Source organism: Nymphalis io, chromosome 2 (assembly GCF_905147045.1).
Source record: "Nymphalis io chromosome 2, ilAglIoxx1.1, whole genome shotgun sequence".
NCBI lineage: Eukaryota > Metazoa > Arthropoda > Insecta > Lepidoptera > Nymphalidae > Nymphalis > Nymphalis io.
The window spans coordinates 3,918,709-3,990,797 of NC_065889.1; the positions used below are offsets into that span (position 1 = coordinate 3,918,709).

The 72,089-nt window shown below is 32.1% G+C and overlaps 6 protein-coding genes across 9 annotated transcripts; 3 read left to right on the plus strand and 3 right to left on the minus strand.

The window, feature by feature from the left end:
* Positions 1-4,488: 4,488 nt before the first annotated feature.
* Positions 4,489-7,067, plus strand: LOC126774164 (uncharacterized). Of its 2 annotated transcripts, XM_050495550.1 has the most exons (2): positions 4,489-5,730; positions 5,875-7,067. In XM_050495550.1, the coding sequence occupies exons 1-2, from the start codon at positions 4,914-4,916 to the stop codon at positions 6,645-6,647; spliced, it is 1,590 nt and encodes a 529-aa protein (XP_050351507.1). In that variant the 5' UTR covers positions 4,489-4,913; the 3' UTR covers positions 6,648-7,067. The 2 variants fall into 2 exon arrangements, with proteins under 2 accessions (XP_050351507.1, XP_050351498.1); XM_050495541.1 differs by having other exon boundaries at positions 4,489-7,067.
* Positions 7,068-9,246: 2,179 nt separating this feature from the next.
* On the minus strand, positions 9,247-10,516 carry LOC126774209 (coiled-coil domain-containing protein 28A). Its single transcript, XM_050495628.1, has one exon. It carries the CDS (start codon positions 10,352-10,354, stop codon positions 9,761-9,763), a length of 594 nt encoding a protein of 197 aa, XP_050351585.1. The 5' UTR covers positions 10,355-10,516; the 3' UTR covers positions 9,247-9,760.
* Positions 10,517-12,267: 1,751 nt separating this feature from the next.
* LOC126774139 (RNA-binding protein RO60-like) lies at positions 12,268-20,314 on the plus strand. Of its 3 annotated transcripts, none has more exons than XM_050495487.1 (12): positions 12,268-12,314; positions 12,586-12,912; positions 12,993-13,167; positions 13,937-14,095; positions 14,281-14,492; positions 14,910-15,115; positions 15,482-15,618; positions 15,767-15,904; positions 16,070-16,234; positions 16,462-16,595; positions 17,091-17,341; positions 17,687-20,314. In XM_050495487.1, exons 2-12 carry the CDS (start codon positions 12,715-12,717, stop codon positions 17,820-17,822), a joined length of 1,911 nt encoding a protein of 636 aa, XP_050351444.1. In that variant the 5' UTR covers positions 12,268-12,314; positions 12,586-12,714; the 3' UTR covers positions 17,823-20,314. The 3 variants fall into 3 exon arrangements, with proteins under 3 accessions (XP_050351444.1, XP_050351461.1, XP_050351451.1); XM_050495504.1 differs by having other exon boundaries at positions 15,767-15,898; XM_050495494.1 differs by lacking the exon at positions 12,268-12,314 and adding an exon at positions 12,365-12,384.
* Positions 20,315-22,010: 1,696 nt separating this feature from the next.
* Positions 22,011-24,389, plus strand: LOC126774195 (serine/threonine-protein phosphatase 6 catalytic subunit). Its single transcript, XM_050495602.1, has 6 exons — positions 22,011-22,258; positions 22,567-22,712; positions 22,832-22,973; positions 23,265-23,419; positions 23,702-23,814; positions 24,122-24,389. Exons 1-6 carry the CDS (start codon positions 22,091-22,093, stop codon positions 24,310-24,312), a joined length of 915 nt encoding a protein of 304 aa, XP_050351559.1. The 5' UTR covers positions 22,011-22,090; the 3' UTR covers positions 24,313-24,389.
* A 2,917-nt stretch (positions 24,390-27,306) lies between these two features.
* LOC126774177 (eukaryotic translation initiation factor 3 subunit I) lies at positions 27,307-29,994 on the minus strand. Its single transcript, XM_050495578.1, has 5 exons — positions 29,897-29,994; positions 29,557-29,783; positions 28,341-28,473; positions 28,072-28,239; positions 27,307-27,940 (listed from the first exon to the last, which is right to left on the minus strand). Exons 1-5 carry the CDS (start codon positions 29,897-29,899, stop codon positions 27,482-27,484), a joined length of 990 nt encoding a protein of 329 aa, XP_050351535.1. The 5' UTR covers positions 29,900-29,994; the 3' UTR covers positions 27,307-27,481.
* Positions 29,995-35,891: 5,897 nt separating this feature from the next.
* LOC126774080 (hormone receptor 4) lies at positions 35,892-47,949 on the minus strand. The gene is made up of 8 exons (XM_050495415.1): positions 47,746-47,949; positions 47,419-47,523; positions 41,756-42,841; positions 41,437-41,654; positions 40,948-41,343; positions 39,723-39,915; positions 36,668-36,783; positions 35,892-36,547 (listed from the first exon to the last, which is right to left on the minus strand). The coding sequence occupies exons 1-8, from the start codon at positions 47,831-47,833 to the stop codon at positions 36,467-36,469; spliced, it is 2,283 nt and encodes a 760-aa protein (XP_050351372.1). The 5' UTR covers positions 47,834-47,949; the 3' UTR covers positions 35,892-36,466.
* Between the last annotated feature and the right edge of the window lie 24,140 nt (positions 47,950-72,089).

Here is a 72,089-nt window from a genome sequence, read left to right on the forward strand (position 1 = left end):
GGCTCCCCATTTAGCTGTAATTTTAAATAAATGGTACAGTTTGGTACTTTTTCAGATAAATTGAGATTAAGTAAAATAATCCCATTAATTAAGTCCTGTAATAAAAATGATCCTAATTTTACCTGCACTAATAAAATATTTGAAAAAATCATGCTATATCAATTAGATTCACCAAAGATCTTTCTAGTACTGATGCGGGAGTATCTTTTATTGAACACGGTTATAATGCTTGCGAAAATATGTTAATTTTTTTTTTCTATCAAAAGCTTTCGATTGTGTCAGGCATGATATTATATTGGAAAAATGTAAGAAACCTATTCTATATTCATGAAAGAGTCTTGAAGGTTATTAACGGGACAATATCAAATGGATCTCTTGCACAAATAGGTGTACCACAGGGTTTTATTTTGGGACTACTGTTATTTTTAATATACACTAGCTGCATCCGCGACTTCGCCGGCTTAGATAAAAATTGGGCCGAAAATCCTTCAAAATCTCAAAAAAATTCATTTTAACTTTTAGCCTAAAATTGTAAAATGTGCGGGGCCTTTAAGTTGTTATAATATTCTGCAGAAAACAGCTCTCTGAACTATTACGCAATGATCTTAACCCTTGGACTGACGTCCAAGGGTTAAGATCATTGCGTAAAAATTTTAAAGAAATAGGAGAATTACAATATATTGTCATAAAAATAATAAACTGTTTATGTAAGGGAATATACTTAAATATTCCACAAAAACTGACATACGTACTAATAATTATTAAAAATAAATGTAATTTTGCAACCCGTAAGGGGTTCTACTTATCTTAATAAAATACACAATGTCATTTTTAAAAAACCTCCACCGGTTAAATCGAATCCATCTGTTAACCACAAAGGTTTTGAATACAATGATCGGTCATCAGCGACCCGTTTCATAACATCACACATACTGATCCAAGACTTTTAGAAAGTAAACGTTCAAATTTTATTTTATACCAGCTTATAAATATGGTTTCTGTAGCCCAAATATAAGATTTGCAAAATAGATTTATCATCACGTTCTTCATTTAATTTACAAAGGGTAATAATTATTTGAAATGACATGAATAACTTTCACAATCGGGTGCCCAATTATATTTTTATTTTGAACGATTTTGAACGTAGCCCACCACAGCCGTCCAGCCTTGCAGTCTAATATAGAAGTCTAATTTTATAACGACTTGCAATAATAGTTTAACAGACAAGTCAATAATAGCTCCCCAATAAAGTGTTATATTCTTAGGAATTAAGGGAGAACCTGATCGTTTTTCAAACCCGAAAACTTCAGTATTAAATGTTAATGAAAGAAACAAATTTAATATATAGCAAGGATATTTTCAGCCACTTTTGGAACTCCAACACACCTATAAAAATGGTAGGTTGTCAGATGCCTTGCCATAACTGGAACAAATCCCAACTAAACTTGTGTAACCTAAGTGTAGAATTGGATAGGGAGCGAACAAAATTTATACATAAGTTGCTATAGTAATAATAGCACCTTACATAATATTAAGAAATGTGTCTAATACTTATAAAAATGGAAAAAACGATTCGCAATCCATAATAATGATTTTTTTTTTCGTTATCGCTTTCTAAGAAGTCCTTACAGCTCAAAATCAGTAAGCAAAATATCTGCTTTTTTTTTTTCTTTTCGGGATGACGAATCGAACTAAAAACCTAAGACAATAACTTAGTGGAGCTTACTTTTTTAGATTTTCAACACTGTCCCGCGATAATGCAAAACCCTTTGGATTTCCTCATGGATTTATTTTGTTATCAGGATGATTTTAAAATTAAGCTCAGAGGAAGCCATAAGCAAATACTTTAGTAAGCTTTTTTAATTTACAAATTTGAAATATTATAACTTAAAAAGGTATAGACGTAGGACTATAATTTCTGAACTAAATCGATGTATATTGATCTGGTTTTGGTATTGCTATTTATAAGTTTTTAGTTTAAGAATTAAACATTTAATTTTTACAGGCTAGTTATAGGTATTCGTTTAATATAAACATAATTCAGAATGTTCGTAATACGGCCTTGATACGTTGAATACCGATAGTGTTGTCATAAGAGTTTGTATCGATGAAAAATGCGATTTAACGTTAATCTTAAGATGATTTGTGAACAACGCCGTATCGCCGATGGTATAAGTTGAAAAATCCTTAATGACTGTGCCCCTTTGAAATTGACATATTATGTTTCTTTGAAAGTCAAATACGTAGAATTATTTGAAAATCATATAGTACGTTTGATACAAATGAAATCAAATAATTCTTTATTCAAAATGGCTTATAAGGGCACTTTTGAATAAACATGTTACGGTATTGAATTAAATGTAAAGCTACTACCGGTGATCTTCTAATTTACCTGCCGATGGGTCAGCCCATCGGCAGGAACACATCGATGAGTATAAATTTGTGTCTGAAATCACAAGTGCTTATTAAAAATTCAAAGTCTGAGATTGGGGCCAACCAAACTTGGTACAACTCAACCCCAATACGACGAAAATTCAGCCCCACATGGAGTACTGCTCTCATCTCTCGGCGGGAGAGATGACACTTTGCATCTTCTATCGCATCTTTTACGAGAAATGCTCTGAGGTACTGCTTAAATTAATTCCAGGCGCTGAATTGCACTACCGGACATCGCGTCTAATTCTAAATTTCATCAATACCATCTCGATGTCTGGAAATCCACTACTACAACACTATTTTCAAAGCATTTCTTGTCTCACACAGCCACTCTGCGGAACCATATTTCCCGGCGACTTTTTCGAACCGTTATGACATAGAAACCTTCAAGAAAAAAGCCTACTCATTCCTTAAAGGCTGGCAACACACCTGCAAGTACTCCGGTGTTGTAGGTTTTCTTGAACACTGGTAATGACTTTCCATCAGGGAAGCCTCCTGCTTGTTTTCCCCCCTTTTACATAAAAAAAGGTTTCTTCCAGTAACAGTTTATTTCACTACAAGTAGGCTCCTCGCATCGCTATGTGACCAATGTCATAGTATATTTGCATCCTTCACATTCGAGATTGTTAATTATATTTGCACTTTTATCAAAAGCAAATTTACAATAATATGCCGTGGCTCCTATATATATATATGCCGTGTTTCCTATATATATATATATATATATATATATATATATATATATATATATATATATATATATATATAATCTATATATAGGAAATGTATATTATATTCTATATCGATATTATCTTCTATCGAAAGCGGAAAGCCCTGGTATCTCTACACGAAGAATACGGACTTATTGCCGATCACAGTTATGATCAATCTGCATTAAAAAAAGATTAAAATAAACAATAATAATAAACTCACTAATATATTTCGCGTGATTTGTGAAAGAATCCGCAATCATAAGATCGACTTTCGGTAGATTATTTGTTGTTCTACATTAAAATACGAGAGCGCCTAAATTGATTTATTTATATAAAAAAAAAAGTTTACATTGTATCATCATAATTTTTTCATACATGTTATTATAATCATTTAAAGATTATATTAGTACAAAAAAAATAACATTTCTTCAATCATACTAATTCATCAACTGAGAAGAAGAGAGAAATTAAATTAATCGAATGATGAATCGAATGATATTCGAAATGAACCATCATTCTCTCGTTAGTCGTTTTGAATATTTATTTATATTTTAAAATTAATATTATAGGCTACATTAGTTTTCTCGAGATAAGGACTTTTAAATTGAGATATTTTTTTTGTATTATTTTAAACAGTTTGGATATTTAATTATAATGGCGATAATTCACTACTTTATTGCTTATCTATTTTATATGTGGGTATCCGATTCGCTCAGCGTAGCATTGTAATTCCAACCCGGTAATGCCAACTTGGGGTTTCTCCCAAATTTAAGGGAATCAAGATATCCGGGGGTTTTTTTAGAGGGTACATTTATTTAGAAGGATTTTAGGGGATCTATTATTCAAGTTTTTTTTCCGTAATAAAACGTACGACTCTATACAATTTATATTAAACATCGAATGCAACCAACAAACTAAACCAAATATAAACTCCAAGCGTGGCTATCAACTGAAATATCAAAAAAACTATAGTATATTGAGATTGAAATAATAGCTCAACGGTTAGCGTGCTTGTACAACACGTAGGAGGCCCGAGCTTTGATTTCTGGTCACTGAATGAATTAATTTAATGAATTAATTTCATTGTTATCATCATTATTATTAGATTATTAATTAATGTATGTAAATGTGTAAAATGCACCCGCATAAATACAACAGCTATTTTTATTTGAAATTACCTCTCAAACCGCACTCGGTTTGTACACTTGTAACAAAAAAATTAGATCTTATTAGATTAATCTCGATATCGATATTTAGGGGAATTTGATGTTGGTCCTAGGGGGAATATTCTGTAGGAGTTGGCATCACTGTTCCAACCCCAAGTCCCAACCACAAGAAGACTAAACCCAAATAAACAACTTTGGCACCAATATCATTAATCACCGATATCAATTGACGCGATATAATTGGTGGAGATTTCTACGGATTCACGAAAAAATGGGGTTTTTAATGACCGCGAAGTTGTAATCGGAACTTCGAAAGTTAAATTAATGCGGTTATAACTAGTTAAGTGTTGTATTATAAATAAAAGTAAATTAATCAAGAACTGTTTATAATGCGTAATACAAAAGAACAATAAGAAACTTGCGTGGAATTTGTAAATCTACGGTTTGTTTACCTTTACTCTTACTCCGAATGGAACTTTCCCTTTGGCTGCTGTCTTTCAATTAATTTAATAACGCATTGACTATCATGATCTGTGACTGATTTGATTATTTACAAAAAATGTAGAGACAGTAATATTACATATATTCTGCTATTTTAATGAAAATAAGAAAAAAGAACATGAAACAGGAAAACGAAATTACTAAGTCAAAACAACTATTACAGAAAGCTACTAAAGAAACTCCATATTCGTTTTTACCTCATAAGCGAAAACAAGAAAACAAACCTATTGTAGCTAGTACCATTTCTATGTCTGAAATGTTCCATGACTTGTATGGTAGCTTTGACTGTGTAAAGACTTTTATAAGCCGTAGTACATTACCGGACAGTGATAACACTACATGCCAGAACTTGCCACTTAAAATAGAAGATGAAATTATAATTATAGATGATGATGATGATGAACCAGAAATCCCATTAAAGAAATCAAAACCAGATAATACTTTTAGTTATACAAGCCATCTACCATCATCAAAAAACAATGAAAATAAATTAAATTATGAAGATACTAATAATTATGAGCTCTCAATATATAAAGAAAAAGAAAGATTGCATACCAAAACAGTAAAATATGATCCATATGATTTTTATCCGATTCCCAGTACTTCTACAAATACTGAAACAATTCTTAAAAATGAACAAAAATTTCAAGAATATTTGAGTCAAGAAGTAAATAATAGTCATAAAATTATTGAAGAAAATTGTCAACCCCTGATCACCGATGATACTACTACTCAAGAATTGAATAATAAGATTAAAAGTCAATATGATATGGATGCTCAAAAATTAAATTGTAAAAAAGAAAGTAACAATACTGACATAAATAAATCTAATATTAATTGTCCTATAATGACTGATATAATTGATCCTATTGACTTTATTGATTTAAGTATTATTGATGTTGATAAAGTTATTGGTGAAAATAATTTAATTTTAAACAAAATACGAAATAGGGAGAAAAACAGAATAGGGAAGTTAATTGAAGTAATTAAAACAGATTCTGAAGAAATCATTCCAGTTCATTCAGAACTAACTATTATTGATGTTGACAAAGCTATAGACGAAAATAACTTAATTTTAAACAAAATCCGAAATGGGAAGAAAAACAGAATAGGGAAGTTTATTGAAGTAATAAAAACAGATTCTGAAGAAATCATTCCAGTTTTGAATGACTCAAGTAACATTCAAGATACAGTCTCAACAATTTGTTTAACTACTCAAATAGATCTATCTGGTGTCCCTGCATCACCAGCCAGAACTCATGAGGATCCATACAGTGTTCAGAGTATAGAAAGGAGCAAGAATGTACCTTATAAAAGTTCTCAAAAGTTGTCTTATGAAAAACCCAATGTCCGATCCAGACAAGTTGAACCAAGTGTACCAAATATGCTTAATCAAATAACAAATCCATCAGTACTCCCCATTAATTTGCCAGTTGTTCGAACAACTAACCCAATAAGTCAATCCTATAGTTCACAATTGGACAATTCAAATGAAAACTTAATTATAAATTATAATGCAATAATAACTTGTAACTGCATTCAACAAACGCAACATAAAGGGCTATCTCAAATATCAAATATAGAGAGAAAACATTCTGATCAAAATACACAACAAAATATTAACTCAACTGAAGATAAAACAAATATAATTTCTGCAAGATGTCCAATTTGCATGGAAACTCTCGCTGAAAAGGTAATTGCTAGTACTTTATGTGGACATATTTTTTGTATGCCTTGCATTAAAGAAGCATTAAAGTACCCTCCCAAAAAATGTCCTACATGTAGACAGAAAATTTTTGGTTTAGGTTATCACCAGATATTTTTATTTTAAGGAAATCATATTATATTTTAAATATAATATTCTTTACTATAGTAGTGAAACCAGGGTAGATTAAAAATTATATTAAGATTTATTTGTTACTAATACTAACTTTGTTTTTATTTATAAGTTATCAGATTCATATCAACAACAATTTCGTTCCTTATATTTTAGTAAAGGATTGTAAATATTGTGTTAAAAAATGTATACAAATTCAATTGTTGTAAGTACTATAAATTATATTACATATACACTTATATCAAATGTTTTTTTAAGAAATTTTATTTTGTTACCAAAAATTTGTTTAAAAAACTATAAGTCATTGTTTGTACATGTATATCTGGCAATAAACTTGTGACTAAATAATAAATAAATGTCCAGTGTTCACTAACATAGATTATAAGCTCTTAATTATTTTTACTAAGCCACTATGGATGCTATATATTTGAAATAAATTTAATTTTATTTATTTATAACATTTTAAGTTTTTTAGTTTAATTTTTATATTTGTTTGACTATTGATTTAAAATCAGAATTATATTTTTATATAGTCCAACATAAAATAATAATAAAATTTATATAAAATAAGGTATATAATGTGATACCCATTATAAATTAAAACTTTTGATAAAATATATAAAAGTGCAAACACATTGTTACAGTATTTAATGATCCCTGTACTTATGTCAATTATAAAATTTAGCAATTGAGTATATTTATGTGACATGTCATTTTTTATTATCAATGAAACTAGAAATACAAATTTGTAATTTTTTTGTCAACATTATACACTGACAATATATATTTTTTGCATTAGTTTTATTTTAAGCTTTATCTATTATTAATATGATATACATACTATATTTTATATTAAAAATCACTTTATTGTTTTAAACAATATTATTTTCTTTTAAATAAATCTAAAATTAGCAGAAATCTAAAAAACTGTAATTAATTATTGCTTTTATCATTTACCCCAAAATTTATTTATTTTGTTATGAGTTTTTTTTATTATATCTATTTTCATATTTTTTGTATTCTATTGCATTAATGTTCTAGTACCTAGCATATAAATCTGCAAGCCCCTAAGCCCTGGGTTTAAATACCGGATCTCGACGTGATAAAACACTAATGGGTTTATTTGTCAAGACAATCGCAGCCTGTTTGGAAATTGGTAGTGCTTACCGTACTATGGAAAGCATATGCAGCCGTTGGTCCTAAGCCGAGCTCTCACATCGTATAGTAATGCCATACAATCTGATTATAAGTGCGTACCATTTTCACCACAACTTTACCATATTTTGAATCACTACAAATGATATGGTTACTTGTCATTTGGTTCGTTTTTATTGTCATGCTCTATCTTGCTATTTATTTAGACTACCTACAGTACAGTACAGTGACAGCCTGTGAATGTCCACTGCTGGGCTAAGGCCTCCTCTCCTTTTTTGAAGAGAAGGTTTGAAGCTTATTCCACCACACTGCTCCAATGCGGGTTGGTGGAATACACATGTGGTAGAATTTCAGTGAAATTAGACACATGCAGGTTTCCTCACGATGTTTTCCTTCACCGTCAAGCACGAGATAAATTATAAACACAACCTACATTAGAAGTCGAGATGGCCCAGTGGTAAGAACGCGTGAATCTTAACCGATGAACGTGGGTTCAAACCCGGGCGAGCACCTCTGAATTTACATGTGCTTAATTTCTGTTTATAATTCATCTCGTGCTTTTCGGTGAAGGAAAACATCGTGAGGAAACCTGCATGTGTCTAATTTCATCGAAATTCTGCCACATGTGTATTCTACCAACCCGCACTGGAGCAGCGTGGTAGAATAAGCTCCAAACCTTCTCCTCAAAAAAGGGAGAGGAGGCCTTAGCCCAGCAGTGGGACATTTACAGGCTGTTACTGTACTGTTACTGTACAACCTACATTTATATCTTTTAATTGAAACCTGTTAAATACTTCCTTATTTTTGTACTTTTGAACTTCTTTAAGAAAATAAAGTTGAAGTCTATAACTAGGCAACCATTTAAAAATAATTAAAAACTTGAATTACTTGTATTAAAAGAAAAAATATATAAATAAATAATTTTAAATTTAATTTATAGTTACATTAGTAATTAATACTCAACAATAAATCAAGAAGGTATTGTAACTGTAATAGTTATAATACCTACTTGATTTATTATTATATATTATACACGTGTGTCATGCCTGAGATATCATTGTCCTAGCAAATGAAAATACTACAACTAATATAGGCATACAAGGAGACATTACAATAATTCAGTATAAGTTATTAATTATTAATACACTACTAATATTAATACGCACTAATGTCATAAATACGAAAGATTGTGTGTTATGAATACTAGTTATTTCTTCACGCTTTATCTCATAATTAACATATTTTGGCCTTTTTATCCATTTAACTGGATTTTCGATTATGACGCAAGCAAAGCCGCAAGCCAAGCGCTACATATATCATGAACACTTAATTCAAACATGATTTTATAAATCATAATACACAAATGAAAACTGCCAACCTAGAACATATAGGTACTACAATTGCATTGTGGAATAAATCTTGTTATAAGCTAATCAATAGTCTCTTTCCTTTCTTTCATTCCTAGGTTTTGATGAGTAATCAACCTACTATCATTAAGTTCCAACCAAGAGTGTGTAATTCTACTGTTGAGATCTCAAGTTTTAATATATTTACATGGTAATAAGTAACAGTTACATGGTAATCAGTAGATCTCAGTAACCTGATAGTGACTGGATTCAATCCAAAAAAAATCTTATACAATAACATGTTACATATATATTTTTATTAAAAAATAATAATATACATAATTCAATCTGTAACTAATCTTAATCTATAAATATCATTTAAATAGTTTTAACATAACATACAATTTCCCAGAACTAAACAATTCAACTTTAATGTTTTTTTTCTTATGAAAAGGGAGTTTATGAAGTTACTGTGTTTTTAATTAAAACTATATATTTGTAGTAAAAACTTATCCAAGGTATATTATTTTGAGTTTGATAATTATAATATTACTGACTTAAATTTTACTAAAATAAGGCATAATAATTATAGGCAAGTTATAATGATTATTCTTTATTGCTACTGTTTGCCGTTGGAACACTATCAGATTGTAGCATTTCTATTGAAGTTGATAATTGCTCTAAACTTTGGACTAATTGAGTCATTTTATCTTTGGATGCAGTATTTTCAAAGCAGTCATCAGTTGGTTTCTCAGCATCTCCATATAAACGAAAATGTAACCTTGCTAAATGCTCTTGCTGGTCTCTTATGTTAATCATTTGTTCCATACTGCATCCAGTACCAAAGGCACTGAGCTTGCCTGTATGAAAATCATCTAACAATTCCAGCAATGCTTTTTCCATATGCTTCACATCTGGGGTCTCCTTGGGCATGTGCTTGGGTCTAGTATTGTTAGTCCGCAAAAAATCACGATGCAATCTTCTCTCATTAACATAAGATACTTTAGCAGAATCATTTATACTATTGTTGGTACTCGTGAATGTTTGAGGATTTTTCGATGTATGACTTGCCGTACCACTCGACAATTTATTGCTAGTAACAGGGGATGTAGCAGGTTGCGAAACTTTTTGGTCTTCTTCTTCCCCTTCATTCTGCATAAGCTGCTGCGTTTCGTTAGCTTCCTCTAAATCTAAGCTCATGTATACTAAATTTTATTGACAGTTAAAAATATTATAATTTATGCAAGATATATATTTCTTATAATTACAAATAAAACAAAATAACTTGAAAGGGTAATGATGAAAAATATAAATAACAACAAAGAATGACGTTATCTATGCATCTATTTGACAGAGATGTCAGTGATCAGTCGAATAATCAAAAGCACTCAATTAAATTATTATTAATAAAAAATGGTTGCCATATATGTTTCTATGTTAACTTCTTCACTCTGAATGTAAATGTAAATTCAAGAAGAATGTTAAATAATGTTGTCATTAGAAATTTTTTTAAATTATAAATAGAGAGAATAAATTAAAATAACATATTAATATATAACGAAGCACTTTAGGCTTTTATTGGACACCGTATTTATTTGCTTACATTGTCGACAAGTCGATATTTTTTATCGAAAATCAGGACATTTTTTAGCTGACGCTGACAGCACTTACATGATAAATAATTATAGGTTATGGAAAATTCTATTATACTCAGGACTTTAAGGTAATAAGGTTTCGTCATACTATGGCATAAATAATCAACACTGAGAAACTATATTTTAGGGACAAAACGTCGTACTTGCGCGTGAAAACACACGCCGGCAATTTTTTTATTGCTATCACTTTAACGTGAAGTAATACAATGCACCATTGTATAACCTTCGATATGATATAAGGATTGTTCCTCTGGCTTTTCACTGGATTAGAATCGTTTTCTAATTTACTAAGCAAAAATTGAATAATAAACACAGTGAGCGCACCAACTATTAAGTTTATTTCGCTAGTTGAGTAGCGAAACAAACACTAAAACTGGTTACGCGATAAGGGACAAAAGATTTGATAATTCTATCTCTGTCTAAACTATTTGTTACGTAATTTTCGTTCTCTTTCTTGTGTAAGTGAGAAGGATCGTCATTGCGTCTACTAGTTTCTCTGGCTACGCCTAGCACGGACATGGATCTTGTCCTTGTTGCAATCCAGTGACATTGACAGCAAGGCGTTGTGTTGGTACAGGGCTACCAGTAAATAAACTTTCTTAGGGAAGGAAATCAGAATATAGATAATAATTTAATACATATAGTATTATGACTACGGTATGGTCCTAAGAAAATCACAAAGTGTATTTCAAGTTGTTTTACTATAATTATGTTTTACAACAAATAAATTAAGCTATCGCATGTCGAATTCGTCATTCATATCATCTTTGCCCTAATCACTATACTATCACTATACTATATATCCATAACATTGTTTTATTAGTCTTTTCTGGTGTAACAATTTTACTGATTGATGCTTCAGCCAGTTTTCTTAAGTAAGGAACAAAATTTCGATAAACGTAAACAAACACCTCTAGAACACTAAATATACCTGTTATAACATAAATATAATATTTAATAAAATTTAGTTTATCATTAGTTATAAATGGGAATTTAGAATTTCCAATTAGATTTGGTTTAACTTATTGTTTGCAGTGGTTTTCAAAACATGATATTCAACAAGATGTTGATATTAGATCCGATTTTGGTCACTATAACCAAAATAAAACTATTGAATTTCAATGGTGTGTAGAGCTGTCTGTACACTCCCTAAGTAAAACGTCGTCATTGCAGTCTCTTTCTTAGTATGCTATCTATTTTGAAATCGGAATTATATTATTTAAAAAAAATACTAATATTGAAAAAAAAAAATATTTTACTTCTCTTCTTCTTTAATAAAAATCTTTATAATATCTAATATCGAATGCTTAGTTTGATAATAATAACAAAATAACCAAAAGTATTAAATTTCTCTTGATATTATTAAATTTTATTACATGTTATAATTTATTACATACAAAAAAATGTTTTTTTATTTGGATTACAATTCAATTTATCCGATCTCTTAGCTTTTGGCAAGGCAACATAACTTTTAGTTGTCAAAATAAAGTTAGGAAACGAACAAGGTAGGCTTGATAAATTTTGTATTATAATATATTGTAGTAAGATTTGTGTGAAGTTTTCTATATAGCATCGGTAACTATTACTTATCAAAAATATGTTACTAGTGTATATAAATAATATATCCGTTGACTCTATGAATAGGTCAACCTCCATTGTCCATTTTTTTTCTGGCCACATCCTCAATAATTATAGCACATGTTTCGCTTGAGTACCGACATAAAATAATGTTTAATTCTTACAATGCTTTTCAATTAATGTAATTTTTTTTTTTAGATATTGTTCACGTTGGTAATCGCTAACTGGTATCTATCTGGATGATACAGCATTTGCATGTTGGTAATTTGTATGTATTTATTGCGTCGCCAGACTTAATAAGCAGTATCGGGGAATAAAATATCCAAGATGACAGCGTCATCAACTCTAGATCCAAAACTTCGAAATCTTATTACGAGATATCTGCATACCGGGAATGAGGTTCCAAAATATTATCCTGGATGTTGGAACTCGCATAAATATTTCGAAACAGACAAACTAAAAGCTATTGATGAAGTTTTGGGAAAAGAACCAAAAAATGTTGAAGTTGTTAAAATCATTCTACAGGTAAAAAAATATATGATAATTACAAAAGAAAACAAATTAAATTAAAAAAAAAAAACATAACAGCATTAATATTGTTCTAGGCTTACAAAGATGGTTGGTATACAAGGTTTGAGACAATTGCGTTTGCTTTGACTAAATGTCTCCTCAATGGTTCCCCGGAAGTTAAAGAGGCAACATATAAAGCAGCATCAGAAATATGTAACACTCCAGAAGAAATGATGTTATTCAATAAATTCACCAGGCTCTTGCGAACTGGTATGTGCTTTTGTTGTATAAAACTCTTACCAATTATATTATAAATGTGAAATTGTTTGTTCGTTATGCTTTAAGGTCTTAACTACTCAACTAATCAGTATAGGTCGTAGCGGTGTAATGGGCGGCGGGCGGCCGCGGCACATTGCTTTGTGTACAATGCCCTAGCATCAAGCTTCCTGAATCTGTCAAATGTATTCCAATTGATATTGAAATTTGACAGATCTGGGAAATTTTATTGTTACTCAACATCATTTAATATTGCACCATTTGATCATCTCCGTTCACTGTTGTAAATATAAGGTGTTTGATAAATATCATATCAAGCCAAAACGTTCCCATATAAAAATGTCTATATAAATGTTATGTCAATGTTAAAAAATGGAAATTCTAAAAAAAATAGACTTCATACAAAATGAACGATCAGGTGATTGAGTTAGTATAATAGTTGATTTTTTTACAATTTCCTTTTTTTTAGCATTTACCTACTCCATTTTAACCTAGTAGCACGCGCTTACTAGACTACGCTAGGGTAATGATTGCACACGGGCACTATATGGGCTAGAGATACCTCTGGATATGAGTTACCTTAAACTCCCTCCATTCTTCACCCGCAGGTGGAAATTAGTTTACTATATATTGAACAGTCAAAAAATGATCAAGTTGCCTCTGAATCTTACACAAAAGACAAAAAAGACCTTTGATTTATAAATAAATTTTGCTAATTTATATAATACACATCTGACAATACATATATATTTTTAATCACTAGGTAATGGCCGTGGATGGTGTAAGCATGTCAAGGAATGGTACATTAGAAAAGATCCAATGGAACTAGCAAAAGAGATGACAAGAGTGCGGGCAAGACACGGACGTTCTCACAAGACACTCCTAAAGAAATCTCATGTTAAGATTCCTGAAAATGATCATGGTTAGTTATATTAGTAATAAACATTGGATAAATTGCTGTTAAGGAAATAAAGGATGAAATATAATGAATGCTTTGCAAATGTTTTCTGTTATTTTAAAATTAAACACATTAATTGTTATTTACCAATATCTTTTATTACATTATATATTTTTAAAGTAAAATTAAAAGAATAAACAATTTTTCAGTTCGAGATGCTGTGATCAAGTATGCCATTTTTGGTCTAAAGCGGGCTAAGCAAATGTTGGGTAATGTTGAAGGAACAAAAGAGGTGTTTGATTACATTCAGATAGTTGAAGACATGCGCCACTGCGAAGATCCTGTGGCAGCAGCAAAAATAGCTACCCAAAACCAATTCACCCTTGATCATGTTCCAGGACATCTGCTCACTTCACAGGATGTATGTTAATAAAGTAATACTATGATTATAGTTCAAATTCGACATGTAAAATTAGTTTTTGACGTAATATGAAAGCATTTGTGCAATTCTTTGATACAGTAACTTTTGATAAATATAATTAATATATATATATTTTTTCACTTTTTACATGTTTACCCTCACTTTTTAACTTGGCTTAAGATTGGTCTTCTTTTTAACTGAATTTTTCAATTTTGTTATAAATAAATAAATAAGATTAATAACCCTCTCTAATAACAAATTTGGGTAATAATATATGATTACATATCTATAAACAAATATGATGGGTAGATTAGAAAAAAAATGCCTATTTAAAGATTAAAAAACAAACTCTTCAAAACTTGAGCCAATTAATTAAAATTGTATTTTTATTATTTTAAACTACTTCTTATTTTCAAGGTCTGGAATGCAGTACTGCCTCAATTTTCCTTGGGACAGCTGCTCAGGAACATTCAACGTATACACAACATGGGTTTTCTAACAAGCGACTCTACTACCACAGCAATCCTTATCTCACTGCTAAACAATCAGGATTTTATTAAAAAATCGAAAGTTACTCCGATCGAAGTATACATCACTTTATGCAACTATAAAAAGAAGACCAGGTGATAAAATTTATTAAATTTTAAGCAAATGTTAGTTTTTTAGTTAGATGAGATTAAATGGTAGATATATAATTAAAAAGACATATTTTTTCAGAAAATTTTACCAAGTCAGTGTATGTCTACAGAGAAACAATATTAAATTATAAAATTCCAATATACTTGTTTCTGTAAATGCTCTTCTATAACTGTTAAACCTCCTTTGCATTTTTCCAATATCTATTAAGGGGGAAAAAATTAAATCACTGCTACATAATTTTTCTTTTGCATTTGTTTATAATTTGTTGCATAAAAGATTTGATGATGATTGAATGATTTGATTTGTTGCAAAAAAGATATACAATTGTTATTTATTGTGACTTTTCATAGACCATTGAAATACGAAAAAGCTAAAGTAGCAATGGAAAAGCAAGCACGACGTCGCACTCGTCAAATCTTTGACACTAAAACAGAGCTTTGGGAGTGGACTGTCACTCGCCGCCATCCAAAAGAAATAAAGCATTGGGGTCAGTACTTACATTTATAAATGTTAAAGTTCATGTTAATTATTATTTTAAGAATAATATGTACTTCCAAATATGTCAATTATGATTGCAATCACAAAAAATCAATGCAATTTTATAAAGCTGTCACTATAAATATCACTTACTTTAGGAATCGACCAACCACCTAACCCTACTGTTCTGGCTGCACTCACCAAGCTGATTGATCAGACTTGGTTGCTCACTCCTCCAACTGAAGCCCGCTATCTCATCACTTTGGACATGAGACACCATATGTTCAAAGGTAAAGGTAAATCTTACATTTGTGTAGCAGCTACATTGAAGAAAGTTTTTGCATGTATTTAACTATATTTTGATTTCTTTAAATGTAATATTTAATATCTTCTTTTTTCTTCTTCATCTTGCATTTGTATGTATTTGTGTATGTATTTCTTATTTTGCTGTTTTCATATAGGTCGTCATTTCTGCAAAACTTTTGTGATTCCAAAAAAGGGCAGGAAAACTTCAGCTAAAAGTACACCCGGCGGCGGCGGTGATGCTGACACTGAAAAATCGGAAAGCAAGAAACATTTACTTGCCGAATGCTTCTACAATAAACATGTGACTCCTGGACACGCCGGTTAGTTGATTACAAAGTCTAGTATTACAAGTGTGAAATCTCATTTGATATTGAAATGTGTGTTTTAAAAAAACTTGACACTTTATTTTAAGAAATAGTAAAGTTTCATTTATATGATATAAAGTCTAAACACAATATTTAATATTTTCTAATCTACACTGAGACATTAATTGTTGTTTATGTCATATTCAATCTCAAAGGAAAATAATGATATTGTTTTCTAACAGCTATAATATTAGCACTACAATTGCTGAAGCGTGAAAAAAATGCGAAATTGGCAGTCTTCACTGAAGATGGAATACAGTTGGTCTCCATTGAGCGTAACTTTAGCAACATTGAAGAAGCAGAGTTTGTTTTAAGGGTAATGGTTTTCATATTAATAAAAAATATATAATATTAATTATCAATAAAATAAAATTTTAATTCTACAAGTAATACATGATTAAAATTAAATGTCAGAAATAAATATTACATACCTGGTTCAATAGCGATTTCATGTAGTGACTTGTTTGTGTGGCGATTAATATAATTTTACATATAGGATCACACAATAAACACAAACTGTCACAGTTAGTTAGTTAGTTAGTTTAGGTTTTTTATTTTAAAGATGATAACTGGGATGTAAAAATGGAATATTGATATTTGACAAAATACAACGGTGGATTTTGTTCCCTCTTTCGCCCAGTGGAAATTTTAATTTGATTATTAATAAGTAAATGTAGTATAACTCAATATTAAAGAAATTGAATTTATATATGAACCATATTATGCATATGTTTTCGTACTATTGTAATAGTAATTGATTTGCTTTAATAATTGTACTGTAGGCTAATATTATTAATTTTTTTTTCTACAGAAAGCAAACTTAGGTCGCGTTCAACTTGACGCACCGATTGAATGGGCCATCAAAACCAATCAGGAGTTCGACGTGTTCATTAATATGGTGGATCGCACTACTCGCTACATGGAACTAGAAATCTCTTCTCGCGGTGGGCGAGGACCGGGAGGGCGATTTGGTCCACCACCACCTCCATCAAAGGAGATAGAAGACCATTGTCCCGTTCGAGCTCTGGAGCGTTATAGGGCGAAAACAGTACCAGATGCTAAGTAAGTTTAATTTTAAATAAATACCAAAAATTATAATCATTATCAATAATGCATATACCCACCCCATACCCTTTAAAAATTTTTTATTTTTGATGCATTTTTCAAAGGTTTTGTTTATGTCAATTCTTACAAATTTTATAAAATATATGGATTGATACACATTCAACATTTCATTGATTTTAAAAAATCGCCTTTTAACTATGATATTATATTATATTGAACCTCGAAAAATGTATTTCATCTTACATATCGCTCGCTCCTATAGCCGGCACTTATATTATATGCGGATTTATTCATCATTATCAGATTTGGGTTAAAATTTATTTTGTTTCTGTTTGTTTTCAGGATGATCGTGATGTCGTTAGCCTCGCACCGAATAGCGACCACCGACGGCACCCACGAGGGCGTGCTAGACATCGTCGGTGTCGACGAACACGTACCGAAACTGATGGATGCGTTCGTCCTCGGCCAGTTCAAGTAGATCCGCACTTGGATTATATTATCAACACATTGGAATTAACTTTTCGGCGACGGTTGTATCTTATGCAATTTAATCGACTTCCTTTTACCTCAGTATTTGATTTGTTTACACCATGATGTGTTCCGAACCAAATTGAAAATTAAAAAATATATACGAAAAAATTTTGTATGTAATGAAATGCCAATTGGCTATGCTTTTTATTGAGAGAGAGAGAGAGAGACGAAAGATTGTAATTTTTATTCGTTTTATAATTTTCAATTTTAATTTATCATATCAGGTTCGGTCACGTTAAAACTAGTTTCAAAGAAACAATTCAAACAAGTAGCTTTTAATTATATATTTTTTTTATGTTAAATTACGCATTAGATATAATTCAGTTTGGTTTTGAGGTTTATTAATAAACACGCTGCTACATGCAAATATATTATGCTACCTAACATTGTGGGTATTTTAAGAACTTAAAAGCCACCACCACCAAACATTTAAGATTGATAAAAGTTTAATGTGACTAGAAATGATATTTTTGTATCAGTTCTGGTAGTGAACATTCTTAGATCTCTGTCTGAACCTCGTTTAATGGGGAAAGTCTTTGTTAATTATTATATTTAGTAAGTTGTTTCGCTTAGATATTTTACTTAAAATTAATCTATGGTTTAAGACTTTTAACTCAATTTTTATCACAATCATTTCTGGTAGTGACATAGAAAATGATTTACGGTTTTTTTTTTGTTTTTTCTTTATATTTATAGGGATGCTTAATAATCTAAAGCTTTTATGCATAACTTTTATTCTTATTCAATAAGAATAAACACATATTTTGTAGTTTTATAATGAAGTACCTATCCTTTCAGGGGATATTGTCAATATGGTTTGTTTCTTAAAAGATTTTTCAATATTAACATACCCTCATACAGGTTAGGTATTTTAAATTATAGTTTTATTTTTTATATAAAGCTTATTTGTAACAGGGTCTTTTTGGTCATTCAAAAAATTGGCACCTGATGCTCATTGTACTCACGGAAATGTGTTCAATAATGCAAAGATGAGTAAATGCGGTGACAATAGCCGAAATTGCTTTTATGTTTAACTTATAAAAGATTATATTTCAAAAATAAATAACCGCAAGATCGATCGCCAGTACTTTATTAATGTAGTTATCGTGTTTGAAATTTTATTTATTACTGTTTTTAAAGATTTTGAAACGGTGGTTAGTGGGGTTATGCGTTGAATCTTTCCTCTTTGCCAAAGTAAAATATGCATTTGTAATTTAATTCAAAAAGTACTGGCGTAGATGTTTATTTGTTAACAATATATATATAATAGAATATCTCTCGTATTATAGACTAATAGAAAACTGATACATGCTCATAATAAATTTTATAGGTACATACAAGTTTTCGGATGTATTTTTATTGTAGCGTAATAAGATTCAATGTTACATTTAATTCCCGACGCGATGGGCATGTATCAAATTTCGCACTGTTCGTAGTAATAAGTAAATCCGTATCGATATGTTGGTTACTTTTGTACTGATAAGAGCGGACTTCAGAATCTGTGATCACTTGGTACTCTCTCGGGTTTAAGTAATTTTTTATAACTGATTGTTGAAAATCTTTTAAACCTAAAACTCGAAATTGCTAGGTTATACGCTTTTTTTATTACTTATGTTATTTTGTTGTGGAATGTTATAGATAACCAATTACTTAGTATTATGCCAAGCACACTATTTATTTATCAAGCTGTTAAAAACGATATGTTTCAATGTTATGAGTGACTTGAATTTTATTGGTATAAAAAGAGGAAGATTGAACGCGTTCTTGTTTTCCATTAATTGTAATCATTTTATTGATTGTCACTGAATAAAATATTGAAACTTATTTATTTAGAAGCTTGTATTTCAAAAATAGCATTCTGTGATTATTGATGCCTTGGCAACTGCATACCTTAGTGATATTTTAGCCTAAAGGCTGACATTTCTTTTGGAGTCAAATGAAATAAAAGAAAATGGCCGATTTTAGGTAATATTTAGACAAAGCAAAATAACTATAACAATTAAAAACAACTTTAAATCCTATCACAATATTTTTGTATGATTTCTGTGAGAAAAGAATATATTAACAATTTTATAAATGTTTAATAACCTATATAAAATATGAAATCATATTGACTTAATATTTTATGTATATAGTTTAGTAGCTTTTTTCAGTTAAGCATTTCAAAAAAAAACCTCTCGCTGATTAGTATAGATAATCATTTTTTTGGCAATAAAATATATACTTTTCTCTATGAAATAAAAAGAATCATTTTTTCCGTCCCATTTGTAAAACTCTCATTTTAAATTATGTTAGTCCTAAGTTCAGAATATTATTTGTTTAACCAGTCACAGCGGCATATCAATGGCACCTTAAACTAAGTATAACAAAAATGTAGATAGCATTTAAAAAATGTACTTGCATGATTGTTTTCAAGTTTAATAAACATCTAAATTCAAATGTTTTTATTTTATTTTTGAATTTAAGTGAATGATAACATTTGTAGATACTATTTGGTAATCAGTTTAGCTCAATACTTTAAGTAATTGTTTTTTTTCTTTCTTATTCTATGTATAAGAATTTAGTATTAATGTAGTTTTTTTGGCATCCAATAATCATTAATGGAGATGATGAAAGTACATTTCCGTGCGTCTGAAAGAATAAAGTGATCTCGACCCCTCGGATTATGTTGGATTGTCTCAACGTCTATCAGACTAATGAGATGAAATAAAGAGTGCTCCTGTTCACAGGTGGGGATCCACCGTTGTGGGTATGGTGGGAATGCCCACAACCCTACCTCGACTGTACGAGTATTGCAATGTATTGATTATAAGTGAGTCTGTAGTCCGACTTGACTGATTTTCGGGTGACCACAACCTTTTGAAGGCTGGATCTGCATCTGCGCGTTCTTGTTCATACATTAGTGCTCAAGAACAGATAATGTCACCTTGGCAGTTGGCTAGTCTTTGAGTCTACCAACCTTGGCCGAAACTCGGTCAGGGTAACATGGCACTCTTTGAATAGTATAAGTAGTCAAAGATTCAGAAACAAAGTTACAAACCTTAGATATAAAATAATTATTAGAGCGCATAAAATTATTGAAATAAATAAAAATCATCGTAATATAGCAATACACAAGAGCTACTCTTTTCCATCTATTAATAGCGGAATTTAATTTTGTATATATTAATATGTGAAAATATTTAGAAAAAATTGGGGATATTTCCAATAAATGGCACGATATTATTATTCAATACTCATATTTTTTCAAACACTTCATTTTTCAAGACTATTTTCTCAGATAGCTCTGCGTTTGCAAAAAGTGCCTTTGTTTATTTTTCTACTGCCATTGTGTGCTTATTAAATTATTAGGAGCATGCGCTGGAGTCCCTCAAGAATCCCTCTACGCTCCCTTCTGACTCCTTCCTTTACACGATTACACGAACGATATATCCAGACAGAGAAGCCGAGTAGATTTAAGAATTTTTGTAGAACAATTGGTCAATTGGCCAAAAATTTAGCGAAACTACAAATATCATACTGAATACATTTTTATGCACTGCCTCGATTTGTTTAGGATATGTGCGTAACATCTATTTCCATAAGAATTGATGTCAGCGCGAGAGGTACTTACTACTTAAGAAGAGGAAACATACTAGACAGATACAGGAGACCTTTGCACGTAGTGAATGCCTCAGACTAGGATCACAGCTATGGTCGCTCTTTTATCGAAACGAAATCCCCGGCTTGCGCCGTCTCGTCGACGGATATGACAACGCCATCGCTCCGCTCATTACGCCCGCTTGCGTCCTTGCAGAAGATGCTTTTAGGATGGTCATTTCTGTGAACTTTCAATTGCCTCACTTCTTTTGGTTAAATTTTCGGACTCATTTCAACAACCGGCAGAAATACATATTTAGAAAAAAGAAAAAACACATATTGCATTATAAGATTAAAGTGCATGATTAAATCCATTATTTAATAACAGCGTCGTCAGCTAATCGTCATCCACAAAAGCTCCCGGTTCTCCTGTTTATAATTCCAGTCGGAATATATAGATTCATTATACTAGAATTCAAAGCTAAATAACATGGTCTTTAGCTTTGGCTGTCACAATGACAAATGATAACGTTTTATATATGATTTTGAAGTTTTATTTCGACGATTGACGATTGAAGGATAGTTATAGAGATTTATTCAAAGAACGATTTCAAAACCTATATATATAACAATAAAATGATGGGCGACGTAGATAAATGGATAGAGATTGCAAAAAGATGTAAATACCTACCAGAAGATGATCTTCGTGAACTGTGTAATATAGTTTGTGACTTGTTACTTGAGGAGCCGAATGTTCAACCGGTACAAACACCTGTAACCGTTTGCGGAGACATCCATGGACAAGTAATTACAGTTTTTTTATTAACTATATTTGTTAATTTTATACGGCGTTTTATTAATTATAGTAAATATATATTATAACCAAAACAAGTTCATTGTCAAAGTCCATGTAAAACTACTCAAAATATTCACAAATTTAATGTTTAAATATTTTAAAAACTTATTTCTTTTAATCCATATACTTTTCTGTTATAATAAAATATAAAGAAATACATCCTCAATTTTCTTCAAAACAATAGATTTAATGATTTATTCACCTAAACAAGGAAATAGTATACAAATAAGAATAATATATTAAATAAATATTTCAGTTTTATGACTTAGAAGAGCTCTTTCACATAGGAGGTCAAGTTCCAGACACAAAATATATATTTATGGGAGATTATGTTGATCGAGGGTATTATAGTCTTGAAACACTAACCCTCCTTATGGCACTTAAAGCCAGGTATCCAGACAGGTGAGATATTCTTTATTACCCCTAATTTTATTTGATATTTGCTTACTCAGTAATAATACTTGAAAAAGTTATTTTATATAATATTCTTTATATTTATATCTCTAACATAAATCTTTCAGGATAATATTATTGAGAGGAAATCATGAAACCTGTCAAATCACTAAAGTTTATGGATTTTATGATGAATGCCTAAACAAATATGGTAATGCAAATGCTTGGAAGGATTGTTGTAGAGTTTTTGATTTGCTTACAGTTGCAGCGGTGAGTCTTAACATCTATGTATGTTAGTACTAATAAACATGACAGCTTTTGTAATACTAATTGATAAATTAGTAGTTTATAATTATGTTATTTTTTCTCACAGCATAGTTAGGGTAGATACTAATAATTTTTTACAAATTCATAATCATCGTTTTTTTACGATTCATTTTTTTTAATCATAAGAGAATAGGCAGCACAAGCAAATAGTAAGCTTTAAACAGCCCAATTGCTATTTATGTAAAGTAATTGTTGTTATATTGTATTAAATTATTGAAACTTGATTGATTACAGTTAATCGATGAAACAGTATTATGTGTCCATGGGGGATTATCTCCAGAAATATCAATGTTAGACCAAATTAGATGTATTGATAGAAATCAGCAGATACCACATAAAGGTGCTTTTTGTGACTTACTATGGTCTGATCCGGCTGATGTTAAGATGTGGTAAGTTTATTAATTCTTAGATAGATAAGTGGGTTATTTTGTAGAATTTATTTTTATATCAAGTACAAAGTAAAAGAAAATCCTTTTTTTTTATTTTTACCAATACCTTTTTTTCTTTAAATCATTAATAAATACTTTAAATGTGTGACTTTAACTTATATTTAAAAGGACTAATGTATGTTTAGCCCAATTTTTTTTTTAATTACTTTCAATGGTTTTTATTGTGACTTAATATACATTGTAAAATAAAAAAAAAATTAGTATACCATTCTTTACTTTCAGGTCTGTCAGTCCTAGGGGAGCTGGATGGTTATTTGGTAGCTTTGTCACAGAGCTTTTTATGAGCTACAATAACTTAAGTCTGATATGTCGAGCACACCAACTTGTTAATGAAGGTATAATATGATTTTTAAATCATATCTATAATTGGAATATAGGTATTTACCTGGCCGACCAGAGCCCATAGACATTTTCTTCTACCATCAACCAAGCAACCAAGATGTTATGTCCCTTGTACCTGCAACCAAGTAATGCTGTTTGGACTGATAAACTAACATGTAGAAGAACTAATCTCGGTGCACTTTAACTAAAACCCTGCCAGCCACCAATAAAGTTGAAAGGTTTTTTAATAATAATGAACCCATTGCTTGATAAGTTTTTCTCAATTGAAATTAGTATAAGTACTGTAAATTTGTGTTTCAGGTTACAAATATATGTTTGACGAGAGATTAGTCACAGTTTGGTCGGCACCTAACTATTGTTATCGTTGCGGTAATGAAGCTTCTATAATGGAATTTAAAACAGTCAATGATAGAAGTGCTAAGATCTTCCAAGCAGTACCGGATAGTGAAAGAGATGTTCCCCCTCAGCATACTACACCATATTTTCTGTAGTCAATTCATGCTCAATGTGATATAAATATTTCATGATAATATCATAAATTTTGTATATTAAAATATTGTACATTGTATTTTGTTATATTATTTATCACTGTAAGAAACATGTGGATATGAGTAGCCTCAGATTAACATTTTATACTTATTGTGAGATTGGTGGTAGGGCTTTGTGCAAGCTCATCTGGGTAGGTATCCACTCATCAGATATTCTACCGCGAAACAGCAGTACTTGGTATTGTTGTATCCAGTTTGAAGGGTGTGTGAGCCAGTGTAATTACAGGCACAAGGGACATAACATCTTAGTTCCCAAGGTTGGTGGCGCATTGGTGATATAAACGATGGTTAACGTTTCTTACAATGCCAATGTCTATGGGCGTTGGTGACCACTTACCATCAGGTGGCCCATATGCTCGTCCGCCTTCCTTTTTTATAAAAAAAAAAGATTACTTTTAATCTCATATGACGAGAATGAGTCTGTCTGGAAATTAGTTAATATAATGGAATTAGTTAATATAATAAACCATTACGCTAGACTTTGTCGAACGCTTTTGCTACATCGAAGTAGTTTTGTTTATGGCCAAGCCCTTTAGTATGTCTTCCGTTAAGCGGTGGACCTGGTTGACGCACAACTTTGAAACCGAACTGCTCCTAAACCTTACCGAGAGTGTTAAGAAGTATAATGGTATCGATAGCTAGTGGACTGATTCCTGGGTTTCCCTTGTTCAGGGATACCTATGGCTATGGCTTCTTTATAATGGTCGGGAAAGGAGCAACCTGCCCGAAGGGCGTTAAATATAAGTACAAGAAGTGTGATAAGCTGTTGCGGGAGGCGCTTAATGGCTTTATATGAAATCCGGTCGGCATCGGAAAAAATCTTTTTTAACTTGTAATGTCTTGACAATCGATTCGATTTCCTCGACTAACGTCGGATAAAAGGTTCGTCTTTGGTGGCACAAAGCGGATGTTGTCTACTACCGCGTGGGCCTTTAAGGGGTGTTCCGGATCTACCGGTTAATTGATCGGTGAGCGTCGTCGAGACTGTCGGTTAAGCACTCGGCCTTTTTTTTTCATGCAGTGGAAACCCTCACAAAGGTACCCAGCTCCCTTGGGGGGAAAGTCGTCTGTTGCGGCAGGGAAATTCGGGTGTAACTAAGGAGAGATGTTAGCGGCTGATCCACTTTTGAGGGATTTTGGCATCATCCAGAACGGCTACAATGCGCTTCCTAGCTACGACTTATAAGGCCCCGCTTACTCGCTACGAGCTTCTATAGTTTACTACGACACCATTATACTATTTTTATTATCTTCCGGATTTTGTTGCCTGGTACTTCAAATACAATAACTCAAATCAAATTACTTTATTCAACATTGAAGCATTTTACTTTCTTAGTGATCGTCAAACTAGAAACTACCGCCGGTTCGGTAAAGAAACATCCAGCCCCAAGAAGAATCGGTGAAAGAAACTCAGCGGGTTTTTTAATATCGTGTTTCTTGCCAATCAGTCAATATGGGGGACCCACTGCAACTTGACATCTGATTCGTAATACGAGGGATCTCTTATTTAACTTTTTATTATTATAAATATAGTTGTTGTGACATTTTGCCAAGGCATATATAGGAAAATGCCAATTGAATACTCCCTTCCAAAAACACCTTCTGCTATGCTACAGCATTCTCGATCATCTCCGGATATAACCGGAGATTCTAACATAACAATGAGGTCACAGAGATTAGCGTAAGCAGACTTGGAATATTTTCTGAATGAATTTGAAAATATGTTTTCCACTGGACAGCTGCAGAGGAGAGTATAATTTTTTTTTTATAGATTAGGAAGGCGGACGAACATATGGGCCACCTGATGGTAAGTGGTCACCAACGCCCATAGACATTGGCATTATAAGAAATGTTAACCATTGCTTACATCGCCAATGCGCCACCAACCTTGGGAATTAAGATGTTATGTCCCTTGTGCCTGTAATTGCACTGGCTCACTCACTCTTTAAACCGGAACACAACAATACCAAGTACTGCTGTTTTGCGGTAGAATATCTGATGAGTGGTTGGTACCTACCCAGACGAGCTTGCACAAATAAATTTATTGCATGATGAGCTTGCATAAGTAAATTTATTATTATTATAGACAGAACTTTAAAAGGCGTAAGAAGTTCAGACAAAATTATGAGACTATCACCTTCTTGTCTTCTACAAGCTTTCGTCAAATACAGAAAGTATTAGTAAGTGAAGTTTCGAAATGCATTACACCCATGATAGATAATAATTGTTATCAATTAATACTTCCGGTCCTACATATACGGCTAGTTCGGGTACATCTTGATGATTATTTATAAGTATAGATTAAAACTTCTGTTTAACAATTTAATTAGTAATTTCATAATCAAATAAATAGTTGATTCATATTTGTTTATACTTGGAACATTTTATTATATATTATTCTATTTATTAATGGCGCCTTCTGCTTGTCAGCTTCCGGCGCAATTAATAAATAGTGCTTATTGTTTATTTATATTTTCTCAAATTATGTCGATTAATCAATGCTATAATAATTTTGTTTTATTATGTATAATGTAAAGATTAAGCTACTAGAATCTTATTTTACTGATCTGGCTAGGTTATCTGCGGCTTATCAACTTCCGGTGTAATATATTAATCTTTAATATTTAATGTTACATAATCTTGTATTATTAAATAATATTTGTCCGTAAATAATCATTAGAATAATTAAGATAAACAATGTTTAATATTATCTTTTAAGTTTGTAAATTTAGTATTAAATTAGGTCAAGATGTTTTTGTATAAATACCGCCAGTTTAAATATATCGGGCATTGGTATTGTAACCGTTGTAACGAGCATTACAAGTGTTTTCTTATATAACGTATCGTCATTTTCGCCGCCACCCTGGTAATCCACCTTCTATATAATTCTTAACCTGGGGAAGTTGGGGTGGGCTGCAAGTTGGAAATAAAAACAACTTCCCAAATATTTATTTATTTTGTGAAAAACTTAAGAGAATTTGTTGATCTATTAAACAAACAGTTAAATTTTATGAGCAGTGGTTGTTGGTAAAACACTCAATTTATATTTTTGACTGAAGTAAGTATAAATGTGTATATCCAATACTGATGTGATATAATGTTGTATATAGTATTAATCCCTATTGTAATCAAATGTATAATCAAAGTAGGATTGATCAAAACTCTGTACACGCACATAACCATCTTCACCACCAGATGCAAAACTCTTGCCATCTGGATGGAATGCTAAACTGTTGATTGGCCCAAAGTGACCTTTGACACGTCCAAATTCTTCTTCAAAAACAAGATGGAAGAATCGAGCATCGAATTTTCCTTGTCTGGTAGATGTAGTTGTTACTTCCATAGCATCTTGACCTCCGCCAAGGACAACATGGTCCAAGATAGGGCTAAGTGCAGCTGAATTTACAGGACGCTCAGTTTTGTACTCTTTGAGGAGTTCAAGAGAATTTGTGTCAAAAAGCTTAGCCGATTGATCCTTTGAAGCAGTAATAAACATTGTCCCATCACGTGAGAGCTGCATGTCATTGATTTGATGTGTATGTTCCTTAACTGAATGCACTTTCTTGCCAGTCTGTAAGAAATTTCATAAACTTAATTGGACACTTATTAAAGCAGTTCAATTAAAACCTTTACTTAATAAATTATTGACAAGACTTGTGCTTAATAGGATTAAAATGTATATGTGTTTAAAATGTTACATACTCTTAAATCCCATTGAATGAGATCACCAGCTTCATGGCCAGTTATGATGGTTTCATCCGAACAACCCCAAACAAATGATGTTACTTTTGAATCTGTTATTTCCCACTTTAATATTGGGTCTTGGGTTGAAAGTGAGTCATCAATAGTTCTTGTGTCAATTATGAAGACCTAAAATTAAATTATTTTAATTAGTGAAAATAACCAAAATATCATATGAAAAAAATAATGAAAATAAATGTAATCAATGCAATTAAAAAACATTGCCTTACTTCACAAGGATGACCCATAGCCTTGTCAGTGGTGTATGCGGCTTGGTTGGCACTGAAGCTAAAATTGCAGGTCCTCACAGAAGAGTTTGTTTTTATAGTAGCTATGTTTTTGCCAGTCTCTAGATCCCATAATCTGCAATATTAAAGATTATAGAATTAAAAGATTCTCATCTCAGATTGAGCAAGCAATCCTGTGGCGCTCCTCGTTAAGGATGGAAAGGGTACCACTGGTTTTGTATTATATTTGTGATATTCTGATGTTCAGGGTTGCACTCGGGGTATTTGACACCTGGTGTCCAACTGTTCCCGTGCCTGAAACGCGTAATGCGTTTTTCCAGCAATAAAAACAGGGGTTCGTTGCCCCTTTCAAACAACACCCCACGGAATTGCATAGATTTTTTTTTATATGTGCATTTTTAAAGTTATACAATACGAATATTTTGTCTTATAGATAAATAGATAGACCAGTGAACAGGAGCTGATTTGATTCTGGTGGGGTAAGGTAAGCTATAAAAATGACCCTTATTACCCCAAATTTGAGTAGCGAATTCTAATCCATTCCCAATTCAACTAACATATTATTTTAAACATTATAAACTAAGTTAATTAATTTATGTATGATGTGTACAGTCAGTCAGCTTCATATATAATGTAACAGACAAGATTATTAAATTCATTCATCCGAAGTCATCAAATTAATTAAATCATCCATTTTGTAAAAATATATTGGAACCGAACCAAACCAAATATATGTGAACCTCATTAAATTTATAACTTCATTCTATCCATCATTCAACTAGTAACAGTCAAAGCACCAGTGGTTTCTAAGCATCTTAAGTATAAACAAATCTTATCGCAGTACATTTTAGGTACACTTTTACATAAATGTTTATAAACTATAGTAAAATTTTTGACTGCAGAAATGGAAAGTTATAATAAAACTAAGGAGATTGGATTAAAGGATATTTACCACCCCTTTCACTTGGAGCACAATGTCACTGGCATATTATTTGTTTTATGTCCATGTTTCTATAAATCATTCTAATATTCTAAAAATTTTAAGTACAAAGTAGCTGAACCTCATTTATAGACACTAAGCAAGTAAATATCAGAAATTACTTTTGATGTTTCTATATATTTGGTAACATTGTCTGTAACTTTATATATGATGCTGACTGTACTGCTCAAGGCGTACACAATAATAAACATTTTTTACCTCGTCGAACTGTCACCACCACCTGTGACTAGGTTAATGGACTGCCAATCGACATCCAAACACCAAACTACGCCACCATGACCATTGAATGTGCCTAGACGCTCACCATTCAGAGACCACCAAACATTAGGTTTCGAGTCTTTAGCCGCAGAGAATAACAAATCTCCTTCGCGATTGTATTTAATTTGAGTGATAGCACGTTCGTGCCCTTGCAACATAAGAGGTTTCTGCAAAATACATATTATTATGTCGAATTTTTTGAAGACAATTTTTATAGATGGTGTCGTTTTTTAAAAAAAACGTTTCAATTGCAATTACAAATAAATACGAAAGTACTTACCATATTTATTTTCTGTATGAAAAATTACCAAATATCAAGAAAAACTAAACTGGTGCATGTGGCGATACCGCTTTCTGATTGATGAAGGGGCAAAACCAAAAGCGACACATGTCATACAGTGTTTGACATTAACGCACCGTTCGAAAACATGCTACTGTAAAGGATGTGTATTAGTAGTATTGCATTAATTTAATATGTTTATTTAATTTTTTGATAGCTACAAAATAAATAACTACGCCATGTTTTATTTACTTTTATTAATCTCTTCCTTAAATAGGTTAGGTCAAAAGTTACGTACTAGATGGCGCTGTAGACATTTCAACATTTTGCCAAATATAGATAACATAAAAATCTCATCGTAGCTTTTTTTATTTATTTAGCTTCTAAATATTTTCTTTGAAGTGAAAATTTTAAGCTTTTGGCAAAACAATTGATTACATTTCATCAATAATTAACTTCTATATTTTTACATTTATTAATATTGTACAACTCATTTTGATTGAATACAAATATTCAACATATTTGTATTCAAGCAAAATAAACATTTACTTTAATTAAATCATGATATTAGGTTGTTGTATATAAAAAGGTACCGTTTTAAATAGATTTTTTAATGAACATTTTATATAATATTTAATTAATTAATAAAATTATATTTATTTGTATTGATTATTATTGCCGATGAACGTTTGTCATTTTAATGAAACTTCATTCATAACTACGCTTTAGAAGTCCTGGAAAAGGGCTTCGGTAATCTTTTTAAAGGCTTTTTATCATCTTATTAAATTTGATATTCTTCCTCTGTAAAAGCTATTCAAAATCCGAAAAAAAATTGTTGGAGTAAAGTCGTGTGTGTGATGGGTGACAGAAAGTTTCTAGTCGTAAGTTCGCAACTCCTTTAGTTTTAAGATGATCTGGTTTAGTGACGAGTTGTAGTAAATAAAGAGTGGACTAGATAACTAGCAATTGATCAGTCGCGGTTATTTAAAATAATTCTGAGCAAGAGTTTATCGTTTTTGTTTAGTCGTTTTATACTATAAAATATTACGGGATTCACTTAACGTTTATGACTTTCCAATTGGATGTTATTTACGAAACAGTATCGTTTTCGTATTCGGAAATAACGATTTTCCTTATTCTCCGCCGTTCTCGATATTCATCGTAAATCTTCACAGTTACGAGTATGTACTAGAAATCAACAACTTCGTAGATGAGGACCTAATAAAATTACATATCTGAAAATCTTGAGCTATTGTGTATTTTGATTTCCCGTTAATATATTTTCATAATTGTAGTTACTTGATACCTTTGCAATACGATGATTAGATCTTTTTATACAAAAGTTATTTGTTGCTAGTTTGGTAAAGGAAATAATTAGACTCTTTTATTTCACATACATTTTATTCTCTTAAGTTATTAACCATTGATTTCCAAGAGTACAACTAAAAAACAAATTAAAGTACAAACACGTTATGCATCGCTAACTAAACACAACTGTAGGTAACTTCTCTTGGCAAACCAGTTCATCCATTGACTAACATAACACCCGGCGCACCACTCGAACGAGACGTAAAAACCGATACAAACATCAGAATAAGTATTAACAGTCATTGTATCCTAACTTGGTCGAAAATGTATAACAACAGCCTTAATCCATCGAGAACAGTACATCAATCATCAACTAATGTGATTGGCTACGTGTGAACATAGAACCCTAATTTATTGTTATAGTTAAGAATACGCTAGTACTGAAAACGACAAGTCTTAACATTGAGCGAACCCAACTATTTAATATTATGTGTATTGACGTAGCCAGTTGTGACCGGGGTCGGATAACCATTTTGAGAAAACTTAAAGCAAATTCTAAAAAAATTAACTGTAAATTCATTTAAAATCAACAGCAATTAATAGTCGACTTTCTTATAATTTGCATCCATAAATCTCAAAGAAGTAATAAGTAATATATTCGCGTAAACTACTTTAATCATAAGTACATAAATATGTATGAATGGATCTAGATCGAAAAATAAAAATAAAGGCTGGCTACGCCAAAAAATATTTTGTGAAATGCAGCACATTCGCCCACTCTGAACTCTTTAAAAAATGTCTACCTAAACATTTAGAACTTCAGGCACTTTCTGTGAGACTGCGTGGTACTAATGTGGCTTTTGTTTATTACTCGAAAAACTTAGCGAAATATACGATTGAACATAAAGTTATATAGACAAGCGAAACGTGTTTGTGAATTCGTAACAAAAACGAATAATTTATATTTGGATAAAACATACAACTTGAAGAATAGATATCTAATATATATTTATATACTTAGAGTTCAAATATCCATCTGTGACACGTAATTACATACAACAAACACTTGTCAACGTTTCCAAATATATATTCTCTTACTGCTTTACACTCGATTTATTAACTATTTTAATTACAAAGTCTAATGTACACAAGTCAACCCTTCTTTTATCCGAAGTACATGAAACGCTAGTTTTTACACAACAAACCTTATTTTAATAATGTGAAAATATTTCCTCACAATATCTTAGATGTAATAATTATCGTCTTATGGACTGTAAAGAAAGTGTGAAATGCATTAAGTTCTTGTTATACCCTTAGAAATATATTAACACCATAATCATTATTACTATTACATATCAGTCAAAATATTTTCGCAATATTATATCTAAACGGTCGACTTTTGAATTACTCGTATTGATGTTAAGTGAAATTTTACCGATTTAAACTATTAGAATAGGTTTGATATTTTTTCTGTAACGGCCATTATGTTAATATTTACAAGTAATTCTTAAGTCGAGTCCACTCATAGTCCGGGCTGCCAGAACATTGAGACCAAGAACTATTCTTATATCAAATCAGTACATAATCAGAAATAACTGTTTGAGACACATTGCTCATTTGTCGTCTACCAACAATAAGCGATACGAAATATGTGATATTACACATAAGCAAATTGAAAGTTTTCTTTAGAAACCAGCTTTTAAATTAGGAGAGCAACGAAAAGCGAATGGCTATTGCACATGTATTTAATTTTATATACAAATAATTGTATAGCCTCCCGTGGGCTTTTCGTGTACTACTCTAATTAGGTACTCGCCAGTAATGCGCCAATTTCATTATCGTTATTCCCTAACAATACTATCCTTTGTACAACGCCAATAACATTCTTAATATCTAAATTTCCTTTGATACTCTGCCGTTAGTTTCTGCCTTAATAATAATCTACGCTATTAACAAAATAAGTGTCAATATTACTTACATACATTACCTTTAATATTAGTAGAACGATGCACTAATCGCGATTATAGTTACATTACACTTACGATTTTCATCATACACAATTAAAAATCTATAAAGGCATCTTTACCTCAGACTTTAGATTTACACCGTCGTATTGATGGTGTTCATATCGACTAATTATAATTTAAGTTAGATATAAACAAATAAATAAATATATTATGTAATTTAACCAAATTGTCAATATATATGACGTAGGAGCCAAACGCGAACGCTGAGAGAATTAGAACGAATTGATTTCATTTTGAATATCGTAAATTTTTTTTCCATAAACTATCACTGTTCAATTATCACAATTAACTAATAATTTCACGAATGTCACTAACTTAAACATATATGTATAACAAAATTACATTAAGAATCTATTTAGGCATTTGATGGCAGTGTTTTAACCGGTTGTATTGAAACTAATTTATACAATTTATAAAAAAATTATAGACTAACTTAACTAATGGTAACACGATGAGGAACGGACACGTGTCGCTCATTCAGGTAACAGGATTATCTAATTATAAAATATTTTCAATAATGCTCGTTTTATTCTACATACATATGTTTGCTTAACTACGGACGTAGGTATTAGCTTGGTATGTATCAGATCTGTGACGAATCGTATATTACTTAAGTCCGTTCTAATAAAAAAATACAAAGTGTAGAAAAAAAGTATGTAATTTTCATAAGAACGTATATATTATTTAACACTACGTGTTGTAATACTTTTAACAGTTAGTATATACCGGTTAGCAATATGTATTCTGTGTATTGAAAAATAGTCATGAATTATGAATATATACATACATATCACAAACTTTACCCTTCAGATGTATAACGTAAGTCACTGGAGATATACTATACAATATAATACGTATATATATTTTAATTAATGTGTGAATAATTTATATCTAAATAAGAATAGGAAGAAATGCTTAATAAGTTTTGGGACATAACGTGGTGAAAATATTAAGTATAGTCTGCTGACATCGATCTTTATAGATCTAAGGCATGAATAATGATTACCTAGAACCTAAGTCCTTAGAACGAACTTTTTGGTTGTAATTACTTAAATTTTTAATTTGACGTTTATCGCCTTCCCTAATCTAATGGTAACAGTTCACCGTTGTTGGAACGTAATAATAACATTAACGAGTAAGGGATTGTACACACGCATCGATAAGTAGCCGCGTTTGAACCGTTACAGTGTGTTCTTATATTATTTAATTGGCATTAATAATCTATTTATTTTATGTTGTGATAAATAATAAAATAAAAATTCTGCTTAAAGTTTTCGATAACAGTAAATTGGGTTATAACATCAAAATCGACAGTATAGAAGCGCTATACATACCTAGCTATCAATATAAAATTATTTTCAATAATAATACAAATCAAGAAGCTCTTGAGTATCATTTCAATAAAAATGTCTAAAAAGTTCTTTAACATCAAATGTGTAGAATCCATCTGAAAAATATATTTAGCGATAAATCGGCGGCTAGAACTCGCATCGTGTATACATTCCATAATACGATTGCTATTAAAGATAATAGCTAATAACATTAAAATAGGCAGTGATTACTGACAGTGAAGTTAATCAGTTTATTACTTATAAATTATGGCTATCAAAATTTACGACTATTTATGACTAATTATGTGTATGATTAATTGATAAATGTGGTTACATCATGTACTTGTCAGGTGTGATGATGAAGCTGTGTACGAAGATTTTGGTCGAAATCAGAGTCAGTGACTTATAATATTAATAGAAAATATTGAAATCGTCATGAATTCATAAGAATAGTTTGTGAATATCCGGAATTTTCCGGATATTTCGGAGTGTCCAGAAAATGTGAAATAGGTTATGTCGATACGATGATGGTATTGTCGTGGCACATATAGATTTTTGATACGATTAGAGAAATCTTATGTATGAAATCTTAGGTAAGTTGCAGTTGGTTCGCTTTAGCTAAATCCTATTTATTTGATTACTTAAAACCAGTGAAACGGTAAAAAAATAATATTTGCCACATTCCTAGAGAATTAAAATATAATGGCCACGCAGTCTTCGAAAATTTAGCTACGAGTACATTATAAATAATAACGTATCTTAAACAATTCTGATACCGATAAAAATAATACTTAGTGCCTTGACAGTTTGTAAGATCTAGTGTAATGATGATATCATGCAGACGTCTGATGAAGTTAATGGTATTGAGCATAAATTACACTTGAACACATCAAAGGAAGCAAAGTATAATACGATAAGTAAATCTTCGAACCGTCTTTGCCTAAGTGAAACAATGGCGCACGGTTCAATAGCTTACTCGCCCGCCATCGGCATGTCAATTCAACAATACCTACCGGTCACTTAAATCTAGTTAGACCAGAGTAAAGTAAGTTAGAACGAGAATATATGCATAAGTGGTTTGCGAAATATAGGCAATAAAAATGCATAAGTTGTGACTACAGAGACGAGCGCGAAGCCGCGCTTCATTACTTTTGCGTAAAAATGTTATAGATTTATACAAGCAGTCTTGGTAAACACTGAGAATAGGTACTTAGTGCTACTTAATAACGAACAAGTCATATAAAATAAAATTAGAAAATTTTCAATATTACACACCCGGCGAGATAACCGGTTTTAATCTAGATATAAAATGCAAACTAAAACAGCAATATTTCATTTACAAGAAACAATTATGTCTATAAACAACGACCTTAAATACAAAACTATGATAAGTTAAAATCTATATGTACAGAAATAATATATTATGCGATTCTTCGACTGACGTATTTAAATAGTAACATAATTATATATTTTACTCTATTTAACACTAAGTAGTATACACTACCACGTATAAAACACGCATCCGAGTCCCTGGTACTTAAATAATATCTATATTTTATGATAAATCAGTCTGTCAATTGGGACGTTTTAATTCCTCTACTAAACAATAAGCCAATACACACATCGATTTAACAAAGGTATAATACCGCACTATCCACACTCACTCAGTTCAAAGTTTAGCGAATATAAGGAGTCCACGCACTCTAGTGGCTCCGTCTCGATCCGAAGATGATCCGAACCACGTTTATTGTCGGTGTCCGGTCGAGTAGGAACGTTCTGCTGACTCTGGAGTGAACACAGGTCGGTTATGTGACGAGGGTGCAGGGCTGGCGGGGATGGCGCGGGCGCGGGAGGGGGCTTTGCCGCTCGTACATCGAGAACTAGACGCCCTGCTGCGCCATGTACTATCTGATCTCAGCTGAGTTCAGCACGAACGGTACGTAGAACATTTTACTTTCTAGTAGCAGATTTGCCGCCGCTTGTATCTGAAAGTGTGAATAATGAGTCAGTGTTATATGACGATGCTATTCGAAAGTAGTGTTTTGTACAGATTTAAAGTAATATCAAATTATTATTTAAGAAAATATAGTTATCAGTAGACATACCTCGGGTATCCGAGCAAACAGTTCCTGAAGCCTGCCAGGATGGTGGGGTGCGGCATGTTCTAAATAACTCCGCAATACTTGCACGTACCTATCCTGAATACTTTCTAACTCCACTTCTGCAAAGATAAATCTGATTAAACCTGTCATATGATAGATATATAGACATGTAATAGCAAAACAATTTCGAATGTTAAATTTGCACGGGATGTTTATAACCTTCTATATAGTTAGTCTACTCGGCGCAAGATGGCGTTAAAAGGCGGTAGCCGAGCAATGCCATCGAACGCGCGGTGCGGTGGTGACGTCACGCGCTCAGTAGGTCACTCCGATAGCGGGGCAACGACCGCGGCTAGCCGTTGACCTCCGCTCGAGCGAGCCCGCGTCCTCACCCGCTATTGTCGTCCCGCTCACACGCGCTTCACGATATTGTACGTATTACGTGTAGCGTTCATTCCTGTTATAAGTAGCTTAGCGTTCTCGGTCAATATTGCACTTATTTTATAAATAATTAAATGCGAATTTTATATTTTATATTTTGAGCTGACATACGTTAATAAAATATATATTATTTAAAGTTAAGGCAATAAAGTATTAAGTACTTCCTTATTATGTTTTAAAGTATTATAAATTGACATAATTTTCTCAGTATTTTAAAAGACATTAACAATGTCGTTAATCAGTTATTGAATAGCTATACGTAAATCAATTAACATAATACATTTACGTGCAATCACGTGTCCATGTTACGTAAGAGTAAGCGAGACGGGTTAGCGACTAATCTAAGACTTTTTAGCCTCAAGCGCGGCAAAAGAGAAAGTTCACTTCCGCCTGGCTTTTCGCTGAGAGTGAAATGCCGTCCCGTTTCAACTGACGTAACGCGGCTATTATACGGATTGTGCTGTTGCTCTCCGTTGTGATAAATCACTTTGAAGGCTGCTTACACATAAACAAGATGAAACATGTTTATGGGTAAGCAGCCTTGTCTTGTCATCTCATCTTGTCTATAATAATATTCGTCAATGTTAACATAATTTTTATTTGGCAACATAACTAAGGTATAATTACAACAATTACATATTATTAATAATAATACTGTTACTTATTGGATACATGTTATTAATATTAAAATATCATCTACAATCCGTTGTATTGCTCAACTTACATGAGCGCTTATTGTTCATACAGAGCTACACACACATACACGCGCGACCGCGGAACCGTTGCGCAAGCGCTTTCCATTTCACCGTAGCGAGAACTTACCTCTTGCTATAGATATCACACTTGCAACGCTACTTTCGTTCTTATATCTGATCTATCATGCGTATATTGTGTTAACGATAAGACATTAAAACTAAAGCTAAATAAAAATTTAGAAAAAATATTATTATATCTGAATATTCAGTTATATATAGCTTAGTTAAATTATAAGTTATTTGGGATTTTATAATATAACGAACTATAAAATTAAAATTTCTTTCTGCATGTTATTACGTTACAGAACCTGGATAAAATTTAATTTATAAATATTAAACAATTTTTTAATTAGTTATGTTTAAATAAAGATAGTTTTTTTTTTATAACTTGCTAATCACAATGTGCGAACAATAGAATTGTTATATATATTTCAAAACGTAACTTGTGGAACCAAATCTCGTTTCATAAATAGTGTACTCGTAATTATAACGCGCGGTGAAAATAATTTTCGAACGTAGAGTGCGTGCGGGTGACCTAGTTACAGCATCGATAACGCAGATGGCGTATTTTCCAGCACTAGCTACGGACAAGTTTAAATACGAATGAACTTTAAACGCTCCATTTCGCCATATCATTGTATCTTTTCTAACTTAAAACCTATATATGAATATAATAGCAAATCATAATAACAAATAAACACTAATACTGAACCGTGTATTTTGTTATATATATATTTAAAAAACGCAATTTATCTGAAGTATTTCAATAACGATAAAATTATTATTATATGATCATTCTTGGTATTTATCTAAGCGGAACAGAATTCGTTTCGATTGTATTCCAAATAGCGGCCTAGTGAAGGGCATTGTTATTCAATTAATTTAGCGATAGCGATTTAAATATATTATTTGGCATACCGTATCGAAATTAGAACGCTACGCTACAAGGGTGTTATGTAAATTTAGTCGTTTACACCAGTATCAAGTGATTCGATTGAACCGAATGATGGCTCATAAAACCATTTTATTAAGCTTAAGTGTGTCTATCGCTTTATAATATAGTACTTGTAAAGTGAAATTCTGAACGTGTTGTCTCGATGTTTCAAATCGATTTTGCAAGCGTCTCGCATTGCAACTGGGTTATATGTACCATAAATCATAATAATATTAACGAGCGCACTCTGAGCCTCCATTTTGGTGTCTCCGCATTGACACTAAAATTGGCTCATAATATTTATAGCAATCATTATTGTGTTTTATAAATAAATCCATTTATTTAATTTTAAATCGTTACATTTGAGATGACTACATAGAAACTCCTTTATTGATATAATTTATTATTAGAATTAACAGATAAAATTAATAATTATAACAATGGCGCGGTCGGAAAATCGTTGTATTTGTACGTGAATAGTAAATTGCAGAGCCTGGCTTACATAATCACAAGTTCCAGCTGACCCACATAATGGGGCGATGCACCCTTGCCTATAAGTGGATTGCTGCCGCGTTGTCAAGCGAAATCACATCATTATTATTCAATTAAATAAATATATTATATTAGAGTCAATTTCATATAGTGTAAATAAAAAAAAAACATCCGTAAATATTTCGATACTTAATTTTATAAACGTTAAGTTATTTATTCAATAGTATCTTTTTTTTTCAAAATATAAACTATTGAACATAACTTATAATTTTTACTTAATAAATCATACATTGTATCCTAAGAAAAAGTACTTAATATTTGTACACCTTAGATTTTCATCATGTCGTGTATTGGTTGCGCAAAATAATAGCTATAATCGCGATTAAAACCTGAAAATAATATATTAAATGCGTAATTCATATTTATTGAAATTTACCTTGGTTAAGTAGTATGTAGACCTTCAAGCACACGTACTCCTCCATCCTGAGCTGAATCCGACGGAACACGCAGGTTATTTGCGTCATCTTTTCCACCACCAGCCCCACATCAAGTCGGAGCTGTTCCAGGGTTATCGGCCTACCCATCAATGATGTCAGGCAATTTTGTAATGTCCTTAAATTAGCATTCACCTGTAAAGAGTATTTTTTATTTAATTTTCTATTTTTTTATCCAGACGTAAATTGTTTTGTTATATAAATTAATTATTTTATTAAAGTAATTATTTTATTATATATAAATCAAATAATATTTTGATCAAAGAAGCTATGAATAAATATTAAAAAATGTTGAAAAAACAGTAGATTTCAATTTGGAATATTCATTTAGCGTTGTTGTTCATTAGACGATAAGGGTAAATTATTAGCGTATATCGAATTACCTATTTTAAGAGTCAACCTTCCTGATCCAATAAACATGATTGAGGACAAATAATTTATAAATCAACCAACGAATAGTAGTAATTATATTCTAAAACAAAAACCCATATCCATGATCTGTTCATCGATGCGTTAATTAATCTATGATTACGAAAACGCGGTACAGAGTACGATTCTACGTTTACGTAATATTGCAATACATAAGTATAAAGGAAATGCACTAGACAATGAAAACGCTTTTTGTGTAACTGCCGGCATTTTTATTACGTTTATGTAATACATACACATCTAAAAACGATGTTTTGTTAGTTATAGAAATAGGTTTAAAAAATAACAGCGGTGTTTTTAATAATTCTACCATTTTTGAATATTGTAAAGGTTATCGACCTTACTTGATGGCGCAACCGAAAAACAATAGCGAAATCGCTTTTAAGCGTTGCTTGCATTATTATTCGTTCTATTATCTGACTAATAGAAACTATTGCATTTTACGATTCTATTAGAACAAGCCATGCAGCGCAAACGTCCGAGTGCAGTTTGAGGCGACTTTCTATTGGTTACGTAACGATGCAGATCACGTAACTGCGCTCGCGCATGTGGCGGAAGTCTCGGGAGCGAATTTGATCATTTGAGTACCTATAATTTAGGGCTTGTTAGCACTGTTACTAAGAGTTGACATTACACTATTTTATCATGTCATAAATACATACAATGCTAAAATTTAATGTGATAGCTTGATGAAATATTACTGTAGAATATATTGTTAAAAAGTGTAAACAAGCTTACCTCTTGCATGAAATCATGTTCATGATCCGAAGATGGTGGTGCATGCGCGAGTTTCCCATGCATTGCCTGGTATGCTGCTGTTGTTAAAACGGAGATCTCGTGCCACTTCTCCATTAACAACTTAGAATGGATCTCCATAGGTATTTCCATTATAAATGGTAACTTTTTTGTCCACGCGACCATTTTATGTACAATGGAGTCACCAATTTTACAAAGTTTGTCGCCGATTTCGGATGTGTCGTGGAGCAGATCAGGTAGATGACGTACAGTTGCAATATCTTCCATAGCATCACAGTCGATGAGAGCTCGAATCATATGCAACGCTCTGTCCAAAGGAACTGCTCGATCTCGAGATGATGACACTGCGCTTTCCAGTCTCGCTCTCAAATGTACTACCTAGGGACAAATACATAAAGATCATGTAAAATGCCTTTTACGTTAAAGAAACATTATCAGTATGACAATTTAATTAAATAATATTAAATTTACCTCGCTGGGGTTTGTTAACGCAGTCTTTAGTATGGTTCCATTAACGAGGTGCGGTGGGAGGGGCGGTAAAGGGTCTTTAGGTTTTTCTGGTGGTGATGCTCGGCTTGCTGTGGTCGCTGCTTTCGTATTTGGTTTCTTGTGTTTCTTATATTTAACTTTGTAAAGGTTGTATACGGCACCACTATTCCTACCACCAGGCATACGATCCTCTCGAACAGCTACAAAAATAATTATTTGTTAAAGTTTTTTAACTTAATTATATTATTTGTGTAATATTAAATTTATTATTATAACGTCGTAACAATGTTGACGTTATTACCTTGTAAAACCATTCCTTGTTCTATACATTTCTTAAAACGGCAGTACTGGCATCTATTCCGTTGCGCTTTTGTGATTTCACAGCCACCATCAGCAACACAAGTGTAAACTCGACGATTTTGTACAGTCCTTTTAAAAAACCCTTTGCAACCTTCGCATGTTATAATGCCGTAATGTAGTCCCGTTGCTTTATCTTCACATATCATGCATATCATAGGTTGTTCATCCTCTTCACGATCTGCCTCAGGAGCATACGTCCGAAGTTCTGGACGAGTTGATAAAGAACTTGCACTTGCAACACCTGGTAAGCCTGAAACAGTTCCTGCTGCAGCACTGAGATTTAAAGCATGCATTTGTTGGTGTGCTGGCAGTTGCGATACATCTCCAGCCCAGAGAAGCTCCATATCTAGTCTTGGTCCTCTTGGCCGCCTTAATTCCCCACCAAGGTTAAGCAACAATCGTGCTGCTGATTCTTCACTACACGTGCCTGGATCAGGGGTTGGTGGTGTTGGTGTATGTGATGCACTTGCTGCTGGTTCACCACTAGTGGCTGGTGCAGGTAATGTCCAAAACATAGTCCGAACACCTCCAGATTCGCCCATGATAACAGCCGGCGCACCGCGCCATTGCGTATTTCGAGATCCTGATTTTTGTTCTAATGGTTGAGGTGGGAAATGACCTCCGATGAGCTCCGGTTTCACACCGTTGATACAAGCAGCGGGTGGCCAGTGACCTGGTGAAAGCGCTGTATGCGGACTTTGCGGAGGTGGCGCAAGAGCACGCGGCCTATAAGGCTGAGGAGGTTCTGGGGGTGCAGCTTCAACTTTAACTGATGAAGGTGCAGATTCGTGTTTATTAATTTGGGAACATTCCGTTTTGACAACAGGAGCTCCCTCAAATTTAATGACTGAATAAGGTGGTGCAGAGCGGATGACTGTAGGGTGGCACGAAGGAGAAGGCGAGGGCGATCCGCCGCCGTCGAACACAGGTGGTGGGTGCGGCGGCGTGCTACACCCGGCCTCGGCCATGCGCGGTGACGGTGGGCCCGGATCTGGCGACGACGTGCTGGTGTCGGCTGCCGACTCACCTATGAAGATACATTGCATGATTAACAACAATCGTAGGCTTCCGTATCATCGTGAAAGAATAAGATCATGGCGTGCTTTTAATAAGTGACAAATAGAAACTAGGTGAAATGTCAACGACCGCGCGGCGTGGTCGCAGTTAGAAGCGCGGGGTGCGACGCAGGGACGCGACACTGCACTTCCCGCCGCCGCCGACTAGATTAGCCGGTTGCGTCACGATGTGAGCGCGGTCCCAACCACATAGAAAACTAATTTAATTCACGGATGCAATCGCATGCTTAGAAAGGACATCTCACAACCTTACTCGGGTTCTGTATCGTTATACTCCGAAAATTTGTATAAAACTTTTTAATTATTTTAATACTGTTTTATTTTAATTGTTTGCGCAACAATACGGAACACGGAAAAGAAAATTATATGTGGAAAATGTAGGAAGTACGGTCGCTGTAACGGGTGAACGCGAGATGCGGCGCTGTGCGCGAGGAGAAAGTGAAAGCGGCGCGAGCGCAGATGCGGCGCCCGGAAGCGTTGCGCTTGTGCCCACAACGCACTATAACAACATCACAAAGGGCTCTACGGTCAGGTTATAAATATAATTTTGTTTAACTGTAGCGTTCCCGAACATCGTTGCTTTAATTCTTTCAAAAGCAAACATTAAAGTTTTACACAAACATTTTTAATTTTAACCCGTATTTTTATTATATGAAACATTATTTGCACATAATGTTATTTTTGTTATTTAACGTTGAATTAATTCGAATACGTAAGCAATAAATCAGAAACTTTACCGACTTTTTATTACTAAATCCATATGCGCTGGTTGGTATGATTACCGGCTCCGCTGTCGAAGCTTACATCCCAAATCACTCGGTCCATCAAATTTAATAACTGAGTAATAACGTAGACGTTTGCACTCGGATCATTGGGAAAAAATATTTACGTTTGTGTCAGTCATTTGGGCGATGTTAGACTTACGAGCGCGCGAGCGAAAATTCTTGCGCGGTTTTGTTTACGCGAGGAAAAGTCGCAAAGAAAGTTTTCCACTGTCGGCGACGGGCGGCGGGCGCGCGCAGTGAGCCCGACCTACCGCACGAGCGGCAGCGCGGGCCGCTCCCCGCGCCTTCCCGGTCCCTCCCTCCAGCCACTATTAGGTCACTCAGACGGCCGTGCGTGCGAAGTGCAACCGCACAATGACTAGTGCAACGCGTGCACCGCTCTCGCTTCGAGGACGATCTCTATTTCACTTGGCGTCCTTTGCCACATCATTGGTGGGGACCGATCTTTCTAGCCGCGTGATGCAATCGGCTGCTGAGGTCCTAGGAAGGTTCGTTTCATAGATAACTACTAGTTTTGAATGCTTCTCATTACGATATTGATAGTTGTTGTATAACTTATCCGATCATACAGTTTAATTAAAAACCTTTCAATTAATAACGTAAAATATAATGGTGATGCATTTTTCAGCAAGATTGTTTGTAGACAGACAAAAATTCAAACTATTACACAATCCATTCTTTCAATAAGCCGATATTTTTGAGATTGCTGCAATCGAAGGTCGCATACGGTCAGTGACCGGATGAAACTGGGTCACACCCTCACCCTGGCATCTTTCCGCCTCCCTCCTCGGCGCTTCGACGCCACGTGTCATTGCGCCCGCTCGCGCCGACCTGCGTTCTGTGTTTTATTCTCCACACTACACCTTCATATCGTTAAGATAGATTTAAAAATATCTCTATATATAGATTTTTCTGATATAGCGGAGTGACCAATGTAATAAATGTTTCATAACAGATTTATTTAAGAAGTTACCGTTGTAAAGCGTATGGAATAATATAAAGCAACCTTTGAAATAATGGAACATTGAATTAATTTTCGCAAATAATGTTACTTATAATTTAAGCAAATGGTTGATTATCTAACAGAACTTTACTTGTTTTATCAAACCCCAACTATACTCGAAACTTTCGTTCTATACAAATAGGTAAAATAAATTTATTTGACATATAAGGTGGTTCTTGTACCTCTATGTCATATTTAAAACGTTATGCGTACCGAAATACCAACGCAAAATACGCGCTTAACGTACCTAAACATATCACTCTTACGTTGAAATCCCGCTTATCTTGTTAACGAATGCACGTACGCTGCAGCACGCGAGGGTGCGTCACAACGCGGGTGCGTGGCGCGTCACATCGCGTCACACCCCCGACGCGCCTTCAACGTCACGATACCGTTACCGAGATTCACGCAAATCTATAAATAATTGAATACTCCTTCTAGTTTTTTATGAACCTGCATTGAAATGACCGAAATATTTTTGTATTCTATCGTATTACCTTGAGGATTCCTTTTAATTGTGTTTGCGCATATAATAAATGTTTAATCTTTAATGAATAATTAATTACATTAATAATAAAATGGTAAAGCTTTAAACGCTATTGTAAGGCTAATTTGTTTTAAGCATAAATAAATATTTTAATAGCTTCTTATATGACGGTTATTCTATTGCATTTTCATAAAATATAATAAGCTAATTGAATATTTTTGCCTGAATTTCATACATCACTTCCGCGCGATTGTTAGCACATCGCGTCAAATGTTACGTAGTGTAACAAGATGACAGTGAACATCTTTCACTCATTGATTATTCAAAAGGTCAAATAATAATTACATTGAATAAGTTGTTACTTTCACTTTTCACATATTATCTCTATTACAAAATTCAAAGAACTTAAATTTCGAATATTTTCATCCGAAACAAACATTTAATTTTGTTTGTAAAGTAAGAAAATGAACGTATTAACTGTGGGAATAGGTATAATTTGAAAATAAAATATATATTTTTTTCATACACAATTAAATAAAAGGATCATTTAAAAAGTTTCTCAAAAGTAGCAAATTTTTAATTCAAACATTAAGATAGCCATCACTAGTAATAAAGATATTTTAAATTTACGAAATAGTAATTATTTCGCTCAATTAATCATTTTAAAAAGCAGTTAAAGTCGAAAGTGACTTCATGCAACTATACATCACGTGTCAAATTAATGTAAAATATATTTTTTTAATATTATTGCGATAATCCCACAATAGCACTGAACTTGTTTAACCGGAATTTTGAAGATTCTTGTCTTAAGTGAAAGTGTAAGCTATGTCTAAGTCGAAGATCGGGTTATGTTTTGTATAATTATTATTTAACTTTCGATTAATGACGCCGATTATATTATAACATTAATTTGATGAGCAAGAATGACATTGCTTTCATTGGCCGTTCAAAATGTAATTTTATTGTATATAGTCCCAATTAGTATATATATACGTAACAATTGAATACATTTGTTTAAGTAGATAAAATATTATTTAACTAAATGAAGTTTTTTAATTTTTAAAAAACTAAACTAAAAAAAAGATTTCGTATATTTACAGAGACAACTTGAAAATAAATTTAATTTGTCCGCTTCTTTAAGAAATAAACAAAAGATAATCAACTCAAATGGTTTTTATCGAAAATATTATAAACGTTAAGTGTGTCACATCATCAGACCACAAATTTCAGATTCGATGCAAATTTATTTAGCTTTTGGCAGTTTAAGTCGTAGAATAGAATAAATTTTGAAATTATTCAAATCATACATATACAATTTTTTTAAATTTAATATACGTCCTACGAAACCTTAACTTTATTATGGCTTAAAAGCTTGACTATAAAAATTACAGTTTTAAAATTATAAAATATACCTTTGAATGTTAAAAGTAATGCAATAGTTTCGCTATGTTCTCACACAGGTCTATTTTTGTTTGGTAATACATAATACACGCCTGCGCCGTGACCTGTGACATTAATAAATTCGCAATCTCAGAATATCACAGATTTTATCGTGTGCTTATTTTTTTAAATTTAGAACAGTGAATATCTATGTTTAATCTGTTACATTGCTCGAATATAATTTCTTAATAATTTTTAAATTAATGTGGTTATTATTTTCATATCTGGAATAAGCTTAAAGGTCTTCTAGTTTCAGCCCAAATTATATTATTAAAAAGACCATTACAAAATACCGTTTAAAATTTATATTACTGGTAACAAGTTGAATTTGCTATCGTATTCGAAAGTGACAATAAGTTCGTGAGGTGAGTGGTAACTGTTGGTTCCCGTATGGAATACAAATCGTCGATCCTGACCTTACACTTAGACAAGATTGAATTTATTTTAATAGTCCATGCTCGAAAGAAACGTATTATTCGTAGTAACTAAACTATGTACGAAAATAACTAATTTAATAAAAAAAAGATTTAAAAGTGATTATAAAATTTTCCGTTCGTCTATAATTTAATTTATAACCAATAAAAGTAGCAATATTTAGTTAAGTTTTTGTATAAATATGAATTCTCATAAGATAAATCTTCTAAAGAATATAAATAACTGACGTAATTGAATAAATATCTCGCAATTTTTCATAAAGGCTGTGATATACAGATAATGAATTACAAAAAAAACACTAATCACAATGAATAAAGTAGTGCCTTTTTTATTGTATAAAACAGTTAAAATTAACAAATGTATGCCAAGTCTACTTACCATCGCTACTACATCGGGAGTCAACTTTCCGCCTCTTTAGTTTGAGGTCTTGGAACAGACTCATGTTGTCGAGGTCACACGGGCCGCGGCTGAGTGTCATTATTCCTGCAGACAAAGAAGAAAGAAATAGTTATATAATTGAAAACTATAAATTTTGGACCTATGTATTACACTGCTTAAATAAAATAACATTATAAAAGGATTATAAATGGATATAACTGAATTACTCATTGCAGTATGTTATTATTGTCTCGGTACGTATTTATCGCTGAGCAAATATTAGTAAATGGTTCTTAAATGCTATTATATATAAATTATTTTACTCACTACATCCTGGAATCATGTCAGGTTGAGACACGTAATAGGGTCCAGAGATTGGTGGATAACGATCGTGCATTTCAAAGTTAAAAAACATTTAATATGTTATGACTTTCATATAATATTAATATCTTCAAAACTTGGTAAATTAATTGATACTGTTAATCATTAATTCTGTATATAATTGAATGATTTCGCTTTGTCTAAATGTACTTGAACTTGATTGATCTGTAGCGCATGTTGATTGCACCTAACCGTAGAAGTTAAGCGAAAGCATTTTTATTTCATTTCAGTTAGTGCGTCGTTTTACGATTGGTAATAATTGAAAATTGCTAGACCATGAATATTCGTGTCCATTCATATACGTGGATTGCACCGTATGACATCAACCCTGCTATGTAGAATGTATGTGACGTAAGACATACGTAAAATGTTTGATAAACACTGAACATGCGAGTCATAAATTGGGACGGTCATGGTCTAAATACGTCAGAATGCTAATTTTCTTGTATGACCAACGCTAATCAACCCATTCACTTTATATGCAATATAATTACAAGCGCATAAAGTTATATGACCTATTAAAAAAATAATATTTATTTTCTACAAACACGATCAATTGCAATATCTATTCTTTAAAGTAAATCGTTTATTAACACAGATAAAAAATATTATTGTATACTAAGAAAATATGGTAGTTAGTAAAAAAAGCCGAGATGGCCCTGTGGTAAGAACGCGTGAATCTTAACCGATGCTCGTGGGTTCAAACCCGGGCAAGCACCACTGAATTTTCATGTGCTTAATTTGTGATTATAATTCATCTCGTGCTTTACGGTGAAGGAAAACATCGTGAGGAAACCTGCATGTGTCTAATTTCACTGAAGTTCTGCCACATGTGAATTCTACCAACCCGCTTGGAGCAGCGTGGTGGAATAAGCTCCAAACCTTCTCCTCAAAAAGAGGAGAGGAGGCCTTTAACCCAGCAGTGGGACATTCACAGGCTGTTACGGTACGGTACGGTAAATATATTTTGTAATTAATTTCAATTTGAAGGTCAAAGTTTTGACTAAAAACCTATCACGAATTGCCCAGCAATAAACAAACTGCGTTATATTCTGTGACTTTTTACAAACAACTACTAGCGTCAATAAAAACACGCGTTTGTAATAACATATAACAAAAGTATTCACTTAAAACTTCTTTTATATTAAACATGCTATTCTCAATAAAAATGGTAAAGATCACATGAGTTCCTTAATTTTGTTGGAAAATTAGTGCAATAACAATTCTGGGAGCAGACTAGCGGAGGTTTTAGTATCCTTACAGTAGTATTACTAAGCGCGGTTCCCTACAAGAGGACAATCTGGTTAATAATGATAATAATTTTATGTATATACATGTATATAAGGGCAATTTTTAAGACTACCAATATTTAAGTTAACTAGTTCGGGAATGGTGCCTGTAATGAGTTAAAAAATGTATAAAAAAATCACGTATAACAACAATATATATATATGGTTAAATAAGGATAGTGATAAAGAATTATAAAATACAATAAAGGAATTGAAAATGATGATATCAATCATATATATTTTTAAAAGCCATTAACTATTTATTATAGAGCTAAAACAAAAAGTAATTCCAATGATCATTAAACAAATTATGATACCATATTTTACTACCTACCCCAAAATAAACAAGTCTTATGTATTAAAGTTTAATTCGTTAAGTCTTAAAAGCCATGTTGAACACAAGTGCTGAAAATGTATTCTATAAAATGTTTTATATACACCTATTCATCTATATGAATATACACCTATGTATATAAAAAATTTCGCTCACACGTCGCTCTTACGAAGTTACATATGTACCGGTATACTGTATACCTGAAACTATTGCATATGTATGTAGAAAATTTAAAGAAAATAAATACGTGTGTGACTATCATTCTTATTAGCGTCATTTATTTCAAGCGATGTGGTTTCCGTCATAATCACCGATACGTACACAATTATTAAAGGTCCTTGACCTTGGATTGTGTTTTGTTTTCTTGTCTCTTTGTACTAGTGAACTTGAGACGTTTATAAATGTATGTCGTGCAGTGAATTAATACTATCGCGTTTTATTTATGAAGCGCTAAATGTTACTTGTGTTTATACATTGAAGTAACTCTATTTAAATAGATTATTTAATTCTAAATATCTTTGACGCAACTAGGTTTTTAGTGTAAGCATTATGTTGCATTAAATAATAGGCGTAGTATACCTAATACTTATAGAGATATCCTTTCGGCAACATTAGGCAACCGAATTTATTGATATCAAGGCCGGGTTTTATGTTAGCTTCCTGTTTGTTATTGTTTATTATAAAGATTATTCAAATCGATGTGCAATATTAGGTCAAAGGGAATATAATTAAGATATAAGCAAATAATATATATTATACTGCAGATTATTTAATATATATATTTTTTTTATATATATAATTGTCACTTTAAGAATATATTTATCAAGTTTTTCTATCAAATGAATATTTTCACAAGTATACGATATGTATAGATACAAATTAAGACTTAAATAATATATGACAACTATTTCAATGAATTAAAATGTTTGGTTTTGAGATTTATTCAAGTTTCTTTATAACTTCTTATTCTTATCAGTGTACATGGCAACTTGGGTTTATTTATTGTTACTAAGTACAACATACGTTTACATATATCTAAAACCATAACGTAAGAGTGACTGCGTTGTTGGTTGACGTAGAACAAAATATAATTTAATGTTGCATAATTTAGTAGCAGGCATTGGCGTCTTAGATGTTATGTCTCTCGTGCATGTAATTACACTGGCTCACTTACCCTTCAAATCGGAATATAATAATACTAAGTATTGCTATTTAGCGGTAGATAATATTTTTTTAGTTTTTTTTTTTAATTAGATGACATCATCGTGTGTCTCTCCTGTTCTAGTTAAACTACACATACAAATTATGCACATTTTAGGATACGTAATTTCCTATCTAAATGTAATTTTGCTTACTTTAATTTCTAGTATATACTAATGATTTTAAAGGGAATATGGCTCTACAATTATAAATCTAATAAAACTTTAATTTTATTCTCTCAAGCTGATACGAAGTAATCCGAATAATGTCACATCTCATATATATAAAAGCAGGTGTTACAATTACTGTTTGAGATGAAAAAAACTTTACTTTTGTTTGTTAGATCACTATGAAAGTTGGTATATATCATATGTAGTTAACAAAAAGCGGAATAGTTATTTTCGATAACTTGTGGGGACATTTCACAATTCTATTTACCGACAAAGACAAACTAACTTTTTAAAATGAATGAATGAACATGTCACAGACCTTGAATGGCATGTGAATTAAGCGAAAAACATAATTCGCGGGTTGTTAGAAGCTTCTTTTGCGCCGCGGCTCCGACGAGGTCGATATAAGACTTCCGTAAATTGATTATAGGTATTTTAATGAATATAGATAATAATAGAAAAAGATTTATATTTTTTATCACTGTATTGTTTATTATAAGTCTGCCGCCTAAAGAATATGACGAGGAGAAACGTAAAAAAACATTAAGTGTTGGGACTATAATGTACATAGAATCATGCAGATTTCTTTGATCCCTTTTACTGTACAGCTTACTACCCTAAATTTAAACTCGTTTAGGTACTTACCTTTAATATTAAGATAAAGATAATTAAGCCTTTGTCGAAAACTCAAGCCGTGGTCATTACCTTTGACGTGATCAAAGTATTTTTAATTTTTTAATCAGCTGAGATAGCCTAGTGGTTAGAGCACGTGAATGTTAAGCGAATATTACGGGTTCAAATCTAGGCATGCAACACCGAATTTTCATGCGGTTAATTTGTATTTGTGTTAATTTTCACCAACCCGCATTGTTGCAATATATAAATATATAATAAACGCTCATTATCACTTTTAGTTAACTTTAAATAGAAAAACTTACTATTAATAATTTTGATGACTAACATTCAGTTGCATTTAAAGCAAAAAGTAAATTTGATATAACGGAACACCACACTGTGTTCTATTAAGTCTTAAGTAGGGATCAAAATAATTAAATCAGATTGCCGAGGCAATGAAAAAGTGCTTGGGACAAAGAAGTTCGTGGCTGGACTTGAAATATATGATACGCAAGGCTTAAGGTAAATTATTATTAGGCGTTAATTTTCAATTCAATATTTAATTGTTTTTAGTACACTTACATGATATAGAAAGATATCAAATATTGACTGTTCGTCAACTGACTCCGACATATGATCAAAAGCTTACACGTTACGAGTTATTTACAAGAGACTAGGAAGTCTGGCGGCCTCAACCATGGCCATCCGCTTATCTTTCGACATATGAGCGCTTTCCGCCCAGTGACCGTTAGTGCATTTTCAAAATATTTTATACATGATGGGAATTTAAATTCATATTTTTTTTTATATAAGTTGGCCTCATTGCGTATTTAGAAAATAGAAATCTATTATTTATTTTCAATGCAATATTCTACATTAATCTATGATTATATCGTGATTTTTAAAAAACGAGAAAAAAGGCTTAACAGAAAATGTTCTAAAAACGCATTTATCTACAGAAACTTATGAATTCCCTAACACGTGTAAGAATTACAATTTCAATTTATGTAAATACTTATCAGTAAGATTAATTAATATTAAAAAATATGTATATGTCGTTGATCATACGACTATTTATATTTGATTTAAAAATAAATTCGTGTAATCAGGTCTGGTTTAAAATAAAGTGGTCGAGTGGGCAGTAGGAAGTGTGAACGGTTCCGGTAGTAATGTCAGTGACGACACGAGGCCGATTTGGTCACCATAGACGTCTTTATCAAACAGTACTTCATAAGAATATATTTAGCTTGTAACAATTTAATCATCAAAGGTTGGGAATGACTTTAAAGAACAAGAAATAAATATAATATTAATATCTTATATCTATAATAAATATATTGTTTATAAAAAAAATATCAAATGCATGTGTTTAATTTGTGAGGCCTCCTCACAAATTAAACACATGCAAGCCAAGCAGTGGGACATTAACAGACTGTTACTGTACTGTTACTGTAAATTTCATCCGATTCATAAACAAAACCTTTGATTTAACACTCTAACTTGACTTCGCAGTATTTTGAAGCCTGTTTCGGGTGTTTCGGGTTTTTCATAAATTTCCGTATAAGGAGATGAGATATCATAACTTACATTAGATTGTTGGCAGGAGTTGATATTGTATATAAGCAGAAATGAATGTATATTATCAGATCACCCATTTTGGTATCAGGCATTTACAACCAGTATATACTATAAAAAAGTTTTTAGTTATCAAATATATTTTAAAACGTAATACGTTGCCGTCGTTGCTAAACCTCAGTGTGAAGAGGTAAGTGACTGTAATTCTTGCATTTGTTTTGCTGGGACCAATGGGACCAGTTACTTTAATTCAATTTATTTGTCATTATAATAATCTATCATTATCGAATTTTAAATAAATTGTATTCTTGTATAATTACTTATTAATCGATTTAGATTAAGTGAATAAGTTGGCGCGGTTGCTTCCATAATTAACTTTAACATGAATTGTGATAAAATATAACTCATATAGGCCTCTGCATCTTTGAAAGATGATTTAAGCGGCATCACGGAGGCACTTGCGTTCATGACTGAAAAGACGAAGTGTATGCGCCCCCAGATGGGCGGGGGTTTGAAGCCCGTTCATGACGCCTAGTGCGTTTTTCTTTTAGTAATTTAAACCAGTCATTGTCATGCTTTGATTGACCTTCGTGAATAAGGCGTCGCCACTTGGCACGGTCCTCTGCCAGTTCCTCCCATCGATTGCTAGGGATGTTAAACGCAATCATATCACGCCTAGCGCAATCTTTGTAACGGAGCATAGACCGCCCAACAGACCTTTTTGCATCCACAACCTCTCCCAGTAGTATTTGCCTTGAAAGACGAGTCTGCTCCATTCGATGCACGTATCCCAAATAAAATATAACTAATATATATATTATTAAAATAATCAATTATATTATTACTTTATTGTATTTGTTAGTTAATTATATTCATCCAATAATTTGTATTACGATAACAGGTTCAATTTATAAATGTTTGATTTAATTATTTTCATTAAAGCGTTAAATAAATACAAATAAAAGTTAAAAATATCTACTATATAAATCGTGACCGCGTGGAATGGTGGCAAGAATGCTAGCAGCATTTCCTCTTTGAATCGCAATTTCGATTCTCAGGGCGGAAAATGAACCAACCCTTCTATCACCAATACAGGCAATAAGACGGGGTGTAATATTGTTGATGAAAATTTTAAATAATAATCCTTAATAAATGCGTATCAATTCAGAAGGGTGAAATAACAAAATATTGTAAAACACATAGACATATTTGTATATACAGAACGGAAGAATTAATGTTTACGAATAAACGTGTGTAATGATCTTGAGCAGGATTTCGGCGTCGGTTGCGACTTAGCCTTCGGCACTATGCCTTGACATTCAACTGGCACGATCGCTCAACCATTCCATTTTAAACTATACTCACTTCCGATCTATTGACTTCCTATGTCATTATCATTTACCAAGATAGAAACCGTATAACGTCACATATGTAGTATTTTTATTCTTCCGGGTTTCATCTGTATATTATGTTATTAAAAATTTACTATCGAATTTGGGACGACTCTCTAGATGGCTTATCTTGAACTGTTAACCGTGAGATACCGGTTTTAATTATTCGCAACACGAACAACGTTTACGTCATGGAATACTGCTACAGTATTAAAATAAAATACAAAGGTGAACAATACAATTTATAACAGACACATTTATGCATCTATTATTTGAATACAACTGGCATCCTCCCACTACAATGTTTTGAAAGGAAGCAGTGACATTCGTGATTCGGTACCTTTTCGCTTTCACCGCATTGGAAAGTGAGCGTAAAAAACGTATTTTGGCAACGGCAAAATGGCGTGAGTCCATCGACCCCATCGAGTCATAGACCATAAACAAAGGGCAGCATTTGAAGAAAGTTTCGTTTAAAAAGTGTTAGTCCTTTTTCACATGAGAGATGGATTATTTAGAGCGCGAAAACGTTTTGTTGTCGACGAAGAGTCTAAAGCTAAGGTTATAAAGGAATTTGATTTCAATTGAGTCTGTACAGGTCCTAATGCAGTCACGATTGTGATTCACGAGACGATTTGGGAATGTCATGGTTAATACGGAACGGTGTTGGCTTTTGTTTTGCAATGTATGCGGGTTTATTATTGAAATTATTTCAGAATAGACCTATTTGCACAATAGACATTGAGCGAATTGCCTAATTCAAATAACTATCCAATGGTAATCTATATGAGTTTCTTTATTGAGTATTATATTTCTTATTTATCTAGATGCTTTGTTTTCATTTAAAATTACGTAGAACTATTGATATTAATCTAAAAAAAATAAGTTAAAAGTAAAAATAAAACTTGACAACAACACAAAGAAATGTTATCTTATTATTCATTTACTATATAAAATTTTAGAGAAAGTCTTATGACGAGATGTGACTTTATATAACGAAAGAACGCTCGAACAAAATTTCTCGTGAACCTGAATAATGTTCCATAGAAACTTAACAAGATTGAATTATTGCTAAAATCGTATCGTATAGTTTATTGTGATGTTTTTATTGCCAAAACGAAATTGATTAATAACAGATTTCGCAATATTTAATTCGTAAAGATAAAGTTTCAATTAAATTAGATATTAAGTCAAGCCTTACATTTGTGTTGTTGTTACTTCTTCCTATAATGTTTTGAGTTTTATTATTAAAACTGACACCTGTTCGTATTCTTTGATATAACGTAAGATCATTCAGACCAATGTCACTAGTTCGTTCTAAAAGGCAGTGAAGGTCTCAAAGCAATCACTCTGTTAAACAAGTAATCATTTAAAACTTTATTAGAGGTAAAATAAATCATATATGATAATTGTCTATATATATTATGATATATGATCATTTATTAAAAAGATGGATTATTCATTTTTTATTTAACTTTTATACTTTAGAGACTGGTGAAAAAACGTACAATTACTATTATCATCATATCATCAATATATCAGTTAATTAACTCCAAGAATGAAGTTTACAATCTTAATGGTTATAAAGTATAAATAAAGATGACAGATGTTTATGAAACGGAAACTTTAAAACAGTACACATAAAAAACATTTAAAATATTCAAAATCAAAATCTGTGGATATTAAGGCTATAACAGAGCATTTTTATGCGTAAAATGTTCAAGGGTACAAACATAGTGTTGATATTTTTAACGATATTTCTCATTTACTTGAGAAAATATATCCGTAGTTATATATATTGTTCTAGTATGGAATGCATAATGAATGAAAACATTATTTTACGTTTGAAATAGGGCTTTAAAATGAGATATAATAGTAGAGAATTTTTAATTAATTATTGAATTTATATTATATATAACAACGGAGTCTTTTTCATTTTTTTTAACTTTTTTCATTTATAAGTAATAATATCATTTATTTATTACTTTCATAATTTTCGAAATATATCAATTATGACATTTGACGTTGACGTTTATTTACGAATACTATGTAAGTTGATAAATGTAGTAAGAAAATTCGATATGAATATGTGAACGTAGCGCGTAGTAGCTGCTTGCTACGGTACGTTCTACGAGCTCTGATACATTTAAACGTGAATGAGGTAAATTATTTTCAGTTTTAAATTAATTTAATTTGTAATTTATTTTATACTCTCTCTCTCTCTCTCTTCTTTATTTAATAAATTAAGTTTAAATCGATAAACTATAAGCAACTCAATAAATTTATTTGAAATGTATCAAGTTGATCATAATAATATTTACCCATTGTGGAGGTCATCGTCTGTAGTTGCAGTGCATGTGAAGAGGCGTCAAGAGCCTCGGACCCCAGATTGTCGCCAGCCGACAGTTTGCTTAGCGCTGCAGCTCGCACATCACATGAAGTTCCACGGTTTTACTAATTCACCGATCACCTTTTAATTTACGTCTTCGAAAATTTTTGGATACACCGACTCTCAGCATACTTTTCCGACGCAGCACTTGACACGATCAGCACGCGGAGTATGGTGCACTTCCTGCGGAACGAGCACATAAGGATAGCGCGCGCGCAAGTCGGAGACGCGTTGCGGTCGCGTGCGCGTTCTCCGAACCTCTCGATTCGGCAAAATCACGATAACGACTGCGCGCGAATGTCGTCATGTCGAAATTCGAAACACTTTCACCTAAATATTCCGTCTCCGTTTCGGCGGACGCGGGCGTCGCTCTCGGCGCTCACGCACACACCGCTGGCTTCGTCAGTGCTCAATTACGTACGTTGTAAAAATTGCGTCAGTGTTTTTCGTTGCCGACCTTACGATTGTCGAGTACACAGTCAAAATATAGTTATCTCTGTCTTGTACTCATTTACCGTTACGCGAGATGTTTTTTGTTTCATTTTTTTATCTGTTAGTGTCGTTCGAGGACGCGCGTGTGAGTGTGCGGATTTCGATAGTGGGGTCATTGAACCGACGAAAGGGATTTCGTTAAAAGTTAGCAGCAATGTTTCAGTGTTAGGATGGGTTGCAGTAATGGTTTTGCAGCGCAGTGTGGCGTGTGTGGTCCGATGGAGGGGAACAAGTCATCACAAACGCAAAAGTAGGTCAGCCGCATGCGCACGCGCGGTTCTTCATGACCGCGCAACGACGTTCCACACAAATACTCGCTTATTATCTTATACGAGTTTTTCTTGAAAATTACCAAGTTATATTATTTTTTTATTTTTTTCATTGAATAAAAAAATAAGATTTAATCCGTTGATTTGGTCAATAAAACTAAAATAATGTCAATTTATAGAGTGTATTCTTTCACCTATATTTGTGGTACTAAAATATAAACAATTTTAAAGGCTAAATAGTTATAAATATTCCTTAACGCATTTGTAATATACACAACCTAGATAAGCGATCCAACGCTTTTTGTCTAAAAGGTTAGGCGGGCCGATGGCACAATTCGGTGTTGGATTACATTAAAACAGAGTTCATTCGCTTCGGCCGCTATTCGTGAATATCTAGATTACTGATTCATTATGTTAACAAAGAAGTACATACAAAACAGGTGTGCTATACAAAATAACAATTTTGAATTACTTTTTACTCTTTTGGAGCGGTCTTCCATTTAATTTATCATAAATACAAAGTCTTATCCCACTGACTGGGGATGACGTGCTTCGAATTTTAAAAATTAATTTAATACATTTGTAAACAACTATATCTGTTCCAAAGATTGTTATTATAAATAACAATGACCACAGTGGCCATCGCTGGTATGCGTCGCATGCGCCGACAGTCAGGTAGATCGGCGTATATTTAGCAAGGAACGGTCCAAGGAAACTAGGTTAACTATTCTTCTCTACAAAAACACGTTTAAAGTATCGACGCAATGTTCCTCTTTGGAAATGGGTGAAAGCAAATCCGTCATAACCCCGTTCAGAAATATTCACAAACAGGAAGCGATGTTTACCGTTTAATGTGTCGTTTTAAAAGTGTGTGATCTTGTTTCAGAATTATTTCGGGAGTCAGTTGTGGCGGAAAATTGACTTGCAGCCTGAACTTATCGCATGAATCATTTAAGCTAAAATAATTAATCTCAATTTGTTATCTATTTATAAATTTGGCCTTGTTTGATAAATGTAAATTAAAAAAACAACTATTATTACTTATTTTTATTGTTATTGTACTATATTTATTTTCATTTAAATTTTATAACGGTTGTATGTAGTTTTCTTTTAATACTGTAAGCATTTTAAAACATTTTATTTTTTAAGCAGGTTTTGATAAGCCATACCAGTTTAATTACATTGTTCTTTTAATATGGTTTATAAGTATAGATTATTGTTTTTATAACAACACTAAATTTAATGGCATATAAATTAAAACATAATATTTTATAGCGTAGGTAGGCGGGAGCATATGGGCCACCTGATTGTAAGTGGTCACCAACGCCCATAGAGATTGGCATTGTAAGAAATGTTAACCATCGCTTACATACCAATGCGCCACCAACCTTGGGAACTAAGATGTTATGTCCCTAGAACCTGTAATTACACTGGCTCACTCACCCTTCAAACCGGAACATTGACAATATCAAGTACTGCTGTTTTGCGGTAGAATATCTGATGAGTGGGTAGTACCTACCCAGACGAGATTGCACAAAGCCCTACCACCAGTATTATATATTTTTTTCTAACTATTAAACAATTTTTTTACAAATATAATTTTATATATCATAAGTAAACATGGCTTTTAATATAAGGTTGTTACAAAACTGTTATATATATATGTACATTGGTATATTCCTTAAGTTTGATTTTTATTATATAAATTATTCTTGTATAGTAGGTATCTTACCTACCAACTATATATGCTTTGTTTAGTTTGTAATAGTAACCACTATTTTTATCATTTTAAAATCGTCACGTTGAACTACTTTTTTGCATTTAGACATATTTCACATCAAGGTGTATTTATCAGTTGACAACTGGACCATATCGATATTGTCGTTGATAGTGCAAATGCTTTCACACGGTAACAACGGGTTCAAACTACGAAGTTGAACGACCTGCCCCTACATGATTGTTCATAATCTCTAAAATATCTAAAATAGTCTATTAAATGTCACTGTCTGATAATGTCTGATAAAACAATAGATTTTAGTATGCGTCTGACAGTGTGCCTGTACTCGATATCGTAATCTTATACATTCATAAACAAAAAATATTTATTAAAATTTTTTCTTGTATTATAACAAATCATATTATATATTTTTCGAGAAGATTCTTTGGATTGGCAAGCACTATCAATCCATATTTCATAGCACTAACAGCTTTACAAGTTATAGATAAGATTTGAATATAGATTCTACCAAATAGAACTAGAAATAACCTTAGTACTAATTTCTACATAAATTATAATATAATAATGTCCTCCATACCTATTTCGGCCACGGTGGCTAATTTCAAGAGGTTAGTCAACTACGCAGGAGACATTATAGTGCACAAGTGTGTGCGCAAACACAGGTGCACTCTCTATTCCCTAACTCTCATAATCCGATGGGACGGCTATCCGACACGACTGAAAAGAGTTCAGGCGCAGGACCAACGGCTTTACGTGCTTTCCGATGCACGAGAGTGTACACATTTCCAACTTCCAGACTCCGGGCTGCTACTAAGAATTTTTCTGACAGAAAAACCCAATAACTTTTTATTGGCCCTTCCTGGGAATTGAACCTAGGACCTCCGGGTCTGCGGCCTTACATCATATAAGTATAATATTTTAATTTCAATACCTATTAGAGAATAGGTATTGACATTAAAATAATATAATACGAAAAATTAATTTTTTTTTTTTTTTTGTTATTTTTAGTTATTTCGATGCAAAAGTTTAAGACATATGGCGGACGTTAATGCTACAATTGTTTTATAAAACAATAAAAAAGTAACTATTTTCTTGTGTAATTCTATTTTAAGAGGCGTTGTTGTCAATATAATTAAACAAAAATGAAGTGTTTTTGTTTTTTCAGTTCAAAATGTACGTCTACGTGATGTCTGTGTTCGTTGATAATTCGATTTCGATAAAATATAAGTGAACGACCTCAGAAGTTCGTAACCAGTCGAAAATATAAAGCATTAACAATTGCAACATCTTATTTTTAATTATTTTTCGAGTTCAATTACGAAGTGAAAAGTTCAAACCATGTTATCGTTATAACTGAATATTAAACAATAACTTGATAGGAATATTTAAGCCAATTTCATATCCCTTAATTATTATAATATAATAAAGTAAATTAAATTAAAAAGCCAAAGATTAAAGTAAAGGCAAATCAGTATAATTCTAGAAATAACAATGATAGAATAATTCGTTATATTTGTTAAACATAATTACATTATACTTGCAATCAAAATGGCACTTAATGTTCATTACAATTGTTATAATGTTATACAGAGGCATAATTATTTCATATAATATTAATGATGCAACCTTTAAGTATCTAAACCTTATGTTTGGATTTATAAAATAGTTTTATTAGACTAAGTCCATTGTGCCACAGTTCGAAAGTAAAAGAATGCCCTGTCAGAAACAACAATAAACAATAGTTCGATGTCAATGACATACATTAACCGCTATTGTAGGACTGTTACATTTGGTGAACAGTGCTGGGACCATTAATTAATACATAGAATAGTACTCAAAATATTATTCTTTTTTCTCTTTAGTTTTACATAATTCAGGATAATAATTGCTAAGTTGTACATAACAAAGTAACGAGCTAGCATTCATACGTATGAAGGTGCTATGTGTATAGATAAAACTCAAAAATGTATTTGTATTGTAATTAATGTTTAAATTATTGTCATATATTTAATTAAATTACTTCATAGTCTATGAATCTAATTATTACTAGATTCTTTTTCAGCCTCACTTGAAATAAATATTTACAACTTATTGTCATTTATTTCGAATTCGCTGCATTTCTAAAACTATTTTTAGTTAAATAATGAGATAATATTGTTTTTCATTATATACAACAAGAGCAACAACTAAATACACATTTCTTTTATTATGGTGCTTATTTTCAAGACTTACTAATTATATTTAGTTATAAATATACATAACATACATGTTAAATATTAAATACTGAGTCAAGTAAAGTTCCACAGACATATTGCCGAGTTTACATTCTATTAGTTATTATTGATAGAAAATAACTAAACCACGTAATATATTGTTATGCACGGATTGGACTTATTATGTGTACAGTGATGACCGTATGGGGGACACAGCACATTTCCTATTATATAACCGAAGTGTTGTCCACAGTTAAAGTATACCCGCGTCGAGGCCCGCGTCACTCGCCTAGTTTCACAATGCTCATCCACCACAGCCGTTTTCACTTTTTCGCTGTCAAGAACGCTCGAACGATAAACAAACTAACATTTTGGCCACTACTGCTCAATTCAAACGGACCATAACGCTCAAATTCTATCAATATATTACGGCTCTAATGCATTTGATTTAGCGTTCAAATTGCATTACAACCTAGTTCTAACATACAATGGAGTATGCTGCATAATTTTTAGTTACTATCTACACAGAAGGTTGTCTATTCGCGAAAGCTATAACGCAAATTGAACTCTATTCCACTGTAATAATATTGTAATTAAAAGTGATAGGTTGTTTATTAACGCTTTTATCGTGTACCAAAAACGGTGGTAGAAACGTCGAGGCTGGTCATTGACCTTTTTTGGCACATACGCTAACGAAACAAAAGACTTAATTTTAATAGAGACATTAGAAGAACCTTGATATGCAATTGTTATGTATTGCAATTCGACTGATTACAATATATTTTGTTTGGAGCGAATTGTATTTAATTATTATATTTTTGAAGTGTTGAATTTATTTTTATTTATCATTTTATCTGTATCATTTGCTCAATGTGACCCCAGCTACTCTTAAGCGTCAATATAAACTTCTACTACGAAACATGCACTGAAACTGCATCTGTCTTGAATAGAAATGTATAATTACTAACAAGAAGATATTGCGTGATCTCGTTTTTTTTCTGTGAGAGTTTTTGATTAACACGACGGCCATTCTCTGAAATTGTGAATTTGGTGCATTGTTTAGGGACGGACTGCTCGCTTACTTGTCATAATAATAGCGATTGCAAAGTCTGACATTGCCTCTCACTGGCACACGTAACACATAGTTACGCAAAAGGTCTTTACCCTTGTTTATATTTAGGACAAGTTATTGAGATGTTTTAATTTAATAGTGTTAATACTATTTATTGAGTAATGAGATTGACCGGTCAATAGGTACCACCTCGCGATTATCTCTCTATTGCATTACAATTTTTGTTTGTGCAACATGTCAGAGCTTTTAGCAGTCTTCATACAGTTTGTCTTGGTGTTTCGAAAGATATAACTTTCATAGATGAATAGTTTCATTGAAATGTTATATTTAGTATTAGATTAAATAATAACGGATGTTTAATTTTCTTGTATTATTAAGTTTTAAGTCTCGAGCTTAAGCTATAACTAAGATTTCATTATCGATTCAGTTACTACATAATATTAATTTTAATAAGTTATTTATTTAAGCTGTAAGATTACAAAATAAATAAATTCGTGGTTACATTTCTTTATCTAATGGTTACATTTTTACCCAACGACAAATGTATTTAGAAATGAAGACCGATTTTTTTAATAGTAACTTTTTATAATGTAATATTTAGTGACCGAAAATATTTTTAAAGAGTATTGAGGTCTTAAGCGGGGGCGTGACACACTACACTTTCGCAAGGGGCCGATGCATCTTTGCGTAAGTATGGCAATGTCACAGTTATGTTAATGTTGGACTTTGACAGCTAAATCGCAGAATTTTCCTCTTTACGTTTGATTTAAATTCAGAACATATTTTTGTTACCAACTTTGCCTAAACTGATGAGCCAGTTTTTCCATACATTGTATTTACTTTTATGGCAACATCAGAAGTTAAAGGTTTATTTTACTTTTTCTCAACCTAATTTTGTTTCAAAAAAATCCTTTCCTTTGTAATAGTAGTTAGTAGTTACCTTGTACGAGTGTATAATGTTGATGGAATTATAACGGTTCCGAATACGTTTAATACTTTCCAAATCCCTTAATGAAAAGTGCGTTACATAAACGTAAGTGCGCTTGACGAATTATGACTAATTCGGCCAATCAGCGATCGCACGCAACAGAATAAACAAGTTTTGTAAAAATAAGTCGTCGCGTGGAAATATTTGTTACAACGTCGACACAACTAACGAGTATGAAGACAAATCTTAATAGCCCTCCTTTCAAATATTATTATTTACGTCGCTATTTAGCATGAAAGAGTAGCGACATTTTAATATGTCACATGAGATAAAAATTATCTTGAAAAATATTACTTACAACTTTTTAAATTATTGCGCAAACAAATGCAACGAAAGCGACAGCCTTTTATTAAAACGTTACCAAGTATACTGCTGTAGCTTTTGTTTTATAGTATTATTTAAATATACTAGTCACACGATCATATTTTGTGTAAAATATATTCAATATGTATGTATCACAATAGCGCATTTTTTACAAACTATAGTTTTCGACAGTAAGTGAAGTGGGGCGGCTTATGTTAAAATATGACAAGAGGGTGTTGGTTGTACCAAACGAACGAGTCACGCGACCGCCAGAATAACACACTGTTAAAGAAACCGAGGAAAACGCCTTCCGGGGTGAATGGCCTCGTTGCGTAAAGAGGTGGCGCAACATGTGCGCGCGCGCCGCACCACCACTGACATCTAGCGGGATCTTCGCTACCTTACAAGGGCTCTACCACGTATTAATTCACCGAACCTGCGAATTCATTTACATTTTAAAAATCTTGTTTTAATAAGTTTTACCAATATTGTTCAAAAGAAGTGTTAAAACTTTTACTGTTTTACGGTAAAAAATGATTATAAATGTTTTTAATGTCTTTGTAAGTAGCTTTTACGTCTCTCCGCCATGAATTTTGGTAATATGCCAAGAGTGAATATCACAATAAACACGTGTCCGTTGTAAATTGTTGCGATTTATTCGGTTGCAAAGTGTAACTCGAGTGACGAAACGAAATTTAATTCCTAGGTCAAGGTTTAACTTGTCTTCGAAATGGGAAAATTGCCACATATTCGCGACCTTAACTCGCAGTGTGGCGAGTCTGTATGTTTCGCAACACAAGCGATTTAACACTGTTTTATAGGAAACGATATTCATAACACGTTTCTTTAAAGCGGACCGTGGAACATTGCTTATTATTATCAAATTTTGAATACATGTATCTTATTTACTATTATTTTTATATATTCATTAAGAAAATTGTGACTTAAGAATATTTGTATGTATTATTATTTACACTATATATTTAGGATAAAAATAAAAAAAAAAAACAAATTGGTCAGAATCATTCAAAGAAAATGGAAAGTTAGTTATACAACGTCCACCTGACAGCCGTGAAAGGCGCACGCGTTTATAATGTCAGGCGTCGTGGTCAAGGTTTTAAGTTTTGACTTCTTGCTTCACGCTTGTTTTATTTTTTGTTCCATATGAAATATATATACAATGTAATCAATACGACCTGGTGCTTTGCATTAACGAAAATAATGGATGTACATAATTCAAATGGTTATGCAAATTCACTGAACATTTGATATTTACTGAAGTGCATAAGAAAAGCAAAAAATCAATTTATTTAATAAATAAATTTTAAAAATATAAAAAGACGGATTAAACAAAACATAATAAATGCTACTTAAAAGTGAACAATGAATCAGTAAAGAAAGTGGCATTGAAAGAAAAGTACAGTAAACGTGTAACGTGAAGGCGAAGATAAAAAGCTTTGAATGGAAAGCGAAAGTAATTGCCGGTCTAGGCAGCGAACGCAAACGGTGCAAGCGAGACGGGCGACTGCGCGGGCGCAACGGTATTCAGCGTACAACGTAACTTTACTTACGGTACCGTGTGTAACTCTAGTGGAACTTTTCATGGATGAAGCGCTTTACTTAATATGTATCTCATTAATATTTGTAAACAAACATGTTGTGAAATAATAATAAAATGTAATATATTAAACCGTTAGACGTTTCGTTAAAAGTGAGAGTACCGGTCTAGGTGGCGATCGCTAGCGAGACAAGTGACGGGAGTGTAACATAATTAACGGGAGCGAGAGTAAATTAACTAAATCATTTACAACTAATGATTTATTTACTCTTAAGCTTTTTTTTCTTAATGGTTCTTATTACGATATTTAAAGTCATTACAATAATTTATAAGTAAGTGTTTGGAGGTCTGCGGAGGTCTGCGGCTTGGATTTCAAAGTTATATGTACAGTTAGCACTATTACGAAGCATAACGCGGGAAAGACGACTTACATTTCTATTTCTTAAAATTTTAAAAACTATTAAATAACTATTAAGTATCATTATAAGTTTTTTTAAGTACCATATTGTAATATTATTAATTCGTTACTTAACTAGTACAAGTTTATATTATAGTATTTTTTTAATACAATATATTTTAATTTTTAACGTTAATTACAAGAAGATATATCTGTCATACCAGGCTGTTATTTAGAATTTGTAATATTTAACCCACTGTCATAATACACTGTCTCAGCGGTCAAGAACCATAGACTCAACCACTTTCTCTTTCGATTGCCGTTGAATGTGGATCTTATATGGGATTCACACATCGATGCAATAGGTACGAGTAGTGTTGATCGAAGTAGGTACGTTATAATGAACTGTTTATGTGTGTGTACGGTTACATCATGCAAGTTTGGCTGACGCATCCATCGAGCGAAAGGTCAGAATCTATTTATAAGATATATGAATTTGTATTTCACTTTCCATAAGATTATCTTGGCTTTCAGAGGAGGACTTCTCTTTAAGATCGTTCACCTTTTATTATTTGTACAAAATTTATAGTTGCGAATTTTTTGCGTTCACCTTTTTATATTTTCTTTCGTGTTTTAGTTCTAAATTCAAAAGTATTTAGGTTTACTACATGAGTCAACAGAAGTCAAGAGTTTTCAGTGAAAAGTTATAAATACGATTGAAATAGCTATTCTAGTTTTATCTTATTTTCTATTTTGGAAATTAAATTATTAATATATTTTGTTTTTTTATTCGTACGAGTCAGTTTACGTTAATGTTTACGTTTGCGTTTGTTTATTGCATGTCCGTTTGTTTTTCTGACAGTTCAAATAGATAAATTGATTTATACTGTTTATACTTCTTGCGTATTTATTTCCAATATTTGAATGTGATTCGTTTAAATTTTAATCTTAAATTTAAGTGTTCACAATATATACAGCTTCATTTATAATACGATATGGAACTTAGGTCTGTTAGTTAGTTATCTGAATTATATAAATGGTCAGTATTCGCAAATCTGAAAGTGTATGATTTTGATGATGACAAAATGATTAAATGTGGGGCATATTTTATTATTGCCCATTAAGGAAAGTATATAATATTTTTACATAATATTCTCTATTTAAGCGCGTATCACGTTTTTTTAATTATTAAATTAATTTTAATAAAACTACCTGATGAATTGAGTTTATGACATTTTTTTAATATATACCCCAAGGAGAAATCAACGGGGTAGTTAAATTTTTTTCTATATTTTAGTATCCCGATTTATATTAATCCCTTGAACACACGAATTTATGTTGTTTTTTACTTAATAAAAGCAAAAGCTAATAAAACAATCTAACAATTATTTAACCAGATCCTTGCAAACGAGAGGAAAACCTAGGTAATAGATTATTGTCCGTGACTTGAGTCGCATTGTCATAAAGGTTCAGAAGCAAGGCCGCTGCCTGCGTGGGAAATCCATCGCCCTTATGAACACGATTATAGCTAAAAACGAATGCTACTTATAATACAATGACTAGATTCATCCTTCATGACGTAAAAAATTGTGCTTTATGAAATATTTTAAGTGATTGCGTTGCTTAGACTAATTCTGTTCTGTTCTATGCGAATATTCGTGAAGATAACTTAGTTTGTGTTATACGTTTTAATAAAACTCAGAAGTAAATAGTTATAACATGGAAATAACGATATTGATGTTTTGGTCAAAACATAAATAAATAAAAAAAAATTATGTTTCCGATTTGAATAGATTTTTATCATTTTTAAATTAACCTCTCCTGTCACTCATTAATTCGAGGAAAACCTTCGTTAAGGCCAGACCACATACAACATATATATGTTGGTGAGGTAAAATAATTTTAGTTTCTACAGAGATATTAATGTATCATCTTAATGTGTGAATTCGTCACGGCTGTATAATATAAAGACTTACTATACTATACTCAGTCCATTTAGTAATTCACTTTTTCATGGATTATATGGTGGATTATTATTATTGATACGATTATTGACACTTTAATTAAAATGTAGTATCGATTATTGATTTTTATATATAATAAAAAAAAAACATTGTTTTGTTTTCATATTCTGTACCAGGGACTTATTATTATTTAATACGAAAGTATATAATTTTGCTATTTTGTTATTTTAAATTTAATTTTGCAATTTTTTCTAGGAAATATTAGTGAAAATGTTTTTTTTTTTTATAGAATAGGAAGGTGGACGAGCATATTGGCCACCTGATGGTAAGTGGTCACCAAACGCCCTTAGACATTGGCATTGTAAGAAATGAAAACCATCGCTTATAGCCAATGCGCCACCAACCTTGGGAACTAAGATTTTATGTCCCTTGTGCCTGTAATTACACTGGCTCACTCACCCTTCAAACCGGAACACAACAATATCAAGTATTGCTGTTTTGCGGTAGAATATTTTACTTCAGAACAGGAGTTTACCGCTTAAAAAACAGATATTTAAATATAAAAGAAACGCATATTTTATACACAACACATAACATCTTAAGTTTTCTGTATATATACATATGTATACATATGCCACATGCATACATATAGGTTGGTTACCAGCGACTGAGCGGGAGGCGGACTGAAATTAGGGTCAATGATGATATAGTCGTAAAATCGTCATCTAACACCGCACTGACTCATTCAAACCTCTATGCTGTCATTCAAATATAACCGCTTGGCCATTTCAAATATATATATATCATGCACAGAAATAAAAATTAAAGTTGTTCGAATCGCGATTTTTAAACTTACGATAATAGTGCACGCCGCTTCAATATATTAATGTACTTACACTTGTATTCATTTTTCAAATTTAAAATTTTATGAATATTCTTCTATAGTAGTCCTACTATAAGTGTGATATATTTATCTATGATGGCAAATTTATTAAGCGTAACGGTCAATTGTGCGTTTGTGCGTTTGTATACGAACGTAACGCATTGTGACTCGAAACTAGGGCGGGCTGTCATACCGTTTGCGTTATGCAATCACGCCAATTTGCGAGAGTGTGAACATCGCTTAGGTGCTATTTCAGGCTGCTGACAATATTAACAGTAAATATTCGATATATTACCTTCTTCATGTACATACTACTTGTATTTAAATTTCTCGCCCATAGAGGAAAGAATGAGATGGGCTCTCACTAAGCTATTAGCACACATCGTTATCGTGTAAATAAATTCTATAGTTTAAGTACGTGATTTAAGTTAATTTATTTATAATGAATTCTATATAAATCGACAACGGGTCGTCAAACTGGATTTTAGCTTCACCTTGTTAAAGGGTCGACTCTACATAGCTATATCTAGCGATTTCTTCCGCCTAGAGATAATTTTACTTTAATGAAGTAATATATAGTAATAGTTTTAAAAAAACCTGTAATATTTTCTTTCATTTTGTAACTCCGTAAAAGATATCACGAGTAGAATTTCACTTGTATTATCTCTGTGAATAAATAAGCGCTAGAAACCCGTTACATATATGTATCGGTTACGTTTATGAATAAAATGAATTTTTCAACGTGCAGCGCTATTACGCATCTAGCATCAATACTATTACAATAATAAATTCCTAGTGACAATGCGTCACCTTGCGAGCGTTCGTTGACGCATCTACGTTTTGTCCAAGTGACCTTATGGTTATTGCGTGTTAACTAATAACTACATCTAATCTTAGCTGTCCCGCTCACTCTAATTGCAATAGTTATACTCGTGACTGAGATCGTAAAATTATATATTTGTTTGTGTGTGTTCACCTTCGTAAAGGTAATGTACGGACGGCGCTAACAAAAATGAAGGGCTTAAATACTTTGAGCGTTTGAAGGTAACCATTATATCCACTAATAATTCTGACCCACGATCAAATTTGATAGTATGAACTTAAAACGATAAACTGCCAATATCAATCATAAGTATAAATATAAACCTAATATACAACATATAAACGACCTTAATAAGGTTACTTATTGTATATTCAAAACTAGGTACAAAGCGACTTGTATGTAAATAAATACAAGAGAGTTATTTTTATTTAAATTAAATATATATGCGGCTGAACTGCCCTGACTTCATTTGGGAACTGGTCCGATTCGCAAACCCAACTATGACGTAGTTAAGAATGGTATCGCCATATTTAAGCTTTTAATGAAACTGACGTGGATAGTTATAGCCATATACCATAATTCAAATCTTATTATATAGTATATTTCATGTATCATTGTTTTTTTTTTTGTAGATTTATTCGAAAGGAAAAATCTAAAGAAACTAAATCTTAAATTGTTGTTTTTTTATGTTCGATGCAATTATATCATAACAACATTATTTTTACTGTATAACCAAGTAGGCAGATATATAATTCGTTTTATTGGTGATTAATTCAAAATGAGACCATTTTAAATTATTAAATTATTTATATAGGAGCTTAGATATTGTTTAACAATACAATTTGCACGTTGCAGAGCGCTTTAAAGGCGTGACGTCAGCCTGCTTTGCATATCCTTTCTCTAACTTTCACTGTCCTTGAGCGTAAACCGCGCTGATCACTGAATAGAAAAAAAGTTTACATAATAAGAACATTATGGGTAAATGAATCTTACCAAAATATAGGAACAATTATTATAAGCACTCCAGTAGATTACGCGTATATATTTAGTTATTTAAAAAAAGTAGTACATATTGTCTTGTAAGAAAGATTTATATAACTTCATGGATAAAGAGTAAGTTTATGAAAAATATACTTCGTAGATGTGGGAACAATGTTAGGCATATTTGAGTCGTCATTACTTTTTTACTAATTAAGGTATATATTCATAATAATACACCAATTAATTACAGTTAATTTATAAAGTATGTTAAAGGATATTGAAATTAATATCCAGGATTTGAATTTTTAGCAAAAAAATACCTGTTTAACCGTCAAAATTGCGATGAATATTTTGAGGTTTCTTTTTTAACTGGGAGCTTCAAAAATATCAGAGGTTATGATGTTGAAATATATATGTGGCCAAAAATCCTGTGTATGACAAGTTGTGTTGAGGGATGAATTTTATATAACGTTAAGTTTGTTTGGCATATATCAGTGATAGATATAAGATAAGAGTACGACCGTATGTTGATTAATGGACGGATGAGGATGATGATGATGATGATGATGATGATGATGTATACAAGAAGGGAGTAGAGAGTATCTAGAGATATGGATGATTGGAAGAGTAAAAACAGTTAGCCAAAGCAAATAATGAGTAATTATTAATTAAACCGATTTATTCAAATAGTCATAATTGAAATAAAACATCACATAACTCAATAATATCACCACATAATTCAAGACCAATGACTGTGTGAAAGTTTTTACATTTTTATTGGCAAAATACCTTAAGCTTGTATTGTATGAAAATTGTTTTGAACGTGTCAATCGGTATCGTTTATATCGCACGCTGTCAGCGGGATCTTATCCGTGAGAGCAGTGATGCTGACCTAAATGTACGATTTAAGAGAAAGTTTTTTTTAAATGGCAAATGAGAGTTTGAATCACGAAACTGCAAAGTACCGACACGCATTGCTGATGCGGATTATAATATTTTTTACGTATCTTTATTTCAAGGTCGACGTTTAAAATTTTCTTTTTTTAATTTCATACAGTTACAGAATGCTTTTCTTACTGAAAAAATATGAAATTATGTTAACAAAACGTATGTACACGTTCTCTTTAATTATATCTCTAAAACATCATCGTTGTTTTGTTAAAAAGATATAAATTGCCATATAATTAAGTATACTGATAATATAGACGGTCTAAAAGAAATTCTTCGTTTGTATAGAAACATTTCGGCACAAAATATCTTATTTACATTGCGTTTATCTATAAGAATAGTGCAGGAGACAGGTTGCCCGACAGATAACCTAAACTAAAATGCGAACGATATGATAACATAAGGCGTTACGGACGCGGGCCGTTGCTACAATCGCTAGATAAACATATGGGTCACTGAACCGACCTACTTTCCGTATACACGAAGAACCAGTGTGCGCGTTTTAGTCAAAAAATCTACGCAAACATTAACACATCAATCAGAATAATGAAATATACGCACGCACACATGCGCGCGTAACATTGTTACTACCATATCTTCCTAACTTAACGAAATTTCACTGATTCGAGTTTGACTATGACAATAAGGAGGATGTAAATATTTTTTGTAATAGGTCATAATATATACTCATATATTTTATA

Coding starts and splice junctions, on each gene's coding strand:
- LOC126774164 (XM_050495541.1), top strand. CDS start 4,914: ATGAAAATAAGAAAAAAGAACATGAAACAGGAAAACGAAATTACTAAG.
- LOC126774209 (XM_050495628.1), bottom strand. CDS start 10,354: ATGAGCTTAGATTTAGAGGAAGCTAACGAAACGCAGCAGCTTATGCAG.
- LOC126774139 (XM_050495487.1), top strand. CDS start 12,715: ATGACAGCGTCATCAACTCTAGATCCAAAACTTCGAAATCTTATTACG. Junction 15,116..15,481: donor AACTATAAAAAGAAGACCAG/GTGATAAAATTT, acceptor GACTTTTCATAG/ACCATTGAAATACGAAAAAG. Junction 15,619..15,766: donor AAAAGAAATAAAGCATTGGG/GTCAGTACTTAC, acceptor CACTTACTTTAG/GAATCGACCAACCACCTAAC.
- LOC126774195 (XM_050495602.1), top strand. CDS start 22,091: ATGATGGGCGACGTAGATAAATGGATAGAGATTGCAAAAAGATGTAAA. Junction 22,713..22,831: donor AAAGCCAGGTATCCAGACAG/GTGAGATATTCT, acceptor TAAATCTTTCAG/GATAATATTATTGAGAGGAA. Junction 23,420..23,701: donor CCGGCTGATGTTAAGATGTG/GTAAGTTTATTA, acceptor CTTTACTTTCAG/GTCTGTCAGTCCTAGGGGAG.
- LOC126774177 (XM_050495578.1), bottom strand. Junction 28,474..29,556: donor GGTGGTGACAGTTCGACGAG/GTAAAAAATGTT, acceptor TTAATATTGCAG/ATTATGGGATCTAGAGACTG. Junction 28,240..28,340: donor CTATGGGTCATCCTTGTGAA/GTAAGGCAATGT, acceptor ATTTAATTTTAG/GTCTTCATAATTGACACAAG.
- LOC126774080 (XM_050495415.1), bottom strand. CDS start 47,833: ATGTTTTTTAACTTTGAAATGCACGATCGTTATCCACCAATCTCTGGA. Junction 39,916..40,947: donor AACATGATTTCATGCAAGAG/GTAAGCTTGTTT, acceptor TACTCTTTACAG/GTGAATGCTAATTTAAGGAC. Junction 36,784..39,722: donor CTACATACTACTTAACCAAG/GTAAATTTCAAT, acceptor TTATCTTTGCAG/AAGTGGAGTTAGAAAGTATT.